The sequence below is a fragment of the Oncorhynchus nerka genome, linkage group LG4 (assembly GCF_034236695.1).
Source record: "Oncorhynchus nerka isolate Pitt River linkage group LG4, Oner_Uvic_2.0, whole genome shotgun sequence".
Classification (NCBI taxonomy): Eukaryota; Metazoa; Chordata; class Actinopteri; order Salmoniformes; family Salmonidae; genus Oncorhynchus; species Oncorhynchus nerka.
Window position 1 is genome coordinate 82,713,396 of NC_088399.1, and position 70,331 is coordinate 82,783,726.

General features: G+C 46.4%; 3 protein-coding genes across 9 annotated transcripts; 2 read left to right on the forward strand and 1 right to left on the reverse strand.

Annotated features, from left to right (window-relative positions):
• The first annotated feature begins 349 nt into the window (after positions 1-349).
• LOC115123914 (ras-related protein Rab-5A) lies at positions 350-3,803 on the forward strand. Of its 5 annotated transcripts, none has more exons than XM_029653279.2 (6): positions 350-368; positions 2,416-2,645; positions 2,742-2,893; positions 3,094-3,216; positions 3,322-3,415; positions 3,613-3,803. In XM_029653279.2, the coding sequence occupies exons 2-6, from the start codon at positions 2,480-2,482 to the stop codon at positions 3,726-3,728; spliced, it is 651 nt and encodes a 216-aa protein (XP_029509139.1). In that variant the 5' UTR covers positions 350-368; positions 2,416-2,479; the 3' UTR covers positions 3,729-3,803. The 5 variants fall into 5 exon arrangements, with proteins under 5 accessions (XP_029509139.1, XP_029509134.1, XP_029509138.1 ...); XM_029653274.2 differs by lacking the exon at positions 350-368 and adding an exon at positions 398-526; XM_029653278.2 differs by lacking the exon at positions 350-368 and adding an exon at positions 407-493.
• Positions 3,804-9,846: 6,043 nt separating this feature from the next.
• Positions 9,847-27,212, forward strand: LOC115123915 (histone acetyltransferase KAT2B). 2 transcript variants are annotated; one of them, XM_029653280.2, is made up of 18 exons: positions 9,847-10,178; positions 11,179-11,305; positions 11,461-11,606; positions 11,683-11,769; positions 11,872-12,053; positions 12,340-12,531; positions 12,646-12,749; positions 18,293-18,418; positions 18,663-18,802; positions 19,688-19,896; positions 21,321-21,447; positions 21,681-21,791; positions 22,791-22,934; positions 23,038-23,152; positions 23,305-23,335; positions 23,784-23,847; positions 23,938-24,022; positions 25,343-27,212. In XM_029653280.2, exons 1-18 carry the CDS (start codon positions 9,978-9,980, stop codon positions 25,534-25,536), a joined length of 2,385 nt encoding a protein of 794 aa, XP_029509140.1. In that variant the 5' UTR covers positions 9,847-9,977; the 3' UTR covers positions 25,537-27,212. The 2 variants fall into 2 exon arrangements, with proteins under 2 accessions (XP_029509140.1, XP_029509141.1); XM_029653281.2 differs by having other exon boundaries at positions 23,308-23,335.
• Positions 27,213-27,869: 657 nt separating this feature from the next.
• sgo1 (shugoshin 1) lies at positions 27,870-38,417 on the reverse strand. Of its 2 annotated transcripts, none has more exons than XM_029653273.2 (11): positions 38,266-38,417; positions 37,941-38,087; positions 37,522-37,727; positions 35,609-35,661; positions 35,390-35,460; positions 34,291-35,196; positions 33,750-34,049; positions 33,451-33,588; positions 31,545-31,730; positions 28,773-28,890; positions 27,870-28,458 (listed from the first exon to the last, which is right to left on the reverse strand). In XM_029653273.2, exons 2-11 carry the CDS (start codon positions 38,083-38,085, stop codon positions 28,323-28,325), a joined length of 2,259 nt encoding a protein of 752 aa, XP_029509133.2. In that variant the 5' UTR covers positions 38,086-38,087; positions 38,266-38,417; the 3' UTR covers positions 27,870-28,322. The 2 variants fall into 2 exon arrangements, with proteins under 2 accessions (XP_029509133.2, XP_029509132.2); XM_029653272.2 differs by having other exon boundaries at positions 28,773-28,956; positions 38,266-38,416.
• Between the last annotated feature and the right edge of the window lie 31,914 nt (positions 38,418-70,331).

Sequence of the window (70,331 nt, forward strand, 5' to 3'; positions counted from 1 at the left end):
AGGAACCCCCACCAATTAAGGAGGTTCCTCAATGAACCCTAACTCCTATGGGGACCTTGGAATAACCTTTTGGTGGCCATTTTCAGTGCTAAGGTTCTTCGAAGAACTTTGAGGATCTTAGAAGAATCCTTGTTGAACCCCTCATTTTTAGAGTGTATGTTGTTCAGAAGGAATGCAAGTTCGAATAGAGTTTCTACACACGCGCACTTCACTGAGGAGGCGTTCCCGAGCGGAAATATGCACATGTATGCTACAACGTGCCAATAGGATCTCGCTAGCTCTTGGTTGGCTTTGCCCGAGGTGGAGCTTGTTCTGCCCACTATGCTTCATTTGCTCCCACTGTAAACGACACAGATAAAGTATCTTGGGTTAGTTATAACTATCTTTGGTCACATTCTCTGCAAGAGCAGACTTGCTGTGTGACGTGTAGAAGGGGCGGAAGGGATGTTTGTGTTTTGGTTCTAAATGGGAAGTTGCAAGAAGAAAGAAAAAGGTGGAGACGTGATCTGGGTTGTTGAAATTAATTGTAGGTTTAACAATGCGTATCCGCACTGCGCCCTTTAATTAGTGTATAGACTATTTTGGGGGTAGTCTGTGTTCATAAACAACCACTAGGTTTCAGGTATAGTACGCGAAATGGTGTTACACGTTGTGGATTTCAGCTCGTTAGTTGTCAGCTGGCTAGCTAACGTGCTATGCTAACATTACATGTCTGATGAGAAACGCAAAAATAGGCCTCGTCCCCGAATTGGGAAGGACTCTAACGTTAGGTAACAACGGGTTTGTCAGTTCAAAGTTCCGACTTAAACAGTGTTCATAATAATATATATTGGTTGTTGATCGTGGCGGATATGGGTTCGTCATACCCTTCTGCTTACTAGCTAACTATCTTCTTGAAAAAGCCAGCCAACTCCATCATCGCATACTGACATGTTTTGCTAGTTTGTCAGCCAGTTAACGTTAGCCAGTTAGCTGTTTAGCAAGACGGTCAACAATCAGGTAGCTAGTATGTAACGTTATAGCATACGTTATTAATTTGGATGCTGATGTAGCTATATAAACAACCAAGCTAATAATCTATCTAGCTAAATTAGCAAGATATCTAACGTTAGTTGGGTAAGCGTTAGCTTCTATTTGGGAATGTCGTCCTCTCAATGTTCTAGCTATCGCTAGCTACGAAAATAAAGCGAAGAATAGCTCACGTTAGCTATACTAGTAACGAGCTAGTTTGGAAATTTGAACTATCCATACTAGCATGGATTCATAACAGTGCTAGTTGAGTTCCCACTTTGAAGGCAACAGCCAGTACAGCCCGTTGCTGTCAGCCTATTGTGCATGTTTACCTTTTAGCTTGTCGCTATTAGTTAGTTAGGCATTGGCAAACTTATTTACATTGGAAGGCATTCTTAAAACATCACTGCAACGCCTTGCCCTTCAGCCTGTATGCGATTGTAAATATGTCACCTTGCTGAGTAGTGTTTTCCTCATAATGTGTGTGTTTTGTCACTTGAGGGGCTAAATTTCAGCACCTAGACTGAGAATGTTACTTTGTGTACCCACAGGGTGTGAATGGTTTTGACTGGAAACACATATGGGGAGTTCAGAGCCATATCATTCTATCTTTTTACTACTGCCAACTTGAAAGATTTACATGTAAGGCACACAACCTCTTGTCAGTTACATTTGAACAGGGAAAAAAGCTCTGTCAGATCAGATCCATCTCCGATATACCACTCAGACTGGTCAGCTAGCTAGGTTTGACTGGCTGTGTGGCAAGGAAAGGTGGGGATACCTAGTCAGTTGCACAACTGAATGTAATCAACTGACATGTGTTTTACCCATTTAACCCAACCCCTCTGAATCAGAGAGGTGCTGCTTTAATCAATGTCCACGTCATCGGCTCACAGGGAGCAGTTGTTGTTGGGGGTTAACAGCTTTGCTCAAGGGGAGAACAGCAGATCTTTCCACCTTGCTGACCTTACCGTTACTGGCCCAATGCTCTTAACCACTAGGCTACTTGCTGCCCCAACCATGTTTATTTTTCTACATGTTTTTCTCTCTTGTCTTCAGTGGAGACAGGAGAATCTATCCATTGTTTACTTCCTTGAGGAAGGAGGGGAAGAATTTCCAGTCAATTATGTAGTTCATTACTAAGTTAATCTCTTTGTGAGGCACGTCTGGACTCCGATATCAAGGTTTCTTCCTTTTCTCTTTCGAGAAGCATGTCCACCCCTGACTCAATCATAGAGGATGTAGATCTAGGCCAGGGTTAAACTACGCGTCAAAACAACTTTATGAAAACATCTTTATCTCTACTTCAAAACACCCTTATCTCTAACACATCTGACATAGCCCTAGTTAAAAATGTCATCAGAGACACGTGTCTCATTGTTTTTCATCTATCGACTCCTCCAGCTGAAGCCCTAAAAGTGCAGTCAGACGTGTGGGACAGACACTGACTGGGGGATCTGACCAGGCCATGGCCAACAGGGGAGGTGCTACGAGACCCAACGGGTCTAATGCTGGGAACAAGATCTGCCAGTTCAAGTTAGTGCTGCTGGGGGAGTCGGCGGTGGGCAAGTCCAGCCTGGTGCTCCGCTTTGTCAAGGGCCAGTTCCACGAGTTCCAGGAGAGCACCATAGGAGGTGACTTACGACTGCACTCAATGATGCACTTAAGCCTGTTTTTTTACAGTTCAGGTCAACTATGTATTTGACATATCTCTCTGCTCTCCTCCCCAGCGGCCTTCCTGACCCAGACAGTGTGTCTAGACGACACGACGGTGAAGTTTGAGATCTGGGATACGGCGGGACAGGAGCGCTACCACAGCCTGGCGCCCATGTACTACAGAGGGGCGCAGGCCGCCATCGTGGTCTACGACATCACAAATGAGGCAAGTGGTGTCATGATGTCATCAATACACTTCCCACTCATGATCAGGACCTCGATAGATTACGTAACCAATGCCACCTTCCTTCGTCAAAATGATAATTGATCTCACATGTTTGCATAGGTGGTCACACTTGTGATCCCTTCACGCTGGATTATTCAAATACCTTTGGAAGTTGTGAGTACCATGTTTCTTGTCTCCAGGAGTCATTTGCCCGGGCCAAGAACTGGGTGAAGGAGCTGCAGAGACAAGCCAGCCCCAACATTGTCATCGCTTTGTCAGGCAACAAGGCTGACCTCGCCAGCAAGAGAGCCGTCGACTTCCAGGTGAGCCCTCCAAACACCCTTACCTGTCTCGTGCCACTTTAGAACACACCTGTGTGTGTCTGAGTTTGACAGACAGTGACTGTCTCTGACATGGTGCTTTCCCAGGATGCCCGGTCTTATGCAGACGACAACAGCTTGCTCTTCATGGAGACGTCGGCCAAGACATCTATGAATGTGAACGAGATATTCATGGCTATTGGTAGGTACCTCTCACTCCTTGATCCGCATCACTTTACTGATCTATAATTGAATAGGGCCCTGCACAAGCAAATGCTCTAATACATACTTAGACAAGTAACAAGAAAATGTGAACTAGCAGGATGTTTTGATCTAGCGATCTTCATCAGTAGCTGGCATTTTGTGAAGTTTTTGTTTTGTTTTTCCTCCGTGCTCTAGCGAAAAGATTGCCCAAGAGCGAGCCTGCAGCCGCTGGAGCTAACAGTGGGCGGAACAGGGGTGTCGACCTAACTGAAGCCGCCCAGCCAACCAAGGCCCCCTGCTGCAGTAACTAATGCGATGCCCACCTACTGCAGCGACTAATACGACCGATGCCCGACTTTCGCTGCAGTAAACTAATGTGACGCTCCCCCAAAAAAACTCTGATCTGCAGCAACGAAAAAAGTTGATATCTGAACCCTCCTTCCCTTCTCCTCTCTGCAGTAACTAATGCAAAGCAACACCCTCGTCTATATTTCTCAACTACGCCCCACCCCTCCCCCACTGGTTCTGCTGTTACTAATTGAAACTCCTCCCACCTTCCTCTTTTTTTCCCCCTTAAATTAGTGCTGCCTTCCCTACCCCATTCCTCCAGACTATTGGCTAGTAGCAGGACTAAAGGGCGGGGCTCCTTTAGTGATTTTTTGTGATTTGGTCTCCTCTCCTGGGATAGATAGACTGTTTCTAATACGCAATCTCTCATGTCCGTTTTTTGTTTTTGTTCGATTTTTGTTTTGTTTTTCACAGTTATTCATCGGAATTATGGATGCATGTATCACTACAAGGCCTAACATGATGATGAAAAAATATATATATTTGAACTTTATTCAGCGGCACACAAAACATCTTAGAGTGAAAAGAGGAGTGTCTCCAAAAACGCTGACAGAAAAAACAGAGGGAGAGATGAGAGGGGAAGAGAGGCTCCAAAGGTTTGTTAGTGCTAAATCATAAGGAAGCTAAAGAAAAAACTGTTTAGCAGGGACTTGGATCCCTGCTAGTTTCTTTCTCGGTTGGTCCCTCTGTTTGTCTGGCCTCCTCTTTCTCTTGTGTAACATATTCATATGCTTTCTCAACTAAACCTTTTAGTACCACTAGTGTAGTGTTGTTCCCTTCTCTCTTGGCCCCATCCCAGGGCCTTGCCTGCTTCTAGAGTTCAGTCCCAAATCAAACCTTAACTAACTCTTGAACCAGGGGTGTCTAACTCCTTTTGCCCCAGTGGCCGCATTTGGTCTTCAACAAGGTCCAAATGGCCGCACTGAAAATTGGTTTTATTTCCTTGCCGCCATCGTATTTGGAATTTTGATGCTTTTTCATTGTCTAGTGATTATTATCCAGCTGGACAGTCAAGAAACGGTATGCATGTAGGTCCATTATCATTTCTATATAGTTTCAAAAATATATATATTTTCTTTTTATTTTCACTCAAACCACCCGCGGGCTGGATTGGACCCCCTCCTGGCCACGGGCCATATGTTTAACACCCCTGCCCTAAACCCTTGTGTACTTCGTGTAGGTCTGAGAGGATTTGAGGTTGTAAACAATGTGGGGAATATTCCACCTAGCCTATCAGAGGGTGTATTAGGAGCATTATCACCGTAATGCTCCTAATACACCTATTCAGTCCTTTCAGATCTACACAATTATTGAAGGGGCTAGGGGTGGGTTTGGGATTGGGCGTAGCTGTTCTAGTGGCATCGTGCAATGGGTCACAGTAATTGCTCTGTGACTTCTATAGTTACCACCACAGTATGGCATCGGGGCCTCTGAGGCTTGTTCACTAGTAACCCCCCACCCAATTCCAAGCCTCCAGACCCCTCCCCATCCTGTCCTGATGGTTTCTGTCTGAGGGAGGGGATGATCCTGATCTATATGGGCTATGATGTCAGCTGTCCTTTATGTCTCAACATGTAATGGATGAGATTAGGTCATGGTTGAGACCTAATGCCTGTCCAGATATAAACAAGGTGCTGGTTGGAAGGCAGCTGTTTTCCACCTGGAGAGAAAGGGGAGCATGGTGAGGTGACCTCTGTAGGTGTCATTAGGAATCCGCTGACACTAGGCCCGGCCCTGTCCAAATGGCACCCTATTCCCTATGTAGTGCACTATTGACCGGGACTCTGGTGCCATTTGGGACGTCACTCTCTTTGTCACGGACACTGAGATCGGTCACTTCATCCCCTGTTCTATAGGAAGTGCTTTAGACACTGTCTGTCAGTGTGTGTACACAGGGGGACTGGGCTGTCTGGTGATACAAATATCCTCAAAGACAACAGACACACATGACACACACCGTGTATACACACAGGTTTATTTCTTTCTCAACCCTGCTAGATCTAATTACCGTAATATAACACACACACACACCTAACCACAAGCTACAACATACACTTTTTTGTGTTATTTTTAAATTCTGGACCTGTTACACACACAGTTAAAAACACCCCCTCACCCCTTTCTCCAGGTCTGTCTTCCTCATGCCTTGCACTAATGACACTCATGAATATATCTTGTCATAATTACAGCCAGTGTGATATAAATATATTTATAAATAATATGCTGTAAATAGGGTAATTGACAGGACTAATGCTTGCTAGGGAGTTGTCTAGATAATCATTAAATAACAAAATACTGTACAGTTAGCAAAAAATACACTTTGTATGGGTTTGGAGTTATGTTTTTTTTCACACACAAAAAAATCTATTCTAATTGATGGTGGTCTTTATAAATGTGTGTAGTGTTAACAAAAAAATGTACTTGCATTTCTTTAGTGGTCTGTCTTATGTTTTTTTTTCAAGAAAAACTGGATTTTTTTGGTTTTCTGTTTTTTAATATTCTCTCTCGCATTTCATTAATAATTTTGTTAGCCATCTAAAGCTAAGAATCCCTGTCCAATACTCATTGTCCCATTGGAACTGAACTCACACACCATACACTGTCTGGGTGTAGAATCCCTGTCGCGGGAACAGATCGGATTGACAAAACTAACCGTCCGCCTGTCTTATAACGTCTCAGTAAGAATGTAACAACGTTGTAGGAACAATGTAACAACAGTAGTAGTAGTAGAATAAAAAAGAAAGACTGTTTCGTTCTACTGTTGGTACTAGCTGGTGGATCATGATGATGAATAAATGGATTAACTCTTAGAGATGTACATTGTTTGTTGTTGCTGTGGACAGTTAATTGCAGATGGAATGAAAATAACAAAGGCAAGCATTTTACAGTACTGTTAAATAATGACCAAATAAATACAGAAATAAAATGTAGAATTTACATGGGATGAGGTTGTATTGTGCGTGTAGTAAAATATGTTGTTTTACGGTTTTCAGGTGTTCCAGTTACTCTGTGTAGGGTAAAGAACCCCTACCACTCTGTGTAGGGTAAAGAACCCCTACCACTCTGTGTAGGGTAAAGAACCCCTACCACTCTGTGTAGGGTAAAGAACCCCTACCACTCTGTGTAGGGTAAAGAACCACTACCACTCTGTGTAGGTTAAAGAACCCCTACCACTCTGTGTAGGTTAAAGAACCCCTACCACTCTGTGTAGGGTAAAGAACCCCTACCACTGTAAGTCGCTCTGGATAAGAGCGTCTGCTAAATGACTTAAATGTAAATGTGTAGGGTAAAGAACCCCTACCACTCTGTGTAGGGTAAAGAACCACTACCACTCTGTGTAGGGTAAAGAACCCCTACCACTCTGTGTAGGGTAAAGAACCACTACCACTCTGTGTAGGGTAAAGAACCCCTACCACTCTGTGTAGGGTAAAGAACCCCTACCACTCTGTGTAGGGTAAAGAACCCCTACCACTCTGTGTAGGGTAAAGAACCACTACCACTCTTTGTAGGGTAAAGAACCCCTACCACTCTGTGTAGGGTAAAGAACCACTACCACTCTGTGTAGGGTAAAGAACCACTACCACTCTTTGTAGGGTAAATAACCCCTACCACTCTGTGTAGGGTAAAGAACCACTACCACTCTGTGTAGGGTAAAGAACCCCTACCACTCTGTGTAGGGTAAAGAACCCCTACCACTCTGTGTAGGGTAAAGAACCCCTACCAGTCTGTGTAGGGTAAAGAACCCCTACCAGTCTGTGTAGGGTAAAGAACCACTACCACTCTGTGTAGGGTAAAGAACCCCTACCACTCTGTGTAGGGTAAAGAACCACTACCACTCTGTGTAGGGTAAAGAACCACTACCACTCTGTGTAGGGTAAAGAACCCCTACCACTCAGTGTAGGGTAAATAACCCCTACCACTCTCTGTAGGGTAGAGAACCCCTACCACTCTGTGTAGGGTAAAGAACCACTACCACTCTGTGTAGGGTAAAGAACCCCTACCACTCTGTGTAGGGTAAAGAACCACTACCACTCTGTGTAGGGTAAAGAACCCCTACCACTCTGTGTAGGGTAAAGAACCCCTACCACTCTGTGTAGGGTAAAGAACCACTACCACTCTGTGTAGGGTAAAGAACCCCTACCACTCTGCCAGAGGTCTCCAGTGAAGTCATGTAATGTTTCTCTGACCATTTGCTGCATTTAAAACAACTGGGAACTGGGAAATCTCAGACTTCAGTGTGCTCAAGACAACTGGGAACTGGGAAATCTCAGACTTCAGTGTGCTCAAGACAACTGGGAACTGGGAATTCTCTGACTTCAGTGTGCTCAAGACAACTGGGAACTCTGAGGGAAAAAGATGAGCTGACTGAGAAATATCTTCTGAACGGTCATCCAACTAGGAATTCCATGTAAAGACAATCGGGCATCTTTATAGAGCTTCAACATCATGATTTGACCCCCCCCCCCCCCCCCCCCTGAGTGGTGCAGCGGTCTAAGGCACTGCATCTCAGTGCTAGGGTAGCAAGTTTTAAGTTCCTCGGCATACACATCACAGACAAACTGAATTGGTCCACTCACACAGACAGCATCGTGAAGAAGGCGCAGCAGCGCCTCTTCAACCTCAGGAGGCTGAAGAAATTTGGCTTGTCACCAAAAGCACTCACAAACTTCTACAGATGCACAATCGAGAGCATCCTGGTGGGCTGTATCACCGCCTGGTACGGCAACTGCTCCGCCCTCAACCATAAGGCTCTCCAGAGGGTAGTGAGGTCTGCACAACGCATCACCGGGGGCAAACTACCTGCCCTCCAGGACACCTACACCACCCGATGTTATAGGAAGGCCAAAAAGATCATCAAGGACATCAACCACCCGAGCCACTGCCTGTTCACCCCGCTATCATCCAGAAGGCGAGGTCAGTACAGGTGCATCAAAGCTGGGACCGAGAGACTGAAAAACAGCTTCTATCTCAAGGCCATCAGACTGTTAAACAGCCACCACTAACATTGAGTGGCTGCTGCTAACACACTGACACTGACTCAACTCCAGCCACTTTAATAATGGGAATTGATGGGAAATGATGTAAATATATCACTAGCCACTTTAAACAATGCTACCTTATATAATGTTACTTACCCTACATTATTCATCTCATATGCATACGTATATACTGTACTCTATATCATCGACTGCATCCTTATGTAATACATGTATCACTAGCCACTTTAACTATGCCACTTTGTTTACATACTCATCTCATATGTATATACTGTACTCGATACCATCTACTGTATCTTGCCTATGCTGCTCTGTACCATCACTCATTCATATATCCTTATGTACATATTCTTTATCCCCTTACACTGTGTATAAAACAGTAGTTTTGGAATTGTTAGTTAGATTACTTGTTGGTTATTACTGCATTGTCGGAACTAGAAGCACAAGCATTTCGCTACACTCGCATTAACATCTGCTAACCATGTGTATGTGACAAATAACATTTGATTTGATTTAGGTGTTACCAGGCTGTATTGCAACCGGCCGTGATTGGAAGTCCCATAGGGCGGCACACAATTGGCCCAGCGTCGTTAGTGTTTGGCCAGCGTAGGCCATCATTGTAAATAATATTTTTTTCTTAACTGACTTGCCTAGTTAAATAAATATGAAACTTGTCCTCACCCTGGCTCTCAGAAAGCAGCCCCGACAGCTTACAGACAAGAACTTATGATGACTGAATATTATCAGGTCAGAATAACAAAACTATGTTGTAAAATGTAATAATGGGCCTATAATAGGAAACATAACATTTAGCTACTCGTGTAACTACAAGGCCTGTTACATTATTGCGGTATTTGTAAGGCAGACATCAGGAGCAGCTTTTGTCTGCCCTTCCCATTTCGGTAGACTAATGCAGGCCTGGGCCTACTGTTATGCCTATGACGGTTTCTGACACCATTTGTCACTGCTCGGTTACATTTGACCTTGAAATTCTTGCTACAAATTGTTACATTTTTTGTGACCTCTCCCCTGATTCATAGCCTGCTGGAATACCAATTTTTGTCACCCCTAGTGGAGAAAAAACGGACCTACAATGACAAATAAAAAAAGTAGGGATGAGCGCCATGTCTGATTCAAGCGTAGTGTAATAGAGAACGGGACATTTTAACGTTTTAGCTCCAGGGTCGGGGATCGCGTTCGGTCTCGGTATCGAGGATGTCCGAGGGCGCAGGTGTTCAGCAGGGCTCCCCGGCCATCGGTGCGGCGGGATCGGCTCCTGCGGCTCCGGGAGCCGGGGGAACGGAGGGTTCGGGCGCCACGGTAGGATCGGCACGAATCGCGGCGAAGAAGGCGCAGCTCCGCTCCTCCCCGCGCCCTAAGAAACTGGAGAAGCTCGGAGTGTATTCCTCTTGCAAGGTAGTATGTCGTCCATTATTAAATTATTTAGAAATTATTATCAATGTTTCAATGTTTTGCAAATAGATTGTGCTTCAAATGCTTGTTGGTTTGCAGTGCTGCTATAATGCAAGCGCAGTAAAGGAAGCCATTGCCGCACAATATATATATTTTTTCATATCCCTCATTCTCTATTTATGCAAAATGGTCCTTTTGGAAAATAATATCAGGACCAAAAACGGCAACATGTTCAGCCTGGCGCTCCCATATTTACTATTGCAATGTTTCTTTCTAGGCGGGAGAGTAGATTTAAACATTCTCTTGCGCTTTGACAAATTCAGGTTTTGCGTGGTGGTGCATAGCCCGAATGACTCCAAGCTAGGGGAGTGTGCGGAGTGTAATTCACCCCTCTGGAAAAGTGACAGTGTTTTTGCTGTCTGTCAGCGTGGCGCGGCGTTGTAAACTATTAAGTATTTATTGCGTTTATATAACATCTGCAAGGAGAGACGTCTTTGTTTTGACAGGGTGACAGCTGTTGGGGGGCGGAGTTTGTTGTTGTTCATCGGCGCATGTTCCTGTGCGCAGCTCCAGCTGAAAATAATAACAGATATGTAGCACTTGTAGTTAGAGGGCTGTCCCACCAGGCGCGGATTTAGCTATGCGTTCTACATATACGTTTTAGTAATTTATCTTTAGCAGAGGCTCTTATCCAGACCGACTTACAGGTAGTGCATTCATCTTAAAGGGAAAATCCACTCAAAAACTACAAAATTATAGTTTTGAGTAGATTTTCCCTTTAAGATAGCTAGGTGAGACAACCACATATCTCAGTCATAGTAAGTACATTTTCCTCAATCAAGTAGATATCAGCAGCAAAGTTAGCGCTAGTATGCCACTTGTTTACCAAGCTGTCCATCACTTGTCAACTTATGACATAGAGAAGTTAAACAGGTTTATAAACATGTAATAGCATGTCTGTGTGCTTATGTGGCTTTATAATCCTTGTGACCCTTTGCTGTAGGCTGAGGGGGCCTGTAAGTGTAACGGCTGGAAGAGCCAGAACCCCCCTCCCACGCCTCCCCGTACGGACCAGCAGCCCAACACTGTCAACCTGCTGGAGCCCTGCCGCAGTTGTTCCCACACACTGGGTAAGACTAGGGGTAGATGGTACAGGCAGATGTAATGTTCTAGAAAAGCCAGGTAATAAAGCAGGTTTTCAGAGGTACATTAGTCAGAGAAACAAAATAAAGTCTGTCCTCTCTCTCTCTCTCCCCCCCTCTCTGACTCTTTATCTCCCTCTCAGGTGACCATGTAACCCACCTAGAGAACGTCTCAGAGGAGGAGATGAACAGGCTTCTGGGTATAGTCCTAGATGTGGAGTACCTGTACACATGTGTTCACAAAGAAGAGGATGCTGACACCAAACAAGTCTACTTCTCCCTATTCAAGGTAGTTCACAGCTCAACATGTCTACAACACATTACTTTCAGTGCATCGGTTTCACAATTTCTTCTTTCTCCTTCAGCTGTTGAGGAAATGCATCCTACAGATGGGCAAACCTGTGGTGGAGGCGCAGGAAAGTCCTCCCTTTGAGAAACCCAGCATCGAACAGGCAAGTGCACACACACTCTGAGGAAAAGTGACACATTTAGATCAGACTTCCACAAGATGTAGACATTATATGTTGTTTACATGATCTCTGTGTCTTCAACAGGGGGTGAATAACTTTGTCCAGTACAAGTTCAGCCATCTTCCCTCCAAGGAGCGTCAGACCATTGTGGAGCTGGCCAAGATGTTCCTCAACCAGATCAACTACTGGCAGCTGGAGACGCCCTCACAGAGACGACAGCGGGCACCTGCTGATGATGCTGCCGGGTACAAAGTCAACTACACCAGGTAGCAGGCGCCTTTTGATGATTCAATTGCAACTGCTGGCAGGCACACTTTGATGATGTGCCCACCTTCATTTCGCAAACACTTAAACATCGATTACTGTAGCTCTGGTGTGTTTAGTGCCCAGTACACCCGTAACTTGAACCTTGGTACCAACAGATACATTGTCCTCCTAGAGCCGATGAAAACCTCTTCATACCAATAGATGATGCACACATTTCATTCAAATTGTATCAACATTATAACCCATAATCAAGCCCATATTTTTGTGGTGTGTTTTTCCCCCCAGATGGCTGTGCTACTGCAATGTCCCCCAGTTCTGTGACAGTCTACCGCGGTACGAAATGACCCAGATCTTCGGTCGGACCCTGCTGGGCTCAGTCTTCACTGTGATGAGGAAACAGCTGCTAGAGCAGGCCAGGCAGGAGAAGGATACGTTACCCCCGGAGAAACGCACTCTCATCCTTACACACTTCCCCAAGTAAGAGACACACTGAGGGCATACATGCGCATCGTGCACACACACACACGAGGTAGAGGAGGATTCCTAGTCTCTGTCAACAGTAGGTGTGATGAAGACATCTGTGTGCTGTAGATTCCTGTCCATGTTGGAGGAGGAAGTGTACAGTCACAGCTCTCCCATCTGGAGCGAAGACTTCCTGGTTGGATCCACAGGAGGACAGATCCCCATCCATACAGGTAAACACACCTGACCCTTGAACTGTAGCAATGATATGATATGGGGGGGTAGTTTAGTGTTAACACACAATTAGGCAACACACTAGAACAGGGGTATTTACAACCGGGGGGCTCTGCAGGGGGTCCATGAAAATATACAGTACCAGTTTAAAGTTTGGACACACTTAGTCATTCAAGGGTTTTTCTTTATTTTGACTATTTTCTACATTGTAGAATACTAGTGAATGAATTAAAACTATGACATAACACACATGGAATCATAAAGTAACCAAAAAAGTGTTAAACAAATCAAAATATATTTTATATTCTTCAAAGTAGCCACCCTTTGCCTTGACGACAGCTTTGCACACTCTTGGCATTCTCTCAACCAGCTTCACCTGGAATGCTTTTCCAACAGTCTTGAAGGAGTTCCCACAAATGCTGAGCACTTGTTGGCTACTTTTTCTTCATTCTAAATCATCACAAACCATCTCAATTGGGTCAAGATCGGGTGATTGTGGAGGCCAGGTCATCTGATGCAGCACTCCATCACTCTCCTTGCTCAAATAGCCCTTACACAGCCTGGAGGTGTGTTGGGTCATTGTCCTGTGGTAAAACAAATTATAGTCCCACTAAGTGCAAAAAAAGATGGAATGGCGTATCACTGCAGCACCCACACCACACACCTCCATGCTTCACGGTGGGAACCACACATGCGGAGATCATCCGTTCACCTAGTCTGCGTCTCACAATGACACTGCGGTTGGAACCAAAAATCTCACATTTTGACTCATCAGACCAAAGGACAGATTTTCACCAGTCTAATGTCCATTGCTCATTTTTCTTGGCCCAAGCAAGTCTCGTCTTATTGGTGTCTTTTAGTAGTGGTTTCTTTGCAGCAATTCGACCATGAAGGCCTGATTCATGCAGTCTCATCTGAACAGGCTCGAGCCCCTTAACAAAAAGGGAGACAACGTGGAGATAAGGAATAACAAAATATATTTATTAACTAAAGTAAGCTAAAATACAATTAACAATGGTGTGTGTGTGTAGTCAGTAATCAGTAGTGTAAATGAATGGTTGTGTGCATAAATGTGATAATGAAGGGTGTTGAAAGGTGCCTACGCAAACAAACAAAAAAATCCACAACCAAAATCTATCAGTGTCTGCATGGAGAGAGTCTCCCCAATGAATGGGGAAAAGGTGCATTTATTCTGGGACACACTCGAGCCCAGGTGTGTCCCATTTCTCTGACGACCCTCCCGGCTCCGCCCCCCGACTTCCTATTAAGGAAAACAAGAGCAAAGAGAAAGAATTCGGCAGACAGAGTGGGAGGGTCGTCACAGATGTGTCTGTTACTTGAACTCTGTGAAGCATTTATTTGGGTTGCAATCTGAGATGTAGCTAACTCTAATGAACTTATCCTCTGCAGCAGAGGTAACTCTGAGTCTTCCATTCCTGTGGTGGTCCTCATGAGAGCCAGTTTCATCATAGCGCTTGATGGTTTTTGTGACTGCACTTAAAGAAACTTTCAGTTCTTGAAATGTTCTGCATTGACTGGACTTCATGTCTTAAAGTAATGATGGACAGTTGTTTTTCTTTGCTTATTTTAGCTGTTCTTGCCATAATATGGACTTAGCCGCCCTATTTGGAAAAATACTATCTTCTGTATACCACCCCTACCTTGTCACAACACAACTGATTGGCTCAAATGCATTAAGAAGGAAAGAAATTCCACAAATTAACTTTTAACAAGGCACACCTGTTAATTGAAATGCATTCAATGTGACTACCTCATGGAGCTGGTTGAGAGAATGCCAAGAGTGTGCAAAGCTGTCATCAAGACAAAGGGTGGCTTCTTTGAAGAATCCAAAATAAATGTTGATTTGTTTAACACTTTTTTGGTTACTACATGATTCCATATGTGTTATTTCAAAGTTTAGATGACTTCTCTATTATTCTACAATTGAGAAAATTGTAAAAATAAAGAAAAACCCTTGAATGAGTAGGTGTGTACAAACTTTTGACTGGTACTGTATACCAGTCAATAGGTAGCCTACCAGTCAATAGGCTACCGGTCATTAGGCTACCGGTCATTTGGCTACCGGTCAGGAGGCTACCGGTCAATAGGCTACCGGTCAATAGGCTACCGGTCATTAGGCTACCGGTCATTAGGCTACCGGTCAGGAGACTACCGGTCAATAGGCTACCAGTCAATAGGCTACCAGTCAATAGGCTACCGGTCATTAGGCTACCGGTCATTAGGCTACCGGTCAATAGGCTACCAGTCAATAGGCTACCAGTCAGTAGACTACCGGTCAATAGGCTACCGGTCAGGAGACTACCGGTCATTAGACTACCGGTCATTAGGCTACCGGTCATTAGGCTACCGGTCATTAGGCTACCGGTCAATAGGCTACCAGTCAATAGGCTACCGGTCAATAGGCTACCGGTCATTAGGCTACCGGTCAGTAGACTACCGGTCAGTAGACTACCGGTCAATAGGCTACCGGTCATTAGGCTACCGGTCAATAGGCTACCAGTCAATAGGCTACCAGTCAATAGGCTACCAGTCAGTAGACTACCGGTCAGTAGACTACCGGTCAATAGGCTACCGGTCATTAGGCTACCGGTCAATAGGCTACCAGTCAATAGGCTACCAGTCAATAGGCTACCGGTCAGTAGACTACCGGTCAATAGGCTACCGGTCATTAGGCTACCAGTCAGTAGACTACCGGTCAGTAGACTACCGGTCAATAGGCTACCGGTCAGTAGGCTACCGGTCAGTAGACTACCGGTCATTAGGCCACCGGTCAGTAGACTACCGGTCATTAGGCTACCGGTCAGGAGACTACCGGTCAGGAGACTACCGGTCATTAGGCTACCGGTCAGGAGACTACCGGTCAATAGGCTACCGGTCAGGAGACTACCGGTCATTAGACTACCGGTCATTAGGCTACCGGTCAGGAGACTACCGGTCAATAGGCTACCGGTCAGTAGACTGCCGGTCATTAGGCTACCGGTCAGTAGACTGCCGGTCAGTAGACTACCGGTCAGTAGACTGCCGGTCAATAGGCTACCGGTCAGTAGACTACCGGTCAGTAGACTACCGGTCAGTAGACTACCGGTCAGTAGGCTTCCATTGCGACAAGTGCCGCTGTCTGCTGGTAAGTTTTCTTGACTTGAACATACATGTTTGCCAACACATGGCTAACCTTTGTTCAGCCATCTAAACTGCTTCTCTTTAGCGAAAATGTGTTTGGATGTCTAGCTAATATGTTATGCTAGATTTTACACTTCCTCTTCCAATTATAATGTGGGGAGGTCAAAAAAATAGAAAACTATACCAAATCTATTCATTTTAAAATGTTTATTACTTATCCTTGCCATTATCATTCACCTGATGATAAGACAAGACATGTGAATAAATTGTTTTTGCTAACATATGATGAGTGTCCCTGGGTCGCCGGTTTGCATGGGAGGGGGTCCCTATGCAACAAAAGGTTGAAGAACCCTGCACTACCAGGATACACTTCCACACCCCATCACCAGGTGGCAGCACCAACCGAATCAAGGCCAGGGCTCTGCTAGGAAGCCTTCATAAGCACATCAGGTGCAGGCATTTAGGGTGATTATTATTCTTATTAGTCTGTCCCAGCTGGCAGAGCTGTGAGGCTGCTGGTTTGTTTGGTGGCAATGAGGCCTTTTGTTTGGTTTTGAGTCTTTAGTTTGGCATGCCTGTTTTTAGTTTTCCCAAAATGTGTCTGTTTTTTGGGGGGTCACCAACTGAACAAATACTAATCTCCTTGGACCAAGATGTCAAGAAGGAGATGGCCCTGGACCCCGGGAAGTTTGCTGTTTCCTGGGCACATGTACATACAACGCGGCCCTCATACTCTGATTTCTCACATCAAATCAGGTTACAGACCATGTAACTTGGCATAATACCCATTAACAGCGTCCCCAGGCTCCTGGCGTGGGAACATTTTGCCTCAAAGTGGGACTTGAAAGGGGTGTGGTTGAAATTGAGGCGGGAGAGGGTGCAAGCCTGCTACAGCTGTATTGGATTGGACTTTTAAAAATGGCGAAAATCCATACATTTCTATCACAGCAACAGTGTTGCCAAATTTGTGGTTTTACCAACAAATCAGGCTACTTTAAAAATGAAGTTGTGGGTGAAAATGTATTGTTTGCGTGTTTTAGGGCTATTTCTAAGTAGCACCGTGGCCGCCATGGCATTTCTCTTAAAAAACATATCTTTCACTGACCTGCTGCTGACAGTAAGGCAGGCTGTTTCTGGTGGGGAGGGCCAAAGGGGTGATCAATTCAGTGAATGAAATTACGATCTCATCCTCAGTAGCCTATTCCAGCAGGCTATTGGGAAACACAAGCATTTCTTACCTCGAAATCACCAAGCTATTCATGTTGAATAAATGAGTGTTAATTTGAACTAAGCATGCTGCTAAATTGTTCAGTTTACATTTTGCCTACATTTTGTCTAGGCTACAGTAGATTATCCTGAAATGAGATGTTGGCCTATCAAGGGCTATAGGCTACCTGCATCTATCTAAGCAAACCATGGTGAAATTTAAGTACAATTCTAAACCCAGATTTTAGTCACTAGCCTATGCCTATTGAAATGACAAGTCAATCTTGAAAATGGGCCATTTGACTGTTTGTAGTTTTAACATTTAGCACATAATAACAGCACAATTGCCAGAAAATAGCATGACATTAGTTTTTTATGTTCGTCAAAGTTTCTTGCTCAGAGATTTCGAGATGTCCAACTTTTATCACTCAAACTCTCTTGCATAGTTATGCACATGTGCAAAGGGGATATATATACAATTATAAACCTGGTTCAAGCCCTGAATGCTGATTGGAATGCCAGTTTATGATGGCAAAAAGGCACCCCGGGGTTTGTTGTATATGGCCAATATACCACGGTTAATGACCGTATCCAGGCACTCCGTGTTACGTCATGCTTAAGAACAGCCCTTAGCCGTGGTACTGTATATTGGCCATATACCCCCCCCCCCCCCCCTTGTATCTTATTGCTTAATCATAGCAGTCAAACAAGTTAAATCAACATCATTGAAGAAAAAGGATAAGGCGAATTTAATAAGAGCGAATTACATTTTCTCTTCCAAAATATTCAAATTCCTTCAGTACGTCATGTCATAGTTCGCAATAATTATTATTTTGAGGATAATCTCATTTTGCTTCTAACGTTGTTACAAATTACTACGATATTCCTTCTTAATTGCCTTGATAACGTTATGGAGAAAGGGTTTATTGTATAAATATGGCAACTCTTTTGCTGTATTTTCTTTTTAAATGGGCTAGTTTTCAGGCCTTTTGGGTGGGTTTTGAGTGGTCATTGGGCTGGAAATTCTAGCTAGACCTGGCAACCCTGCACAGCGATCATATTATTTTTGTAACTCACTTCCTTGTTTAGCCCATAACTTGTGATGCTCTCTCTTTGAAAGATGTGATGTGATTGATATGAGTGCTTCTCTCCACTGTTAAATTAATCTGATGGTCTCACCTGTGTATAATGACAGTGATCAGTGCGCCCCCGGTGGCCAGGCCTCTGTACTACAGCACCAGCCCAGTATCAGTGGACCCATCTAGCTGTGGCAGTGTCAGTCCTGCCAGGAAGACAGCCTCTGCTCTGGAACCCAGCCCAGGTAAACACAACAGGCTCTAGACACAGATCTAGGATCAATTTACCCACCAGAAATTATCATCTTAACCATTAGGCTCATCCATTCCTCCTCCTCTCCCCTGAGACGATTCCCCAGGTTGTTGCTGTAAATGAGAATGTGCTCTCAGTCAATTTACCTGGTAAAATAAGGGTAAAAAAATTCAAATAAATAATCTGGCCTTAGATCAGTTTCTATGGGCAACTTGACATATGATCTACCTGTGTAGGTGGGCAGAAGCGGAAGCCATCGGAGCCCATCCCCCATGATGAGACTAAGAAGCTCAGGATCGTCGGCGACATCCCCATGGAACTCATCAACGAAGTCATGGCAACCATTACTGACCCGACCTCCATGCTGGGACCAGAGGTAACATCAAACGCTCAGTCAGTCCAACATATAGTCATCAATAATTCCAGAGCTTAACACGGAACCCAAAGCGGTTGTGCGTGTGCGCCATCGTGCATACATTTATTTTTATTTTTTGTCCATTTATTTTACACCAAATGCGATCATGACACGCAGGTTAAAATATCAAAACAAACTGAACCAATTATATTAATTTGGGGACAGGTTGAAAAGCATTAAACATGTATGGCAATTTAGCTAGTTAGCTTGCACTTGCTAGCTAATTTGTCCTGGAATATAAACATTGAGTTGTTATTTTACCTGAAATGCACAAGGTCCTCTACTCCGTCAATTAATCCACACATAAAACGGTCAACCAAATCATTTCTAGTCATCTCTCTTCCTTCCAGGCTTTTTCTTCTCTTGACTTTATATTGTGATTGGCAACTTTCATAAATTAGGTGCATTACCGCCACTGACCTCGTTCGTCTTTCAGTCACCCACGTGGGTATAACCAATGAGGAGATGGGAGAGGCAGGACTTGCAGCGCGATCTGCGTCAGAAATAGAAAGGACTTCTATTTTAGCCCTTGGCAATGCAGACGGTCGCGAGCGGTGTGTGTGCAATAAATGAATAACATAGATTTCAAAATTGATTTTGCAGCGCTCGTGTCGCGTGCGGTGTTGTCAGCCTGTTACACTCTATTCCATCTCAGTAAAAAATCAGTTAGTGCATGGATATCTGATTATGATTGCCCACCCCTGTTGTTTTATAGACAGTATTATAGAGGTTGATGATGATGTTGAAGCTACTGCTGCTGCTGATGGAACACTGCTAAATCAAAATTAGTACTCTAATAGGACTTGATGATGATGAGTAAGGCTGACGTCATCCCCTACCCCCCAGACCAGCCTGCTGTCGGCCCACTCAGCCCGTGATGAGGCGGCACGCCTGGAGGAGAGGAGGGGGGTGATAGAGTTCCACGTCATCGGGAACTCCCTCAACCAGAAGCCCAACAAAAGGATCCTGATGTGGTTGGTGGGCCTCCAGAACGTCTTCTCCCACCAGCTGCCTCGCATGCCCAAAGAGTACATCACACGCCTCGTCTTCGACCCGTGAGTGTTACGGTAGAGATGGACCCTGCTTGCCCCCAAAGAGAGAAATTGTCCCAACTTTGTAGCACAGAAAGGAAATATTTATATCAGGGGTCATCAACCTTTTCTGAGAGGAGATCACTTTCTGACTCAAAATGCAAGCTGAGCTCTACTGCTCAGATTTTTTTTAACATGACTGATGCCAATGCAACATTAACCAATCAAAAACAGTTCTGTAGCAATGAAGTTTGTGCAGAAGGATACAGGCCCAATACATTATCACTGCATATTGACTATGCTTGAATTTCCCTGCCAATGTGGTTGTTCTCAGACCATTTTGAAATGATATTTAAAACATGTAGGTGTATGATCACACTGGTAATAGATAATGTGTTGTATTACTTGAGGCACAGCTGAGTGAGCATAATCATTTGCTTCATTTTCTTTACTGGCCTGATGGCCTGCATCTTATGGTCAGTCTGAGGGGAGAGAGGGAGCAGAGGTGAGGCTGGCTCTCACCTGAATCTCTCTCCCTCCCTCAGTCTTCAAGCTGATGGCGAAAGTCACACTGCGTTATTTCTGCCTCATGCACCAATTCATGTTGATACTCCTATGACCAGAGAAAGGGGAATATTCCTTGATATTAAAAAAGACACAAGCAGCTAATAATAACCACACAAGCTTATGGGAACACTTTGCTATAGTCATTCATACAGCGGCAGTGCTGGTTGTAAGGCGAGTGGAAGTAGGAAGAACGCACATTTGATGTCTTATCAAAGTATTGAACAAAGTGTTGACAGTGGTGAATAACAACTTAAACATGAACTTACTCTTTGCTGTGTTCGTTGAGTCTCTCTCAAGTCAGGTTTTAAAAGTTTTGAAATCTGTTTCAACTTTGCTGTGCGGTCGAGGCTTCTTTTTACAGTCTATGGCTCAGTCTACGCGGTGATCTAAACTATCTGATTGTCTAGCGGTAGGCCTATAAGTGCACTTGATATGCTCTCTGTGCCTGCCGGGCAGGCAGAGTCCTACCTTCAGAGACATGAAATGGTTAAAAATGGGAACACTTTCCCTTCTGTGCGCTAGGGCTGATGAATCAAGTGCACCTTCCGACAACAGCGCAAAACGAATATAGAAAAAATAGGAATGCAAGGCTTTATAGTTGTTGTTTATTAAGAAATGTGTAGTGATCAACTAGGAATGGCTTAGAGATCAACCGGTTAGTGACCACTGCTTTATATGAAGTTGCTCTACAGTTGTAAACAAAATGTAATTATTTGGTTTATAATAATTGCTACAGAAATAGATATGTTACATTACAAGTATGTTTGACCCCTCAATGTTATGGCAACCATTGAACCTGGCCGTAGTATGAGTTGTTGCGATGACATTATCATTGAAGTGAATAAGAAAAAGGGAACTATATTTATGTCCTCTCCAAACAGGAAGCACAAGACGCTGTCGCTGATCAAAGATGGCCGTGTGATTGGAGGAATCTGTTTTCGGATGTTTCCCTCACAGGGTTTCACAGAGATCGTGTTCTGTGCCGTCACCTCCAACGAGCAGGTCAAGGTACGAGACTGCAGCTCTTTTAGCCCGGTCCCAGATCTGTTTGTACCGTCTTTCCAACTCCTATGGTAATGTTCCACATGACAGTGACCATAGGACTTCGCTATACACAAACAAACAGTTCTGGGACCAGGCTACGGTCCCCTTCTAGTCAAATTTCTGTTGGTCTTTACGGATGTACCTCATTCTTCTTGATTGATAAGTTTTTACCTTTGACCCCTACCTATCGTTTCCAGGGGTATGGCACTCACCTGATGAACCACCTGAAAGAATATCACATCAAGCACGACATCCTTAACTTCCTCACCTACGCAGACGAGTACGCCATTGGCTACTTCAAAAAGCAGGTCAATACATGATTGGCTGCTTAAGAAGATCAACAAATGACATTATTGGTTATCTTGTTATGTTAGATGTTAGGTTCTAATTCTCAGAGTATAAAACTCAATGGACACTATGAAAGCTTAACCAAGTTTATTCTCCCAGAGGGTCAATACAGCTGCATTAGACAACAATATTTAACACAAGCACTGATATTTAACCTTTCCACCTACACACCTGAACAGCCAATGCATCTCTGTTGCTAGACAGAACCTTAGTGATATCTGTTCTTCCTCACTTCATCTGACCTGACCTCTACCCCAAAGTGCTCACTCCTCTTATCAATGTGTCGCTTTCCCTACACTCAGCACATTCCAAGCTTAATTGCACCCACCATATAACTTCCTCCTACAGGTAACCATTAACTTCTGGTGTAGACCCTCTAAACCTAAGCACTCAATATTTCAATAGGATACCTGATAATTAGCCCTATCCCATGTTTAGGAGTTAGTACCCAGAATCCAGCATAGGGAAACATCAATAAACTGGGTGTCTTTGTGAAATGGACCTCTCTTACACCTCTGTCTCGCTCTGTGTGTCTCTCTCTGTCTGTCTGTCTGTCTCTCTCTGTCTGTATGTGTCTCTCTCTGTCTCTCTCTGTGTCTCTGTCTGTCTCTTTCTGTGTCTCTGTCTCTCTCTCTGTCTGTCTCTGTCTGTTTCTCTATCTCTCTCTGTCTGTGTGTCTCTCTGTCTGTCTCTGTGTCTGTATCTGTGTCTGTCTCTGTGTCTCTGTGTCTCTGTGTCTGTCTGTCTGTCTGTCTGTCTGTCGCTCTTTCTCTCTCTCTCTCTTTCTCTCTGTCTGTGTCTCTCTCCCCTCTGTCTGTCTGTCTGTCTGTCTCTCTGTCTGTCTGTCTGTCTGTCTGTCTCTCTCTCTCTCTCTCTCTGTCTGTCTGTCTGTCTGTCTGTCTGTCTGTCTGTCTGTCTGTCTGTCTGTCTGTCTGTCTGTCTGTCTGTCTGTGTATCAGGGCTTCTCTAAAGACATCAAGGTTCCCAAGGCCAAGTATCTGGGCTACATCAAAGATTATGAGGGAGCGACGCTGATGGGCTGTGAGCTCAACCCCAGCATCCCTTACACCGAGTTCTCCGTCATCATCAAGAAACAGAAGGAGGTGTGTGTGTGTGCGTGTGTGCCTACAAACGTGTCTATCTGTATAATAAATTGAGTTACCTCTATTTTCTCTCTCTCTCTTTCTGTCTTTCTCTCTCTCTCAGATCATAAAGAAACTGATAGAGAGGAAGCAGGCTCAGATCAGAAAGGTCTACCCAGGACTTTCCTGTTTTAAGGAAGGAGTTCGGCAGATTCCCATTGAGAGCATTCCTGGAATACGTTGAGTTTCTCCCCCTGTCATTATATGCCTAATTAGTCTACCTTCAGCAAAGGTTCAAAGGCAAATCTAAAGAGAGGTAGCAGTGAAGTGGGGTAGGAAGGGAGTGTGTGGACAGTGTCTCTAATTTAACTCAGCTCCTCTTTGTCACCAGGAGAAACTGGATGGAAACCGGTGGGAAAAGGGTGGGTCTTTCAGTTCCTTATAGCTTATTCTCATCTATTGTGCATACCATTTTAGTAAACAGCTTATTCTCATCTATTGTGCATACCATTTTAGTAAACAGCTTATTCTCATCTATTGTGCATACCATTTTAGTAAACAGCTTATTCTCATCTATTGTGCATACCATTTTAGTAAACAGCTTATTCTCATCTATTGTGCATACCATTTTAGTAAACAGCTTATTCTCATCTATTGTGCATACCATTTTAGTAAACAGCTTATTCTCATCTATTGTGCATACCATTTTAGTAAACAGCTTATTCTCATCTATTGTGCATACCATTTTAGTAAACAGAAAAAAATAGGATTTGAGGGTTTCGTCCGAAGGCTTTACTAGTGAGCTACCACTGCTATCATTATGGTAACTCTGACAGGAAATTAGGTGATAACTTCCTGTTGTGATCCCAGGAAGGAGCTGAAGGATCCAGATCAGCTGTACAGCACACTGAAGACCATCTTACAACATGTTAAGGTGAGGGGCACGCACACATGCACATAACTCGCATGCACCAACGTGCGCACGTACACACACAGGTTTCTCACTATGTGTTGTGTGTTATAGAGTCACCAGAATGCCTGGCCGTTCATGGAACCAGTGAAGAAGATTGAGGCTCCTGGTTACTACCAAGTCATCCGCTTCCCCATGGGTATGTATGGCACTACATATGGAACACATCTGTGCCTGGGTCAACTCTTCAGGGGAAGGAATATAGCAGTACATCATTTGTAAGAAATGGGTACCATAATTGCTGGACTATTAAGCCGCACCTGAATATAAACCGCACCCACTGAATTATAATAAAATATGTATTTTGTACATAAATAAGCCGCACGTGTCTATAAGCCGCAGGTGCCTACCGGTACATTGACACAAATTAACTTTACACAGCCTTTAAACTAAACACGGCTTGTAACAAAAATAAATAGGCTTTAACGAAACACGGCTTGTAACAAAAATTAAAACAGTAGCCTAACAAGAAAGTCATTGGTCACTATCTTCCTCCTCCTGTGCACTGAAACCACTGAAGTCATCTCCTTCGGTGTCGGAGTTGAATAATAGCCTCAGAATTGCTTCATCCGATGTTGGATCGTTTTCATTGTCGCTCTCGTCACTTTCATCCGGAGGCAAATACCCCGCTGAGCTCATGCTGCCCCTTCAACACGCAGCAGTCCAACCTTTCGAAACCCGTTGATGATAGTTGATTTTTTGACAATGCTCCACGCTGTCAGGACCCACTGGCAGACTTGACCATAAGATGCTCTTCGCCTGCGGCCCGTTTTAGTGAAGGATTTCTCCCCACTTGTCATCCAAGCCTCCCACTGAACAAGGAGCGCCACCTTAAATGCACGATTTACACTGATGTCGAGTGGCTGCAAATACTTTGGGTCATCTGCTTTTCTTCCCTCTGAAAGCTTTTGTTGTCTTTCTGCACTGAGTCAGTTCCTCGCGCTGCTGTTTCCAACGTCTTATCATCGACTCATTAAGGCCAAGCTCCCGTGCAGCAGCTCTATTTCCTTTTAAAACAGCCAGATTTATCGCCTTCAACTTGAAAGCTGCATCATATGCATTTCTCCATGTCTTTGCCATGATGAGGGTGACAAAATTACTACCGTAATCAGAATGATGGGAAGTTTGAGCGCGCTCGATTTACGTCACATTATGTGACGGTGCTCAGTTTTTTGGCGGCATGAATCTTGTGAAAGCGGGAAAAATCCATAAATTAGCCACGTCATTGTATAAACGGCGAGGTTCAAAGTGTGGGAATAAAGTAGCGGCTTATAGTCCGGAAATTACGGTAATTGAATTGAGCATAGTTACCTTAGTCAGAGACCAACACGTAATGGTTAGTGTGGTCATAGTGTGTTTTTGGTTAATCACATCAGAGTTTGGTTTGGTTTCATTTGATCATTTAGACTAGAGGTTAGTCAAGATTCATGTTAATGTTGTATTGTGTGATTATCTCCAGACCTGAAGACGATGTCTGAGCGTCTGAAGAGCAGGTACTACACCACGCGGAAGCTCTTCATGGCCGACATGCAGCGCATCTTCACCAACTGTCGAGAGTACAACCCTCCAGAGAGCCAGTACTACAAGTGTGCCAACCTGCTAGAGAAGGTCTTCTACACTAAGATCAAGGAGGCGGGCCTCATTGAGAAGTGAAGGGATGGGAGGGGCTTAAAGGGAGAGTGTGGTTTAGTTCTAATGATTTTCAAAAGGTTTTTATTGTCTTAGTCTTTATTTTTCTACTCTTGTCAACTAGAAAAATAGTAGGATATGGTGTAGGGAGGAGGGTTTTAGGTTCATTGGAATACTCAATGTCTGCTGTTCTATCACTCTCTTCTCTCCATCCTTGTCATACTGCCTCCTCTGTCTTTTACTGTGTTTGATCAGTCTCTGCTTCTCCTTGCTCCACCTTGTCTTTGTTGACTCAGGAAAACAGATGTCATGTAGAAACTCCACCTGTACAGCTAACCTAACCCTACATCTATTCAGAGTCCTACTACATGCAGAAACTCCACCTGTACAGCTAACCTAACCCTACATCTATTCAGAGTCCTACTACATGCAGAAACTCCACCTGTACAGCTAACCTAACCCTACATCTGTTCAGAGTCCTACTACATGCAGAAACTCCACCTGTACAGCTAACCTAACCCTACATCTGTTCAGAGTCCTACTACATGCAGAAACTCCACCTGTATAGCTAACCTAACCCTACATCTGTTCAGAGTCCTACTACATGCAGAAACTCCACCTGTATAGCTAACCTAACCCTACATCTGTTCAGAGTCCTACTACATGCAGAAACTCCACCTGTATAACTAACCTAACCCTACATCTGTTCAGAGTCCTACTACATGTAGACGTCACATCTGTAAACAACTGGACTCTCTGGGAGAAACAGGAAGGGATAATCAGCCAGTCAGTTACTCAGCCATTCAGTCTGTCGGTCTCCAGATTGGTGTTACTGGGTCGTAATGGTGCAGGGTGAAGTTGCCCCTAGAGTCAGTTTTGCATTTTCCCTACTCTAATGGTAACCGTTATGATTGTGGGATAGGAAGCTGATCCTTGATCTGTACCTAGAGGAAACCTCTCCTCAGGAGCCATAGTAATCAGTCATTAGTTCTAATGTATGTGTGTGTTACCTAAAGCGTGAGTGTACGCATGACGTCATGCGAGGTCTGTGTCTCAGAATGTATGAGGTCAAAGTTTCTATGTATGTTATTAGAGTTCATCCTGCCAAAAAAAGGAAAATATTTCAAATCCACATGTATACATTAAGTAATTCAAGAGGTTAAACCTCTTGAATTATTTAATGTATATTTTCAATGTACTGTATATAAGTTACCCGTCTTGCTTGTCCATGTAAAAAGTCCCATAAGGCAAAAGGTGACCATGGAAATGCCCTTATTTATTTTTCAAGCAACTATTCAGCACCACATGGTGAATAACAACATTTTTGTTTTCCATGGAGCTGTTTTGTGTGTTTAGGGAAATGCACGCTATGGTTTATTTAGCTATGTATAGTTCCTTATTTATGTACTATAATTTAAAGGAATAATGCTTAACAAAAGGTCTTAATTTATTTTGCCTAATTATTTCTGTCTAGCAAATGGAGATTGCTACCTTTGTACTTTGAAGATAAAAGAAAAGAGATTGTGCAGTACTATCTTGTTTTTCTGTTTTGTATAAAGATGTTTGTACTTTTTAAACTATAGGATACATCTGGATTTTGTGATATGTCTGGAAGAGTTATTACATGGCCTTTGTACTATTGCTTTTAATGCCGTAGTTATAACCGATTTTATAGACTATTAAAATAGAAGTGAAAATAATGAATTGGAGTTATTTTTGCTGCTGCAAATTACACTGACTGAGAAGTTCAGATCTTTGCAAATCTATGTAGAGCAAAAGCCCTGTTTCTACATGGCACTAATGTAACCGATGTGAAATGGCTAGCTAGTTAGCGTTTCAATCGGTTACGTCACTCGCTCTGAGACCTTGAAGTAGTGGTTCCCCTTGCTCTGCAAGGGCTGCGGCTTTTGTGGCGCGATGGCTAACGATGCTTCGTGAGTAACTGTGGTTGATGTGTGCAGAGGGTCCCAGGTTGGGGCGAGGAGAGGGGCGGAAGCTATACTGTTACATTGATGCTGTTGACCCGGATCACTGGTTGCTGCGGAAAAGCAGGTCAAAAGGGGAGTGAGTGTAACTGATGTGGTGCGGCTAGCTAGTTAGCGGTTACAGCTATTACAACGAGCCCATCCTATAGCTCCTTCCACCATTCTCCTACGAGACGACAGGAGCTCTGGAAAGTAGAAATCCACATCCTTACAACGGACCTGTTCACATTCCACTTGGAGAACACACTTGTCACTATGGTTGTGACTTGTGACAGAATTTTCATGCAGACAAACGCTCTGTCTTATCACGACCATTGAGTCAAATGTGTTGTATAACCCGAGTGTGTACATGACAATAACGACTCAGCTGAATAGGAATTATGGACTGAAAGTTTATTATAAAATCAAAACATGTTACACATGAAAACAGGGTTATGTAGAGAACACATATTGAAAGATCTTGAAAAGGCAAGCTAAATATACATACTGCATTTACAACAGGGAACTGAATACAACCAGATGAAGGTACATGTTGTGGGTGACGTCTTCCCAGAATATTGATCCAATGTTGCCCTCTTATAACAATCCATACAGTCATCGAGATAGAGAACACATTTTGGGGTGATTTGATTGAATGTCACCAATGCCCATGATGATTTGGCCAAATTCAGCATATGAACAACAAAGAATCGACACAAAAAAGCTGTCCTCCATTTCATTGGACAAAAACAATTAACATGTGGGACACAGACGTAAGTATTCACAACAAAAAATCCTCTCAAACTAACTTGAATGGGTAAAACGTGTGTTCAATGTGAAGACATGTCAGCGACATCCCACAAATGACTCGTTGTATTTCTCCAACGACAGCCGAGTCTTCACGGATTTCCTGGGTTTCTGTTTGAAGACGGGAGAGAGGAGGAACTTGGTGTCTGTGAACCTGTCTCCACGTCTCAGTTTCCTGGCGGACAGCAAATAAGAGCGAGATAAGAGATGGTGGTAAAGAGAGAGATTCTCTTCAAAAATGACTGGCATGAGCAACACTGGGGCATTACAGAAACAATAGGTTATTTATTGGTTTCCACATTGTGTACTGTTGCTTTTGCCAGCGCAAGTTAGTTGCTGCTGCTTTCACTCGTTCATTTAAATTAATGGGAGAGTGTTACGCTCTGTAAGAGTTACGTGTTGTCATTTTCAAAAACCATTTGAGCAGTAAACCAAGAAAGAATCCCACACATTTTAAAAATTCCCTTGGATTTTCACTTTAATACTCACGCGTGCAGCGATGGCTCTTTATAGTCCACTGTCATCGTGGACCGCCTCTTGCGGCCGGGGACAGGGGTGGAACATCGGTCTGAAGGGCGGGAGCTCTTTAAAGAGAACTTCCGATAGGCTGCAGGGGTAAGATTGGTCACATCACTAAGACTGAAGCCCCGCCCAGTCCTGACACTAAGCCCACCTGTGGTGAGAGGACAAAGTGAGTTGTCAGTGCAGAAACGTTGGGAAGAAAGTATCAAGTTTAGGTAGATATTGACAGTAGCGGAACAGTGGTTCAGACAGAGGTGGAGGAATGAGATAAGAGATTAAGATACCGCCAAATATTGTTCAGAGAAGAACACTGCTCATGTTTAACATATACAGTACCAGTCAAAAGTTGACACACGTACTCATTCCATGTTTTTAAAAATAAAAACAACAACTATTTTCTACATTGTAGAATAATAGTAAAGACATCAAAACGATGAAAAAACACATGGAATCATGTAGTAACCAAAAACAAAGTGTTAAACAAATCAAAATATATTTTATATTTGAGATTCTTCAAAGTAGCCACACTTTGGCTTTGATGACTGCGTTGCACACTTTTGGTATTCTCTCAACCAGCTTCACGAGGTAGTCACCTGGAATGCATTTCACTTAACAGGTGTGACTTGTTAAAAGTTCATTTGTGGACAACAGTTGTGCTGTGACAAGGTAGGGGTGGTATACAGAAGATAGCCCTATTTGGTAAAAGACAGCTCATATTATGGCAAGAACAACTCAAATAAGCAAAGAGAAATGACAGTCCATCATTACTTTAAGACATGAAGGTCTTATGTTTCTTCAAGTGCAGTCGCAAAAACCATCAAGCGCTATGAAGAAACTGGCTGTCATGAGGACCGCCACAGGAAAGGAAGACCCAGAGTTACCTCTGCTGCAGAGGATAAGTTCATTAGAGTTACCAGCCTCAGAAATTGCAGCCCAAATAAATGCTTCACAGAGTAAGTAACAGACACATCCCAACATCAACTGTTCAGAGGAGACTGTGTGAATCAGGCCTTCATGGTCAAATTGCTGCAAAGAAACCTCTACTAAAGGATGGTAAGTTGGTGGTTGAAGATATCCCTCTAGTGGTGTGGGGGCTGTGCTTTGGCAAAGTGGGTGGGGTTATATCCTTCCTGTTTGGTCCTGTCCGGGGGTGTCCTCGGATGGGGCCACAGTGTCTCCTGACCCCTCCTGTCTCAGCCTCCAGTATTTATGCTGCAGTAGTTTATGTGTCGGGGGGAGGCTGGGGTCAGTTTGTTATATCTGGAGTACTTCTCCTGTCCTATTCGGTGTCCTGTGTGAATCTAAGTGTGCGTTCTCTAATTCTCTCCTTCTCTCTTTCTTTCTCTCTCTCGGAGGACCTGAGCCCTAGAACCATGCCCCAGGACTACCTGACATGATGACTCCTTGCTGTCCCCAGTCCACCTGGCCATGCTGCTGCTCCAGTTTCAACTTCCACCTGACTGTGCTGCTGCTCCAGTTTCAACTGTTCTGCCTTATTATTATTCGACCATGCTGGTCATTTATGAACATTTGAACATCTTGGCCATGTTCTGTTATAATCTCCACCCGGCACAGCCAGAAGAGGACTGGCCACCCCACATAGCCTGGTTCCTCTCTAGGTTTCTTCCTAGGTTTTGGCCTTTCTAGGGAGTTTTTCCTAGCCACCGTGCTTCTACACCTGCATTGCTTGCTGTTTGGGGTTTTAGGCTGGGTTTCTGTACAGCACTTTGAGATATCAGCTGATGTACGAAGGGCTATATAAATAAATTTGATTTGACTAAAGGACACCAATAAGAAGAGACTTGCTTGGGACAAGAAAAACGAGCAATGGACATTAGACTGGTGGAAATCTGTCCTTTGGTCAGATGAGTCCAAATGTGAGATTTTTGGTTCCAACCACCGTGTCTTTGTGAGATGCAGACTAGGTGAACGGATGATCTCTACCTGTGTAGTTCCCACCATGATGCATGGAGGTGTGTGGTGTGATGGTGCTTTGCTGGTGACACTGTCAGTGATTTATTTAGAATTCAAGGCACACTTAACCAGCATGGCTACCACAGCATTCTGCAGCGATACACCATTCCATCTGGTTTGCGCTTAGTGGGACTATCATTTGTTTTTCAACAGGACATTGACCCAATACACACCTCCATTCTGTGACAGGGCTATTTTACCAAGGGGAGTTGATGGAGTGCTGCATCAGATGACCTGGCCTCCACAATCACCCGACCTCAACCCAATTGAGATGGTTTGGAGCACAGAGTGAAGGAAAAGTAGCCAACAAGTGCTCAGCATATGTGGGAACTCATTTAAGACTGTTGGAAATGCATTCCTCATTAAGCTGGTTGAGAGTGTGCAAAGCTGTTATCAAGGCAAAGGGTGGCTCCTTTGAAGAATATAAAATAAATCTGGATTTGTTTAACACTTTTTTGGGATACTACACGATTCCATGTTTTACGTCTTAGTTTTGATATCGTCACTATTATTCTACAATGTGTGGCAAGTAGCCTAGCGGTTAGAGCCTAGTTTAATAAAGATACAAATAAAAAAAATAACAATAAACTAAAAAGAAAATAGATCAAAATAAACAAAAAATAAAATAAATGCTGAAAACAGTATAAATAAAGAAAAACCCTTGAATGAGTAGACGTGTCCAAACTTTTAACTGGTACTGTAAGTGTAGTGTGAAAGAATAAGAGGACACTGATTTAGCATAATTCATTAACATTCCCTAAGTACCTGTCCTCTTGCATGTTTTGGGGATGTGTGAGATGTGGTTCTGGGGGGTGCTGCTGGTCGGTATCCCAGGAGACTCACGGGGGGAGTCCCTGAAACCAGACAGGACATTGCCGATCCTCATCATCTCCTCCTCCACTCCTGGAGTGACAGGAAGCAGAGCCTCCTCTTTATCTTGTCCGTGTTGCTCTGGAACACAACCACCATCATCATTTACAACTTTTCACTTGTGTCCCAAATGGCACCCTAATCCCTATATACAGTTCAAGTCAGAAGTTTGCATACACCTTAATACATGTAAACTCAGTTTTCACAATTCCTGACATTTAATCCTAGTACAAATTCCCTGTTTTAGGTCAATTAGGATCACCACTTTATTTTAAGAATGTGAAAATGTCAGAATAATAGTAGGGAGAATTATTTATTTCAGCTTTTATTTTTCATCACATTCCCAGTGGGTCAGAAGTTTACATACACTCAATTAGTATTTGGTAGCATTGCCTATAAATTGTTTAACTTGGGTCAAACGTTTCGGGTAGCCTTCCACAAGCTTCCCACAATAAGTTGGGGCAATTTTCAGTTCTGTTCTGCCCACAAATATTCTATAGGATTGAGGTCAGGGCTTTGTGATGGCCACTCCAAATACATTGACTTTGTTGTCCTTAAGCCATTTTGCCACAACTTTGGAAGTATGCTTGGGGTCATTGTCCATTTGGAAGACCCATTTGCGACCAAGCTTTAACTTCCCGACTGATGTCTTGAGATGTTGCTTCAATATATCCACGTAATTTTCCTCCCTCATGATGCCATCTATTTTGTGAAGTGCAGCAGTCCCTCCTGCAGCAAAGCACCCCCACAACATGATGTTGCCACCCCCGTGCTTCACGGTTGGGATGGTGTACTTCGGCTTGCAAGCCTCCCCCTTTTTCCTCCAAACATAATGTTCATTATGGCCAAACAGTCACATTTTTTTTTTCATTAGACCAGAAGACATTTCTCCAAAAAGGACAATCTTTGTCCCCATGTGCAGTTGCAAACCATAGTCTGGCTTTTTTTGGGCGGTTTTGGCTTCTTCTTTGCTGAGCGGCCTTTCAGGTTATGTCGATATAGAACTTGTTTTACTGTGGATATAGATAGATACTTTTGTACCCGTTTCCTCCAGCATCTTCACAAGGTCCTTTACTGTTGTTCTGTGATTGATTTGCACTTTTCGCACCAAAGTACGCTCATCTCTAGGAGACAGAACACATCCCCTTCCTGAGCGGTATGACGGCTGCGTGGTTCCATGGTGTTTATACTTGCGTACTGTTGTTTGTACAGATGAACGTGGTACCTTCAGGCATTTGGAAATTGCTCCCAAGGATGATCCACACCTGGAGGTATATAATTTTTTTTCTGAGGTCTTGGCTGATTTCTTTTGATTTTCCCATGATGTCAAGCAAAGAATCACTGAGTTTGAAAGTAGGCCTTGAAATACATCCACAGGTACACCTCCAATTGACTCAAATTATGTCAATTAGCCTATCAGAAGCTTCTAAAGCCATGACATAATTTTCTGGAACTTTCCAAGCTGTTTAAAGGAAACAGTCAACTTAGTGTATTTAAACTTCTGACCCACTGGAATTGTGATACAGTGAATTATAAGTGAAATAATCTGTCTGTAAACAATTGTTGGAAAAACGTCGTGTCAAGCACAAAGTAGATGTCCTAATCGATTTGCCAAAACTAGTTTGTTAACAAGACATTTGTGGAGTGGTTGAAAAATGAGTTTTAATGACTACAACCTAAGTGTATGTAAACTTCCGACTTCAACTGCATATAGTGCACTACATAGGGAATAAGGTGCCATTTGTGATGACGCCTCAGTCATGGCAATAGACTATCTACCATTCCTAGCATGTCCACTTACCTGGGTGGCCCTCAAGACCCTGCTCTGCCATTGGACGAGGACGGTCAACAAAGACACTCCCAGGTGTTTCTGGGAATTGGACTTCTGTCTCAGGGACCTCAGCGGGCCCAGCTGTGGGACTGGCCTCTACTCTGGTGACTGGATAAACACAGGTGATAAGCAGCAGATACAACACATGACCTATCCTTTCCTAGAACTCTGGTGACTGGATAAACACAGGTGATAAGCAGCAGATACAACACATGACCTATCCTTTCCTAGAACTGCACGTATAAATCTGTATGTTGTTCATTGCTCACCACGTGACAACTGTCGTTTAGGAGGGGGGACGTTCTCCTTGTCTCTGGCTGCTTTATAGGGCCGTCCCCTGCGAGTGGGGGTGGGCTTGGCCTGCTCTGGGTGGCCCTGTGTCTTTCGTACGCCACGGCTTTTAGGAACGTAGGGACTACCCTCTGACTCAGACGAGCTGTCCTCTAAGGCAACATCCATGGCAACCAGAGACAACGGCTGTATCCAAATCGAGCTCTGGCTCCTTTCTGGTTCCTCCTTGAGTTGTTTGTCAAGGACCACAGGGGTGGAACATACCTCCATTCTGGTTGCTAGACACAGGAGATGAACAACTATTTAAACAGATACAATAGCTTATCATCTTCTATATTAGAATATGTGGAAACCTATAGAAAAAGCCCTCATATCTACATCTGTGCCTACTATAATTTTATGCTACCTGGACACAATTTGAAGATTTACAGCAATGTTTCAGAGCAACCATCAAGGTACCCGATTAGTAATTGCAAAGAGAGTCATCCTAATTGTCTACGTTAACAGTTAAATGCTCACCATGTAACAACTCTGGTTTGGATGGGGGGCCGTTCTCCTTGTCTGTAGCTGCTTTGCGGGGTCGACCTCTGGCTCTAAGAGCGAGGGCAGGCCTGGCCCGGTCCCGGGGGTTCTGTCTCTTCCGTTTCTGAGGAACGTAGGGGCTGTCTTCTGACTCAGAAGACGAAGATGAACTAGACTCAGATGACGACAGAGTCCTCTTCGGGTTCTGTTTCTGTCCCCTCTCCACCTCCTGTATGGGTGTGTCTCGGGGGTTATCCTTGGGTCCGCTAGCCTTGAAGGGGGTGAGGTGTACCCCGTCCTCGCAGTCGAAGTCAAAAGTGTCATTGAATCCCTGAGATGTGTTGAGGGAGGTGTTGAGAGGTGCAGCAGAGGCCACCCCGGTTCTGGACCGCGTGGCTGAGCGGTCCCGGCTCTTGGACCGGGCTCTGGGTTTAGAGGTCTCCCAGGGTTTCTTCAGAGGGGGGCGGTCCGGTTTGAGGCCCCTCTCTTGCTTGCGTGCAGCCAGTTCGGGCTTAGGCCACGGTGGATGGGCCTGTTTTGGTTTGTTCCGGGGTTGCTGTTGTTGATATGCTGGTTTAGCCGGGGGCTCTGGGGTGAAGTACTGCTGGAACTCCTCTGAGCCAATCGGATTGCCTCTCTCCATCTTCACTTCCTGCATGTGGTTCTGGCCTCTCCTGGCGTTTAGAACCAGGCTCTCCACTACGACCTCAGTCTTTTTCTGTATGAGAGATTCTGGAGGGGCGCTGTGGTTCTGCTCATAGAACGAGGAACGGCGCCCTTTCCGCACATGCTCAGATCGCCTCCCTCTGCCTTCCACCCGGCGACGTCTCACAGCCACGGTCTTTGGCAACGCCACTTGCCCGTCACTTTCGCTTTGTCCCACGCCTTTAGGAAACTGAGGCTCTGAGAGAGGGGAATGAATGTCTTTGTCAACAACATGGATGGTTCATTAAAAGTGACACATCCTAACAGACATGCAAATTGTTGTTGTGATTTTCTGTCTAATTATCCAAAGTAATGTCACAATTCTGGAGTGAAAGCCCTAACAGTTCAAATCTGTAAGAATGCTTTGTCTGGTAAATGTCATTTCATATACCTGAGCTGATGGGTGAGAGTGGAGCTTCGTCCTTCACAGGATCTTCCAGAGCAGCTTGGCTTTGAATTCTCCTGCACAAAAGGAACAAATTTCAGGGAGGAATTGATGACATTCACAAGGTGACAGGAGATGGGATGAAGCACACTGGACATTAAACAGTGGCTCTTTGACTGTGAGAAATATGATGCATTCAGTTGATATGATATTTGAATAGCTCACCTGGAGGTGTCCACTGGATTTGGTGGTTCAGCAAGGAGCTGTGCAGGTCCAGTCTACGCCGCGCATGCACGTACACACACACACACACGAGGGCAGAGGAAAGGAAGTGAACAACTTTGTGATGAAAAGCACCCATAGCAGTTACTCAGTTTGACCCAATCAGTTATTCAGGCTAAAGGTCGACCAATTATGATTTTTCAACGCCGATACCGATTATTGGAGGACCAAAAAAGCCGATACCGATTAAATCGGACGATTTTTACATTTATTTGTAATAATGACAATTACAACAATAGTGAATGAACACTTATTTTAACTTAATATAATACATCAAAAAATCAATTTATCCTCAAATAAATAATGAAACATGTTCAATTTGGTTTAAATAATGCAAAAACAAAGTGTTAGAGAAGAAAGTAAAAGTGCAATATGTGCCATGTAAGAAAGCTAACGTTTAAGTTCCTTGCTCAGAACATATGAAAGCTGGTGGTTCCTTTTAACATGAGTCTTCAATATTCCCACTTAAGAAGTTTTAGGTTGTAGTTATTATAGGAATGTTTCTCTCTATACCATTTGTATTTCATATACCTTTGACAATTGGATGTTCTTATAGGCACTTTAGTATTGCCAGTGTAACAGTATAGCTTCCGTCCCTCTCCTCGCCCCTACCTGGGCTCGAACCAGGAACACATCGACAATAGCCACCCTCGAAGCAGCGTTACCCATGCAGAGCAAGGGGAACAACCACTCCAAGTCTCAGAGTGAGTGATGTTTGAAATGCTATTAGTGCGCACCCCGCTAACTAGCTAGCCATTTCACATCAGTTACACCAGCCTAATCTCGGGAGTTGATAGGCTTTAAGTCATAAACAGCATTGCGAAGAGCTGCTGGCAAAACGATGGTAGTGTCTACCATCGCTCAGTCAGACTGCTCTATCAAATCATAGACTTAATTATAACATAATAACACACAGAAATACGAGCCTTAGGTCATTAATATGATAGAATCCGGAAACTATAATCTCGAAAACAAGACGTTTATTCTTTCAGTGAAATACGGAACCGTTCCGTATTTTATCTAACAGGTGGCATCCATAAGTCTAAATATTCCTGTTACATTGCACAACCTTCAATGTTATGTCATAATTACGTAAAATTCTGGCAAATTAGGCAGCCCAAACTGTTGCATATACCCTGACTCTGCATGCAATGAACGCAAGAGAAGTGACAATTTCACCTGGTTAATATTGTCTGCTAACTCGGATTTCTTTTAGCTAAATATGCAGGTTTAAAAATATATACTTCTGTGTATTGATTTTAAGAAAGGCATTGGTGTTTATGGTTAGGTACAGTCGTCCAACGATTGTGCTTTTTCGCAAATGCGCTTTTGTTAAATCATCCCCTAGTGTTGCATCGATTATATGCAACGCAGGACACTCTAGATAAACTAGTAATATCATCAACCATGTGTAGTTATAACTAGTGATTATGATTGTTTTTTATAAGATAAGTTTAATGCTAGCTAGCAACTTACCTTGGCTTCTACTGCATTCGCGTAACAGGCAGTCTCCTCGTGGAGTGCAATGAGAGGCAGGTGGTTAGAGCGTTGGACTAGTTAACTGTAAGGTTGCAAGTTTGCATCCCCCGAGCTGACAAGGTGAAAATCTGTCGTTCTGCCCCTGAACGAGGCACTTAACCCACCGTTACTAGGCCGTCATTGAAAATAAGTGTGTTCTTAACTGACTTGCCTAGTTAAATAAAGGTATATAAAAAAAATATATATATATTTTTTTAAATCAACAAAATCGGCGCCCAAAAATACCGATTTCCGATTGTTATGAAAACTTGAAATCGGCCCTAATTAATCGGCCATTCCGATTAATCGGTCAACCTCTAATTCAGGCTGCTTCATACCTGTACATTACTGGCCTGCGCCTCCTGATCTTTGAGCCTCTTCTTGAGCATGAGGAGGTGGAGGAAGAGGGCCTGCTGCTCCCTCTTCATCTGTAGGATGATACCGTTGGCCTGCCTCACCTTCTCCTTCTCTGCCTGCAGGGCCAGAGCCAGGGCTTTGTTATTGATCTGCACGTTCTTCAGGATAATTGGCTTCACGTTGCCCGCTGTAGAGAGAAGAGGGAGCTAGCTGAGATATACTCCTCTTCAAAGGTTAACCACCATATGAGTTGTGAAATTACTATAGTAGCTAGCTAGATAACTAGTAGGTATAGCTACGTCCAATTGACCAGATTTTAGGTTGTTAACTACCATGATGCTTAAGTTTACATTACCATCTTCAACATGATACTGGTTGGCATATTATGTGAATATTTTACCACTGGTTCTGTTGATCCTTTTGGACCGTCCCCTGTTGCCTGCAGAGGCGCTTGCCAGGCGTTTGTTCCTCTTCTCAATCATCTTTTCCTTGATGTCACCCAGGCTTTGCTGGAAAGACTTCTTCTGGCCCCGTTCCCTCACCATGGCTGTACGTAACAGGCAGAACACAAGAGAGTATGACATGTCTACGTTACACCCGTCCTCAGGGTTGAATGTTGTCGTTGATCTGCTACGCTAGCTACTCCGCTAGCAGCGTCTCCATTGCTAATACGTGGAATAAACTGCGTAAAATCACATATACCGACGTTTTAAATGTTGACTTACCTCCTCAGTTATAAACAGTACGGTGAAATGTAATTAGAATCAGTATATTTCACAAGGAATTCTCATAATATAGTCAAATAACTAGCCACAAATCCGTTCTCTACTGGTTGACTTTCGAATTCTGCGCTGCGAGTGCTGATTGGTGGGAACTGGGACGCGTCATTTCCTATCATCTGAAATGCAAAACTTTACTTTTCCACTAGGTGACACCAAAGCCATGTTTCTCTCTCTATACTCTTTCAATGTCTGTATATTTTTGGTGTGTGTCTGAATGCATGCGTTTGTATACAGGAAGAAGGGAAAATAAAAATAACTGATGGAACATATTTACCAAGGACAGAAAAATATACAATGGTCCAATTACAGTATAATACTACTTTGACAGATAATTTCAGAGCACCACAATGATTATTTAAAAGTCGACATTGGTAATTGCCTGTTGGAATAATAATGATATGTGAATATTGAAAGGTAATGAGTTTACAGGGGCGGGATGAAGTTGATTGTTATGTTTCTCAGTATAAATCTATCAATAGATAATATGTAATTCAGTTATTTACTTATTTGATATTCATCAAGTTTTTGGTGAATATTTGTTACTTATTCCAGCCCACCTGAATGAGTGGATAAAGAACCACAAGCAGGCCATGTGGGCGGACCATAAACTTACATTTGACCATGTAAATCTTTGACATAGGCAAATTCTCTCTGTGGATCTGTGTAATCTGAGGGAAATGTGTGTCTCTAATAGGGTCAAACATTTGCCAGGAGGTTAGGAAGTTTCCACCTCATTTTGTGGGCAGTGTGCACATAGCCTGTCTTCTTTTGAGAGCCAGGTCTGCCTACAGCAGCCTCTCTCAATAGCAAGGCTATGCTCACTGAGTCTGTACATAGTCAAATCTTTCCTTAAGTTTGGGTCAGTCACAGTGGTCAGGTATTATGCCACTGTGTACTCTCTGTTTAGGGCCAAATAGCATTGTAGTTTGCTCTGTTTTTTTGTTAATTTGTCAAGTAATTATCTTTTTGTTTTCTCAGGATTTGGTTAGGTCTAATCTCTCCCTCTCTTTGTCCCCATGTTCCGCCCATTTCTCTCCCCTTTCCCTCTCTCATCGCTCTGTTTCTTTCTCTCCATTCCTCTCTCCCTCCCACTCTCCATCTCTCTCTGCTCCCCTGTTCCGTTGCTCCGTTCTCTCTCTGCTCCCAGTGCCGTAAATAGTCATTCCTTGCTGCTCGTGTTCTGCTCAATAAACCTTCCAGAAATAATACTTTCAATGAAATACCAAGTCGTGATCTCATTTACTTTCCCCCGAATGAGTCAAATGGAGCAATTGTATCTTGACACACAGAGAAGCACTCCTTGTTCTGCATGGCAGCAGGGAACCTAAACAGACCCACCTATGGTGAGGCAGGAGGAGCTTGGCATCAATCAAGTCCGAGTAAATGTCAAAGACATTGAAAGGACTGACAAGAGAGTGGTTCAATGCTAGGGTGGGTTAGGAATAAAGGTGTTGTAAGGGACACACTTCCCTGCCAGTTTCACCATGACCTCAGTCGGCGCTCACAAAGCTGTGTAGCATCCAGAGATGCATGTTCTGGGCTACAAGTCGGATGTCTGCCTCACAGATTTTCAATGATAATGCTGCACTTAGGGTACATTGTGGTGCAAGGGAGAGAATGCAATGCTGTGTGGACGGATATGGATATGAATGTTCACCACATTGGGCAACAGGGACTCCACGTACTGTAACTACTTTCACAACATTGTGTCTCTTCACAGATCATACATTATCTTCATGACATTGCTTAACCACCATTTACACAAGAAACTCACAACACAACCAACGGTACACATTCCATTAGACATCATCTCATTGCAGAGGAGACATTGCTGTAATTTTCCGGAAAGGCCATGTAAATGTTATGGTTGCCACATTCACTGTCACAGCGGGAGACCACATTCACTGAGACCACAGCGGGAGACCACATTCACTGTCACAGCAGGAGACCACATTCACTGTCACAGCGGGAGACCACATTCACTGTCACAGCGGGAGACCACATTCACTGTCACAGCGGGAGACCACATTCACTGTCACAGTGGGAGACCACATTCACTGTCACAGTGGGAGACCACATTCACTGTCACAGCAGGAGACCACATTCACTGTCACAGCGGGAGACCACATTCACTGTCACAGTGGGAGACCACATTCACTGTCACAGTGGGAGACCACATTCACTGTCACAGCGGGAGACCACATTCACTGTCACAGCGGGAGACCACATTCACTGTCACAGCAGGAGACCACATTCACTGTCACAGCGGGAGACCACATTCACTAACACAGCGGGAGGGGAAACCACATTCACTGTCACATTGGGAGACCACATTCACTGTCACAGCAGGAGACCACATTCACTGTCACAGTGGGAAACCACATTCACTGTCACAGCGGGAGACCACATTCACTGTCACAGCGGGAGACCACATTCACTGTCACAGCAGGAGACCACATTCACTGTCACAGTGGGAGACCACATTCACTGTCACAGCGGGAGACCACATTCACTGTCACAGGGGGAGACCACATTCACTGTCACAGTGGGAGACCACATTCACTGTCACATTGGGAGACCACATTCACTGTCACAGTGGGAGACCACATTCACTGTCACAGCGGGAGACCACATTCACTGTCACAGCGGGAGACCACATTCACTGTCACAGCGGGAGACCACATTCACTGTCACAGCGGGAGACCACATTCACTGTCACATTGGGAGACCACATTCACTGTCACAGCAGGAGACCACATTCACTGTCACATTGGGAGACCACATTCACTGTCACATTGGGAGACCACATTCACTGTCACAGCGGGAGACCACATTCACTGTCACATTGGGAGACCACATTCACTGTCACAGCAGGAGACCACATTCACTGTCACAGTGGGAGACCACATTCACTGTCACAGCGGGAGACCACATTCACTGTCACAGCAGGAGACCACATTCACTGTCACAGCGGGAGACCACATTCACTGTCACAGCGGGAGACCACATTCACTGTCACAGCGGGAGACCACATGCACTGTCACAGTGGGAGACCACATTCACTGTCACAGTGGGAGACCACATTCACTGTCACAGTGGGAGACCACATTCACTGTCACAGCAGGAGACCACATTCACTGTCACAGCGGGAGACCACATTCACTGTCACAGTGGGAGACCACATTCACTGTCACAGTGGGAGACCACATTCACTGTCACAGTGGGAGACCACATTCACTGTCACAGCGGGAGACCACATTCACTGTCACAGCAGGAGACCACATTCACTGTCACAGCGGGAGACCACATTCACTGTCACAGCGGGAGGGGAGACCACATTCACTGTCACATTGGGAGACCACATTCACTGTCACAGCAGGAGACCACATTCACTGTCACAGTGGGAAACCACATTCACTGTCACAGCGGGAGACCACATTCACTGTCACAGCGGGAGACCACATTCACTGTCACAGCAGGAGACCACATTCACTGTCACAGTGGGAGACCACATTCACTGTCACAGCGGGAGACCACATTCACTGTCACAGCGGGAGACCACATTCACTGTCACAGTGGGAGACCACATTCACTGTCACATTGGGAGACCACATTCACTGTCACAGCGGGAGACCACATTCACTGTCACAGCGGGAGACCACATTCACTGTCACAGCGGGAGACCACATTCACTGTCACAGCGGGAGACCACATTCACTGTCACAGCGGGAGACCACATTCACTGTCACATTGGGAGACCACATTCACTGTCACAGCAGGAGACCACATTCACTGTCACATTGGGAGACCACATTCACTGTCACATTGGGAGACCACATTCACTGTCACAGCGGGAGACCACATTCACTGTCACATTGGGAGACCACATTCACTGTCACATTGGGAGACCACATTCACTGTCACATTGGGAGACCACATTCACTGTCACAGCGGGAGACCACATTCACTGTCACATTGGGAGACCACATTCACTGTCACAGTGGGAGACCACATTCACTGTCACAGCGGGAGACCACATTCAATGTCACATTGGGAGACCACATTCACTGTCACAGCGGGAGACCACATTCACTGTCACAGTGGGAGACCACATTCACTGTCACAGTGGGAGACCACATTCACTGTCACAGTGGGAGACCACATTCACTGTCACAGCGGGAGACCACATTCACTGTCACATTGGGAGACCACATTCACTGTCACATTGGGAGACCACATTCACTGTCACAGCGGGAGACCACATTCACTGTCACATTGGGAGACCACATTCACTGTCACAGTGGGAGACCACATTCACTGTCACAGCGGGAGACCACATTCACTGTCACATTGGGAGACCACATTCACTGTCACATTGGGAGACCACATTCACTGTCACATTGGGAGACCACATTCACTGTCACATTGGGAGACCACATTCACTGTCACATTGGGAGACCACATTCACTGTCACATTGGGAGACCACATTCACTGGGAGACCACATTCACTGTCACATTGGGAGACCACATTCACTGTCACAGTGGGAGACCACATTCACTGTCACGGGAGACCACATTCAATGTCACATTGGGAGACCACATTCACTGTCACAGCGGGAGACCACATTCACTGTCACAGTGGGAGACCACATTCACTGTCACAGTGGGAGACCACATTCACTGTCACAGTGGGAGACATTCACTGTCACATTGGGAGACCACATTCACTGTCACAGCGGGAGACCACATTCACTGTCACAGACCATATTCACTGGCAGGAGACCACATTCACTGTCACAGCGGGAGACCACATTCACTGTCACAGTGGGAGACCACATTCACTGTCACAGTGGGAAACCACATTCACTGTCACAGTGGGAGACCACATTCACTGTCACAGCGGGAGACCACATTCACTGTCACAGCAGGAGACCACATTCACTGTCACAGTGGGAGACCACATTCACTGTCACAGCGGGAGACCACATTCACTGTCACAGGGGGAGACCACATTCACTGTCACAGTGGGAGACCACATTCACTGTCACATTGGGAGACCACATTCACTGTCACAGTGGGAGACCACATTCACTGTCACAGCGGGAGACCACATTCACTGTCACAGCGGGAGACCACATTCACTGTCACAGCGGGAGACCACATTCACTGTCATTCACTGTCACATTGGGAGACCACATTCACTGTCACAGCAGGAGACCACATTCACTGTCACATTGGGAGACCACATTCACTGTCACATTGGGAGACCACATTCACTGTCACAGCGGGAGACCACATTCACTGTCACATTGGGAGACCACATTCACTGTCACAGCAGGAGACCACATTCACTGTCACAGTGGGAGACCACATTCACTGTCACAGCGGGAGACCACATTCACTGTCACAGCAGGAGACCACATTCACTGTCACAGCGGGAGACCACATTCACTGTCACAGCGGGAGACCACATTCACTGTCACAGCGGGAGACCACATGCACTGTCACAGTGGGAGACCACATTCACTGTCACAGTGGGAGACCACATTCACTGTCACAGTGGGAGACCACATTCACTGTCACAGCAGGAGACCACATTCACTGTCACAGCGGGAGACCACATTCACTGTCACAGTGGGAGACCACATTCACTGTCACAGTGGGAGACCACATTCACTGTCACAGTGGGAGACCACATTCACTGTCACAGCGGAGACCACATTCACTGTCACAGCAGGAGACCACATTCACTGTCACAGCGGGAGACCACATTCACTGTCACAGCGGGGGGAGACCACATTCACTGTCACATTGGGAGACCACATTCACTGTCACAGCAGGAGACCACATTCACTGTCACAGTGGGAAACCACATTCACTGTCACAGCGGGAGACCACATTCACTGTCACAGCGGGAGACCACATTCACTGTCACAGCAGGAGACCACATTCACTGTCACAGTGGGAGACCACATTCACTGTCACAGCGGGAGACCACATTCACTGTCACAGCGGGAGACCACATTCACTGTCACAGTGGGAGACCACATTCACTGTCACATTGGGAGACCACATTCACTGTCACAGCGGGAGACCACATTCACTGTCACAGCGGGAGACCACATTCACTGTCACAGCGGGAGACCACATTCACTGTCACAGCGGGAGACCACATTCACTGTCACAGCGGGAGACCACATTCACTGTCACATTGGGAGACCACATTCACTGTCACAGCAGGAGACCACATTCACTGTCACATTGGGAGACCACATTCACTGTCACATTGGGAGACCACATTCACTGTCACAGCGGGAGACCACATTCACTGTCACATTGGGAGACCACATTCACTGTCACATTGGGAGACCACATTCACTGTCACATTGGGAGACCACATTCACTGTCACAGCGGGAGACCACATTCACTGTCACATTGGGAGACCACATTCACTGTCACAGTGGGAGACCACATTCACTGTCACAGCGGGAGACCACATTCAATGTCACATTGGGAGACCACATTCACTGTCACAGCGGGAGACCACATTCACTGTCACAGTGGGAGACCACATTCACTGTCACAGTGGGAGACCACATTCACTGTCACAGTGGGAGACCACATTCACTGTCACATCGGGAGACCACATTCACTGTCACATTGGGAGACCACATTCACTGTCACATTGGGAGACCACATTCACTGTGGGAGACCACATTCACTGTCACATTGGGAGACCACATTCACTGTCACAGTGGGAGACCACATTCACTGTCACAGCGGGAGACCACATTCACTGTCACATTGGGAGACCACATTCACTGTCACATTGGGAGACCACATTCACTGTCACATTGGGAGACCACATTCACTGTCACATTGGGAGACCACATTCACTGTCACATTGGGAGACCACATTCACTGTCACATTGGGAGACCACATTCACTGTCACATTGGGAGACCACATTCACTGTCACAGTCACATTGGGAGACCACATTCACTGTCACAGTGGGAGACCACATTCATTCACTGTCACATGTCACATTGGGAGACCACATTCACTGTCACAGTGGGAGACCACATTCACTGTCACAGTGGGAGACCACATTCACTGTCACAGTGGGAGACCGCATTCACTGTCACATTGGGAGACCACATTCACTGTCACAGCGGGAGACCACATTCACTGTCACAGTGGGAGACCATATTCACTGTCACAGCAGGAGACCACATTCACTGTCACAGCGGGAGACCACATTCACTGTCACAGTGGGAGACCACATTCACTGTCACAGTGGGAGACCACATTCACTGTCACAGTGGGAGACCACATTCACTGTCACAGTGGGAGACCACATTCACTGTCACATGAGTCCGGGTTTGGGTACGCAGCTGTGTTTACTGCTATCAGTCTTCTCCTCAATGCCACTCCTGATTATTATAATGACAGTTGACTGGAGATGTTGATTATCATAAAAACAGAGGAGAGGAGTAAACAAACTGATTGATTGGCCCTGCCTAAATGACTAACTGACTGTTGACTGGTTGACTGGCTGACTGGCTGACTGACTGAATGACTGACTGGTTGACTGACTGACGTGAGCGAGTTCTGACATGGTGTTTCAGACATCAGAGAGTGGAAACAATCAATCAGTCGATCCATCCCTCCATCCATCCATCACTGTTTAGTGGAAGACAACACCAATGAAGACAAGTCATAACACCAGACAGGTCCATCTCAGAAAATCAGAGCACAGCGTTGCTCTACAGTCTAGCCAGTGATCAGGCCAGTTTGGAGCTCTCCCTCCCACCAGATGAAATTCATTAGCTGTAATCTCTGTTCTCCCTCCCAAGGGCAAAAAACGTAACACAACATTTAATGTGGAAAATGTGGAGAGCCAAGCACAAAATTTCGGATAGTTAAATCATAACACAGGGAGGGCATTCAGCCCCAAAGCAAACACTTAAAGAGAAACAACCCAGAAAATCTGGGATTACGGTTTGTTTAAGGGAGTCCATTTGAGACAGACGCCTTTCTCTGTTGAGGTGAGCTGTCTGTTGCTCCTTTATACGGAAGAACAATGTTCAATCTGACATCACTGCATCACAAAAGCATTGCTTTACTGACATCATATTAGAGCAACACTAACAATCTAAGATGATAAAAAGAGGCTCTGTAACCTAATCTCAGAGCTACAGTATCAACATTTTGAAATAATTGTGACATCATACATGGCTAGACCCTTTTTCTAGCAGCATTGTGACAAAACAACATCATCATTGTTACATTATATATGCATGCCATGGCTACACCAACCTTACAACACCATTGTGACATCATATCAGTGCTACACCAACCTTACAACACCATTGTGACATCATATCAGTGCTACACCAACTTTACAGCACCATTGTGACATCATATCAGTGCTACACCAACTTTACAACACCATTGTGACATCATATCAGTGCTACACCAACTTTACAACACCATTGTGACATCATATCAGTGCTACACCAACTTTACAGCACCATTGTGACATCATATCAGTGCTACACCAACCTTACAACACCATTGTGACATCATATCAGTGCTACACCAACTTTACAACACCATTGTGACATCATATCAGTGCTACACCAACTTTACAACACCATTGTGACATCATAGCAGTGCTACACCAAACTTATAACATCATTCATATCAAATCAAATTTAATTTGTCACATGCGCTGAATACAACAGGTGTAGACAGGTGGGGCAATGCAAATAGTCTGGTTAAACATTTGATTAGCTGTTCAGGAGTCTTATGGCTTGGATGTCACGATCATTATAAGGAGTGGACCAAGATGCAGCGTGGTATGTTTCCATCCTTTATTTTGGAATAGAAAACTTTAAAGAACAAAAACAACAAAACAAACAAACGAAACATGCCGCTAATATAATGCTCACAGGCAACTATACATAGACAAGATCCCACAAAGTGGCAAAATGGCTACCTAAATATGATCCCCAATCAGAGACAACGATAAACAGCTGCCTCTGATTGGGAACCATTCTAGGCCAACATAGATAGAAATATAATTCACCTAGATAACCCACCCTTAAATCACACCCTGACCTAACCAACATAGAGAATAAAAGCTCTCTAAGGTCAAGGCATGACATTGGGGGAAGAAGCTGTTTAGAAGCCTCTTGGACCTAGACTTGGAGCTCCGGTATTGCTTGTCCTGCGGTAGCAGAGAGAACAGTCTGTGACTAGGGTGGCTGGAGTCTTTACGGCTTTCCTCTGACACCGCCTGGTATAGAGGTCCTGGATGGCTGGAAGCTTGGCCCCAGTGATGTACTGGGCGGTAAGCACAACCCTCTGTAGTGCCTTGTGGTCAGAGGCCGAGCAGTTGCCATACCAGGCAGTGATGCAACCAGTCAGGATTCTCTCGATGGTGCAGCTGTAGAACCTTTTGAGGATCTGAGGAACCATGCCAAATCTTTTCAGTCTCCTGAGGGGGAATAGGTTTTGTTGTGCCCTCTTCACGACTGTCTTGGTGTGCTTGGACCATGTTAGTTTGTTGGTGATGTGGACACCAAGGAACTTGAAGCTCTCAACCTGCTCCACTACAGCCCCGTCAATGGGAATGGGGGCATGATCTAGAGGTCGGCATGGACAGTTAATTAGGGCCGATTTCAAGTTTTCATAACAATCGATAATCAGCCTTTTTGGACGTCGATTACATTGCAATCCACGAGGAGACTGCGTAGCAGGCTGACCACTTGTTACACGAGTGCAGCATCAAAAGGACCTTGTGGCTGCAAGGAGCCAAGGTAAGTTGCTAGCTAGCATTAAACTTATCGTATAAAAAACTATCAATCTTCACATAATCTCTAGTTAACTACACATGGTTGATGATATTACATAGGTTAACTAGCTTGCATATAATCAATGCGCTGCCTGTTAATTTATCATCGAATCACAGCCTACTTCAACTTTGCCAAACGGGTGATCATTTAACAAAAGCGCATTCACGGAAAAAGCACAATTGTTGCACAATCAATACACAAGTATATTTTTTAAAACCTGCATATGTAGTTAAAATAAATTCATGTTAGCAGGCAATATTAACTAGGGAAATTGTGTCACTTCTCTTGAATTCAGTGCAAGCAGAGTCAGGGTATATGCAGCAGTTTGGGCCACCTGGCTCGTTGCGAACTGTGTGAAGACTATTTCTTCCTAACAAAGACCGTAATTAATTTGCCAGAATTTTACATAATTATGACATAACGTTGAAGGTTGTGCAATGTAACAGCAACATTTAGACTTAGGGTTGCCACCCGTTCGATAAAACGGTTCCGTAATTCACTGAAAGAATAAACATTTTGTTTTCGAAATGATAGTTTCCGGATTTGACCATATTAATGACCAAAGGCTCGTATTTCTGTGTGTTTATTATATTAGAATTAAGTATATGATTTGATATTTGATAGAGCAGTCTGACTGTAGCGGTGGTAGGCAGCAGCAGGCTTCTAAGCATTCATTCAAACAGCACTTTACTGTGTTTGCCAGCAGCTCTTAGCAATGCTTTCATGCACAGCTCTGTTTATAACTTCAAGCCTATCAACTCCCAAGATTAGGCTGGCAATACTAAAGTGCCTATTAGAACATCCAATAATCAAAGGTATATGAAATACAAATGGTATAGAGAGAAATAGTCCTATATTTCCGAAAATAACTACAACCTAAAACTTCTTAACTGGGAATATTGAAGACTCATGTTAAAAGGAACCACCAGCTTTCATATGTTCTCATGTTCTGAGCAAGGAACTTAAACGTTAGCTTTTTTTACATGGCACATATTGCACTTTTACTTTCTTCTCCAACACTGTGTTTTTGCATTATTTAAACCAAATTGAACATGTTTCATTATTTATTTGAGACTAACTAGATTTTATTGATGTATTATATTAAGTTAAAATTAAATAGTTCATTGTTCATTCAGTATTGTTGTAATTGTCATTATTACAAATATATATATAAAAATAATCCGATTAATCGGTATTGGCTTTTTTTGGTCCTCCAATAATCAGTGTTGGTATCGGCGTTGAAAAATCATAATCGGTCGACCTCTAGTGTGCTCGGTCCTCCTTTTCCTGTAGTCCACAATCATCTCCTTTGTCTTGATCACGTTGAGGGAGAGGTTGTTGTCCTGGCACCACAAGATCAGGTCTCTGACTTCCTCCCTATAGGCTGTCTCAGGCTTACCACTGTTGTGTAATGATGGTGTTGGAGTCGTGCCTTGCCGTGCAGTCATGAGTGAACAGGTGCGGTATGCAAATTAGGGTGGGTCTAGGGTTTCTGGGATAATGGTGTTGATGTGAGCCATGACCAGCCTTTCAAAGCATTTCATGGCTACAGACTTGAGTGCTACGGGTCGGTAGTCATTTAGATAGGTTACCTTAGTGTTCTTGGGCACAGCGACTATGGTAGTCTGCTTGAAACATTTTGGTATTACAGACTCAGACAGGGAGGTTGAAAATGTCAGTGAAAACATTGTGACATCATCTCAGTGCTACAACAACCTTGTAACATCATCATAAAGTCCTTGCAGTGCTTGTGAAGGGAAGCTTTCATGGGGTGCCTGCCATCTCTATCTAGAATGGGGGGCTGAGTATGAGAGAGTGGATGTATGATTGTTTATGCTTATCCTTTATTCTACTGATCAGTATCATAATCCATATTTCATATTTCTTAAAAACCCCTCCTTCTCTCCCCTGTAACTATTCACCACTTCGCTGCTGTAAATGAAAATGTGTAATCAGTCAACTTACCTGGTCAAATAAGGGTTAAATAAATACAAAATAAAAAGTAGTTGAATGAATGAGAGTTAGGTGATGTCATTATTTTGTGTTATTATTTAGTTCACTCTTTGTTCCCTCTCTCTATCTCCTCTCTCTCTCTCCTTCCTCTATCTCCTCCCTTTCTCTCCTTTCTATATCTCCTCTCTCTATCCTCTCTCTCTCTCTCTCCTCCCTCTCTCCTCCCTCTCTCTCCTCCTTCTCTCTCTTCCCTCTGTCTCCTCTCTCCTCCCTCTCTCTCCTTCCTCTATCTCCTCCCTTTCTCTCCTTTCTATATCTCCTCTCTCTATCCTCCCTCTCTCTCCTCCCTCTCTCCTCCCTCTCTCTCCCCCCTCTCTCTTCCCTCTGTCTCCTCCCTCTCTCCTCCCTCTACCTCTTCCTTCTGTCTCATCCCTCTCTCTCCTCAAATGTTTTGGGTAGCCTTCCACAAGCTTCCTACAATAAGTTGGGGCAATTTTGGCCCATTCCTCCTGACAGAGCTGGTGTAACTGAGTCAGGTTTGTAGGCCTCCTTGCTCTCACACGCTTATTCAGTTCTGCCCACAACTTTTATATAGGATTGAGGTCAGGGCTTTGTGATGGCCACTCCAACACCTTGAATTTGCTGTCCTTAATCCATTTTGCCACAACTTTGGAAGCATGCTTGGGGTCATTGTCCATTTGGAAGACCCATTTGCAACCAAGCTTTAACTCCCTGACTGATGTCTTGAGATGTTGCTTCAATATATCTACGTAATTTTCCTACCTCATGATGCCATCTATTTTGTGAAGTGCACCAGTTCCTCCTACAGCAAAGCACCCCAAAACATGATGCTGCCACCCCCGTGCTTCATGGTTGGGATGGTGTTCTTCGGCTTACAAGCCTCCCCCCTTTCCCTCCAAACATAACGATGGCCATTATGGCCAAACAGTTCTATTTTCGTTTCATCAGACCAGAGGACATTTCTCCAAAAAGTATGATCTTTGTCCCCATGTGCAGTTGCAAACCATAGTCTGACTTTTTTTGCCGGTTTTGGCTTCTTCCTTGCTGAGCGGCCTTTCAGGTTATGTCGATATAGGACTCGTTTTACTGTGGATATAAACACTTTTGTACCTGTTTCCTCCAGCACATTCACAAGGTCCTTTACTGTTGTTCTGTGATTGATTTGCACTTTTCGCACCACAGTTCGCTCATCTCTAGGAGACAGAATGCGTCTCCTTCCTGAGCGGTATGACGGCTGCGTGGTCCCATGGTGTTTATACATGCGTACTATAGTTTGTACAGATGAACATGGTACCTTCAGGCGTTTGAAAATTGCTCCCAAGGATGAACCAGATTTTTGGAGGTCTACAACTTTTTTTCTGAGGTCTTGGCTGATTTCTTTTGATTTTCCCATAATGTCAAGCAAAGAGGCACTGAGTTTGAAGGTAGACCTTGAAATACATCCACAGGTACACCTCCAATTTACTCAAATTAGGTCAATTAGTCTATCAGAAGCTTCTAAAGCCATGACATCATTTTCTGGAATTTTCCAAGCTGTTTAAAAGCATAGTCAACTTAGTGTGTGTAAACGTCTGACCCACTGGAATTTTGATACTGTGAATTATAAGTGAAATAATCTGTCTGTAAACAATTTTTGGAAAAATTACTTGTGTCATGCACAAAGTAGATGTCCTAACCGATTTGCCAAAACTATAGTTTTTAAAAATACATTTGTGGAGTGGTTGAAAAACGAGTTTTAATGATGCCAACCTAATTGTATGTAAACTTCCAACTTCAACTGTACATATTTCTGACAGATGATTATCAAAAGTTAGCTGCTCAAACTGACCGTTGTTTTCAGGCATGTGTCTGGAGGAGTGATTGGGACTAGGTGAGGTTAGGTGGGAGAAACAGCAGGTGTCTGGAGGAGTGATTGGGACTAGGTGAGGTTAGGTGGGAGAAACAGCAGGTGTCTAGAGGAGTGATTGGGACTAGGTGAGGTTAGATGGGAGAAACAGCAGGTGTCTGGAGGAGTGATTGGGACTAGGTGAGGTTAGGTGGGAGAAACAGCAGGTGTCTGGAGGAGTGATTGGGACTAGGTGAGGTTAGGTGGGAGAAACAGCAGGTGTCTGGAGGAGTGATTGGGACTAGGTGAGGTTAGCTGGGGAGAAACAGCAGGTGTCTGGAGGAGTGATTGGGACTAGGTGAGGTTAGGTGGGAGAAACAGCAGGTGTCTAGAGGAGTGATTGGGACTAGGTGAGGTTAGGTGGGAGAAACAGCAGGTGTCTGGAGGAGTGATTGGGACTAGGTGAGGTTAGGTGGGAGAAACAGCAGGTGTCTAGAGGAGTGATTGGGACTAGGTGAGGTTAGGTGGGAGAAACAGCAGGTGTCTGGAGGAGTGATTGGGACTAGGTGAGGTTAGGTGGGAGAAACAGCAGGTGTCTAGAGGAGTGATTGGGACTAGGTGAGGTTAGGTGGGAGAAACAGCAGGTGTCTGGAGGAGTGATTGGGACTAGGTGAGGTTAGGTGGGAGAAACAGCAGGTGTCTGGAGGAGTGATTGGGACTAGGTGAGGTTAGGTGGGAGAAACAGCAGGTGTCTGGAGGAGTTATTGGGACTAGGTGAGGTTAGGTGGGAGAAACAGCAGGTGTCTGGAGGAGTGATTGGGACTAGGTGAGGTTAGGTGGGAGAAACAGCAGGTGTCTAGAGGAGTGATTGGGACTAGGTGAGGTTAGGTGGGAGAAACAGCAGGTGTCTGGAGGAGTGATTGGGACTAGGTGAGGTTAGGTGGGAGAAACAGCAGGTGTCTGGAGGAGTTATTGGGACTAGGTGAGGTTAGGTGGGAGAAACAGCAGGTGTCTAGAGGAGTGATTGGGACTAGGTGAGGTTAAGTGGGAGAAACAGCAGGTGTCTAGAGGAGTGATTGGGACTAGGTGAGGTTAGGTGGGAGAAACAGCAGGTGTCTAGAGGAGTGATTGGGACTAGGTGAGGTTAGGTGGGAGAACCAGCAGGTGTCTGGAGGAGTGATTGGGACTAGGTGAGGTTAGGTGGGAGAAACAGCAGGTGTCTGGAGGAGTGATTGGGACTAGGTGAGGTTAGGTGGGAGAAACAGCAGGTGTCTAGAGGAGTGATTGGGACTAGGTGAGGTTAGGTGGGAGAAACAGCAGGTGTCTGGAGGAGTGATTGGGACTAGGTGAGGTTAGGTGGGAGAAACAGCAGGTGTCTGGAGGAGTGATTGGGACTACGTGAGGTTAGGTGGGAGAAACAGCAGGTGTCTAGAGGAGTGATTGGGACTAGGTGAGGTTAGGTGGGAGAAACAGCAGGTGTCTGGAGGAGTGATTGGGACCAGGTGAGGTTAGGTGGGAGAAACAGCAGGTGTCTGGAGGAGTGATTGGGACTAGGTGAGGTTAGGTGGGAGAAACAGCAGGTGTCTGGAGGAGTGATTGGGACTAGGTGAGGTTAGGTGGGAGAAACAGCAGGTGTCTGGAGGAGTGATTGGGACTAGGTGAGGTTAGCTGGGGAGAAACAGCAGGTGTCTGGAGGAGTGATTGGGACTAGGTGAGGTTAGGTGGGAGAAACAGCAGGTGTCTAGAGGAGTGATTGGGACTAGGTGAGGTTAGGTGGGAGAAACAGCAGGTGTCTAGAGGAGTGATTGGGACTAGGTGAGGTTAGGTGGGAGAAACAGCAGGTGTCTGGAGGAGTGATTGGGACTAGGTGAGGTTAGATGGGAGAAACAGCAGGTGTCTGGAGGAGTGATTGGGACTAGGTGAGGTTAGGTGGGAGAAACAGCAGGTGTCTGGAGGAGTGATTGGGACTAGGTGAGGTTAGGTGGGAGAAACAGCAGGTGTCTGGAGGAGTGATTGGGACTAGGTGAGGTTAGCTGGGGAGAAACAGCAGGTGTCTGGAGGAGTGATTGGGACTAGGTGAGGTTAGGTGGGAGAAACAGCAGGTGTCTAGAGGAGTGATTGGGACTAGGTGAGGTTAGGTGGGAGAAACAGCAGGTGTCTGGAGGAGTGATTGGGACTAGGTGAGGTTAGGTGGGAGAAACAGCAGGTGTCTAGAGGAGTGATTGGGACTAGGTGAGGTTAGGTGGGAGAAACAGCAGGTGTCTGGAGGAGTGATTGGGACTAGGTGAGGTTAGGTGGGAGAAACAGCAGGTGTCTAGAGGAGTGATTGGGACTAGGTGAGGTTAGGTGGGAGAAACAGCAGGTGTCTGGAGGAGTGATTGGGACTAGGTGAGGTTAGGTGGGAGAAACAGCAGGTGTCTGGAGGAGTGATTGGGACTAGGTGAGGTTAGGTGGGAGAAACAGCAGGTGTCTGGAGGAGTTATTGGGACTAGGTGAGGTTAGGTGGGAGAAACAGCAGGTGTCTGGAGGAGTTATTGGGACTAGGTGAGGTTAGGTGGGAGAAACAGCAGGTGTCTAGAGGAGTGATTGGGACTAGGTGAGGTTAGGTGGGAGAAACAGCAGGTGTCTGGAGGAGTGATTGGGACTAGGTGAGGTTAGGTGGGAGAAACAGCAGGTGTCTGGAGGAGTTATTGGGACTAGGTGAGGTTAGGTGGGAGAAACAGCAGGTGTCTAGAGGAGTGATTGGGACTAGGTGAGGTTAAGTGGGAGAAACAGCAGGTGTCTAGAGGAGTGATTGGGACTAGGTGAGGTTAGGTGGGAGAAACAGCAGGTGTCTAGAGGAGTGATTGGGACTAGGTGAGGTTAGATGGGAGAACCAGCAGGTGTCTAGAGGAGTGATTGGGACTAGGTGAGGTTAGGTGGGAGAAACAGCAGGTGTCTGGAGGAGTGATTGGGACTAGGTGAGGTTAGGTGGGAGAAACAGCAGGTGTCTAGAGGAGTGATTGGGACTAGGTGAGGTTAGGTGGGAGAAACAGCAGGTGTCTGGAGGAGTGATTGGGACTAGGTGAGGTTAGGTGGGAGAAACAGCAGGTGTCTGGAGGAGTGATTGGGACTACGTGAGGTTAGGTGGGAGAAACAGCAGGTGTCTAGAGGAGTGATTGGGACTAGGTGAGGTTAGGTGGGAGAAACAGCAGGTGTCTGGAGGAGTGATTGGGACCAGGTGAGGTTAGGTGGGAGAAACAGCAGGTGTCTGGAGGAGTGATTGGGACTAGGTGAGGTTAGCTGGGGAGAAACAGCAGGTGTCTGGAGGAGTGATTGGGACTAGGTGAGGTTAGGTGGGAGAAACAGCAGGTGTCTAGAGGAGTGATTGGGACTAGGTGAGGTTAGGTGGGAGAAACAGCAGGTGTCTGGAGGAGTGATTGGGACTAGGTGAGGTTAGCTGGGGAGAAACAGCAGGTGTCTGGAGGAGTGATTGGGACTAGGTGAGGTTAGGTGGGAGAAACAGCAGGTGTCTAGAGGAGTGATTGGGACTAGGTGAGGTTAGGTGGGAGAAACAGCAGGTGTCTGGAGGAGTTATTGGGACTAGGTGAGGTTAGGTGGGAGAAACAGCAGGTGTCTAGAGGAGTGATTGGGACTAGGTGAGGTTAAGTGGGAGAAACAGCAGGTGTCTAGAGGAGTGATTGGGACTAGGTGAGGTTAGGTGGGAGAAACAGCAGGTGTCTAGAGGAGTGATTGGGACTAGGTGAGGTTAGATGGGAGAACCAGCAGGTGTCTAGAGGAGTGATTGGGACTAGGTGAGGTTAGGTGGGAGAAACAGCAGGTGTCTGGAGGAGTGATTGGGACTAGGTGAGGTTAGGTGGGAGAAACAGCAGGTGTCTAGAGGAGTGATTGGGACTAGGTGAGGTTAGGTGGGGAGAAACAGCAGGTGTCTGGAGGAGTGATTGGGACTAGGTGAGGTTAGGTGGGAGAAACAGCAGGTGTCTGGAGGAGTGATTGGGACTACGTGAGGTTAGGTGGGAGAAACAGCAGGTGTCTAGAGGAGTGATTGGGACTAGGTGAGGTTAGGTGGGAGAAACAGCAGGTGTCTGGAGGAGTGATTGGGACCAGGTGAGGTTAGGTGGGAGAAACAGCAGGTGTCTGGAGGAGTGATTGGGACTAGGTGAGGTTAGGTGGGAGAAACAGCAGGTGTCTGGAGGAGTGATTGGGACTAGGTGAGGTTAGGTGGGAGAAACAGCAGGTGTCTGGAGGAGTGATTGGGACTAGGTGAGGTTAGGTGGGAGAAACAGCAGGTGTCTGGAGGAGTGATTGGGACTAGGTGAGGTTAGCTGGGGAGAAACAGCAGGTGTCTGGAGGAGTGATTGGGACTAGGTGAGGTTAGGTGGGAGAAACAGCAGGTGTCTAGAGGAGTGATTGGGACTAGGTGAGGTTAGGTGGGAGAAACAGCAGGTGTCTGGAGGAGTGATTGGGACTAGGTGAGGTTAGGTGGGAGAAACAGCAGGTGTCTAGAGGAGTGATTGGGACTAGGTGAGGTTAGGTGGGAGAAACAGCAGGTGTCTGGAGGAGTGATTGGGACTAGGTGAGGTTAGGTGGGAGAAACAGCAGGTGTCTAGAGGAGTGATTGGGACTAGGTGAGGTTAGGTGGGAGAAACAGCAGGTGTCTGGAGGAGTGATTGGGACTAGGTGAGGTTAGGTGGGAGAAACAGCAGGTGTCTGGAGGAGTGATTGGGACTAGGTGAGGTTAGGTGGGAGAAACAGCAGGTGTCTGGAGGAGTTATTGGGACTAGGTGAGGTTAGGTGGGAGAAACAGCAGGTGTCTGGAGGAGTTATTGGGACTAGGTGAGGTTAGGTGGGAGAAACAGCAGGTGTCTAGAGGAGTGATTGGGACTAGGTGAGGTTAGGTGGGAGAAACAGCAGGTGTCTGGAGGAGTGATTGGGACTAGGTGAGGTTAGGTGGGAGAAACAGCAGGTGTCTGGAGGAGTTATTGGGACTAGGTGAGGTTAGGTGGGAGAAACAGCAGGTGTCTAGAGGAGTGATTGGGACTAGGTGAGGTTAAGTGGGAGAAACAGCAGGTGTCTAGAGGAGTGATTGGGACTAGGTGAGGTTAGGTGGGAGAAACAGCAGGTGTCTAGAGGAGTGATTGGGACTAGGTGAGGTTAGATGGGAGAACCAGCAGGTGTCTAGAGGAGTGATTGGGACTAGGTGAGGTTAGGTGGGAGAAACAGCAGGTGTCTGGAGGAGTGATTGGGACTAGGTGAGGTTAGGTGGGAGAAACAGCAGGTGTCTAGAGGAGTGATTGGGACTAGGTGAGGTTAGGTGGGGAGAAACAGCAGGTGTCTGGAGGAGTGATTGGGACTAGGTGAGGTTAGGTGGGAGAAACAGCAGGTGTCTGGAGGAGTGATTGGGACTAGGTGAGGTTAGGTGGGAGAAACAGCAGGTGTCTAGAGGAGTGATTGGGACTAGGTGAGGTTAGGTGGGAGAAACAGCAGGTGTCTGGAGGAGTGATTGGGACCAGGTGAGGTTAGGTGGGAGAAACAGCAGGTGTCTGGAGGAGTGATTGGGACTAGGTGAGGTTAGGTGGGAGAAACAGCAGGTGTCTGGAGGAGTGATTGGGACTAGGTGAGGTTAGGTGGGAGAAACAGCAGGTGTCTAGAGGAGTGATTGGGACTAGGTGAGGTTAGGTGGGAGAAACAGCAGGTGTCTGGAGGAGTGATTGGGACTAGGTGAGGTTAGGTGGGAGAAACAGCAGGTGTCTAGAGGAGTGATTGGGACTAGGTGAGGTTAGGTGGGAGAAACAGCAGGTGTCTAGAGGAGTGATTGGGACTAGGTGAGGTTAGGTGGGAGAAACAGCAGGTGTCTGGAGGAGTGATTGGGACTAGGTGAGGTTAGGTGGGAGAAACAGCAGGTGTCTGGAGGTGTGATTGGGACTAGGTGAGGTTAGGTGGGAGAAACAGCAGGTGTCTAGAGGAGTGATTGGGACTAGGTGAGGTTAGGTGGGAGAAACAGCAGGTGTGTAGAGGAGTGATTGGGACTAGGTGAGGTTAGGTGGGAGAAACAGCAGGTGTCTAGAGGAGTGATTGGGACTAGGTGATGTTAGGTGGGAGAAACAGCAGGTGTCTAGAGGAGTGATTGGGACTAGGTGAGGTTAGGTGGGAGAAACAGCAGGTGTCTAGAGGAGTGATTTGGACTAGGTGAGGTTAAGTGGGAGAAACAGCAGGTGTCTAGAGGAGTGATTGGGACTAGGTGAGGTTAGGTGGGAGAAACAGCAGGTGTCTAGAGGAGTGATTGGGACTAGGTGAGGTTAGATGGGAGAAACAGCAGGTGTCTGGAGGAGTGATTGGGACTAGGTGAGGTTAGGTGGGAGAAACAGCAGGTGTCTAGAGGAGTGATTGGGACTAGGTGAGGTTAGGTGGGAGAAACAGCAGGTGTCTGGAGGAGTGATTGGGACTAGGTGAGGTTAGCTGGGAGAAACAGCAGGTGTCTAGAGGAGTGATTGGGACTAGGTGAGGTTAGGTGGGAGAAACAGCAGGTGTCTAGAGGAGTGATTGGGACTAGGTGAGGTTAGGTGGGAGAAACAGCAGGTGTCTAGAGGAGTGATTGGGACTAGGTGAGGTTAGGTGGGAGAAACAGCAGGTGTCTAGAGGAGTGATTGGGACTAGGTGAGGTTAGGTGGGAGAAACAGCAGGTGTCTAGAGGAGTGATTGGGACTAGGTGAGGTTAGGTGGGAGAAACAGCAGGTGTCTAGAGGAGTGATTGGGACTAGGTGATGTTAGGTGGGAGAAACAGCAGGTGTCTAGAGGAGTGATTGGGACTAGGTGAGGTTAGGTGGGAGAAACAGCAGGTGTCTAGAGGAGTGATTTGGACTAGGTGAGGTTAAGTGGGAGAAACAGCAGGTGTCTAGAGGAGTGATTGGGACTAGGTGAGGTTAGGTGGGAGAAACAGCAGGTGTCTAGAGGAGTGATTGGGACTAGGTGAGGTTAGATGGGAGAAATAGCAGGTGTCTGGAGGAGTGATTGGGACTAGGTGAGGTTAGGTGGGAGAAACAGCAGGTGTCTAGAGGAGTGATTGGGACTAGGTGAGGTTAGGTGGGAGAAACAGCAGGTGTCTGGAGGAGTGATTGGGACTAGGTGAGGTTAGCTGGGGAGAAACAGCAGGTGTCTAGAGGAGTGATTGGGACTAGGTGAGGTTAGGTGGGAGAAACAGCAGGTGTCTAGAGGAGTGATTGGGACTAGGTGAGGTTAGGTGGGAGAAACAGCAGGTGTCTAGAGGAGTGATTGGGACTAGGTGAGGTTAGGTGGGAGAAACAGCAGGTGTCTAGAGGAGTGATTGGGACTAGGTGAGGTTAGGTGGGAGAAACAGCAGGTGTCTAGAGGAGTGATTGGGACTAGGTGAGGTTAGGTGGGAGAAACAGCAGGTGTGTAGAGGAGTGATTGGGACTAGGTGAGGTTAGGTGGGAGAAACAGCAGGTGTCTAGAGGAGTGATTGGGACTAGGTGATGTTAGGTGGGAGAAACAGCAGGTGTCTAGAGGAGTGATTGGGACTAGGTGAGGTTAGGTGGGAGAAACAGCAGGTGTCTAGAGGAGTGATTTGGACTAGGTGAGGTTAAGTGGGAGAAACAGCAGGTGTCTAGAGGAGTGATTGGGACTAGGTGAGGTTAGGTGGGAGAAACAGCAGGTGTCTAGAGGAGTGATTGGGACTAGGTGAGGTTAGATGGGAGAAATAGCAGGTGTCTGGAGGAGTGATTGGGACTAGGTGAGGTTAGGTGGGAGAAACAGCAGGTGTCTAGAGGAGTGATTGGGACTAGGTGAGGTTAGGTGGGAGAAACAGCAGGTGTCTGGAGGAGTGATTGGGACTAGGTGAGGTTAGCTGGGGAGAAACAGCAGGTGTCTAGAGGAGTGATTGGGACTAGGTGAGGTTAGGTGGGAGAAACAGCAGGTGTCTAGAGGAGTGATTGGGACTAGGTGAGGTTAGGTGGGAGAAACAGCAGGTGTCTGGGGAGTGATTGGGACTAGGTGAGGTTAGGTGGGAGAAACAGCAGGTGTCTAGAGGAGTGATTGGGACTAGGTGAGGTTAGGTGGGAGAAACAGCAGGTGTCTAGAGGAGTGATTGGGACTAGGTGAGGTTAGTTGGGAGAAACAGCAGGTGTCTAGAGGAGTGATTGGGACTAGGTGAGGTTAGGTGGGAGAAACAGCAGGTGTCTAGAGGAGTTATTGGGACTAGGTGAGGTTAGGTGGTAGAAACAGCAGGTGTCTAGAGGAGTGATTGGGACTAGGTGAGGTTAGATGGGATAAACAACAGGTGTCTAGAGGAGTGATTGGGACTAGGTGAGGTTAGGTGGGAGAACCAGCAGGTGTCTAGAGGAGTGATTGGGACTAGGTGAGGTTAGGTGGGAGAAACAGCAGGTGTCTAGAGGAGTGATTGGGACTAGGTGAGGTTAGGTGGGAGAAACAGCAGGTGTCTAGGGGAGTGATTGGGACTAGGTGAGGTTAGGTGGGAGAAACAGCAGGTGTCTAGAGGAGTGATTGGGACTAGGTGAGGTTAGGTGGGAGAAACAGCAGGTGTCTAGAGGAGTGATTGGGACTAGGTGAGGTTAGGTGGGAGAAACAGCAGGTGTCTAGAGGAGTTATTGGGACTAGGTGAGGTTAGGTGGGAGAAACAGCAGGTGTCTGGAGGAGTGATTGGGACTAGGTGAGGTTAAGTGGGAGAAACAGCAGGTGTCTAGAGGAGTGATTGGGACTAGGTGAGGTTAGATGGGAGAAACAGCAGGTGTCTGGAGGAGTGATTGGGACTAGGTGAGGTTAGATGGGAGAAACAGCAGGTGTCTAGAGGAGTGATTGGGACTAGGTGAGGTTAGGTGGGAGAAACAGCAGGTGTCTAGAGGAGTGATTGGGACTAGGTGAGGTTAGGTGGGAGAAACAGCAGGTGTCTAGAGGAGTGATTGGGACTAGGTGAGGTTAGGTGGGAGAAACAGCAGGTGTCTAGAGGAGTGATTGGGACTAGGTGAGGTTAGGTGGGAGAAACAGCAGGTGTCTAGAGGAGTGATTGGGACTAGGTGAGGTTAGGTGGGAGAAACAGCAGGTGTCTAGAGGAGTGATTGGGACTAGGTGAGGTTAGGTGGGAGAAACAGCAGGTGTCTGGAGGAGTGATTGGGACTAGGTGAGGTTAGCTGGGGAGAAACAGCAGGTGTCTAGAGGAGTGATTGGGACTAGGTGAGGTTAGGTGGGAGAAACAGCAGGTGTCTAGAGGAGTGATTGGGACTAGGTGAGGTTAGGTGGGAGAAACAGCAGGTGTCTGGGGAGTGATTGGGACTAGGTGAGGTTAGGTGGGAGAAACAGCAGGTGTCTAGAGGAGTGATTGGGACTAGGTGAGGTTAGGTGGGAGAAACAGCAGGTGTCTAGAGGAGTGATTGGGACTAGGTGAGGTTAGTTGGGAGAAACAGCAGGTGTCTAGAGGAGTGATTGGGACTAGGTGAGGTTAGGTGGGAGAAACAGCAGGTGTCTGGAGGAGTGATTGGGACCAGGTGAGGTTAGGTGGGAGAAACAGCAGGTGTCTGGAGGAGTGATTGGGACTAGGTGAGGTTAGGTGGGAGAAACAGCAGGTGTCTGGAGGAGTGATTGGGACTGGGTGAGGTTAGGTGGGAGAAACAGCAGGTGTCTAGAGGAGTGATTGGGACTAGGTGAGGTTAGGTGGGAGAAACAGCAGGTGTCTGGAGGAGTGATTGGGACTAGGTGAGGTTAGGTGGGAGAACCAGCAGGTGTCTAGAGGAGTTATTGGGACTAGGTGAGGTTAGGTGGGAGAAACAGCAGGTGTCTAGAGGAGTGATTGGGACTAGGTGAGGTTAGGTGGGAGAAACAGCAGGTGTCTGGAGGAGTGATTGGGACTTAGGTGAGGTTAGCTGGGGAGAAACAGCAGGTGTCTAGAGGAGTGATTGGGACTAGGTGAGGTTAGGTGGGAGAAACAGCAGGTGTCTAGAGGAGTGATTGGGACTAGGTGAGGTTAGGTGGGAGAAACAGCAGGTGTCTAGGGGAGTGATTGGGACTAGGTGAGGTTAGGTGGGAGAAACAGCAGGTGTCTAGAGGAGTGATTGGGACTAGGTGAGGTTAGGTGGGAGAAACAGCAGGTGTCTAGAGGAGTGATTGGGACTAGGTGAGGTTAGTTGGGAGAAACAGCAGGTGTCTAGAGGAGTGATTGGGACTAGGTGAGGTTAGGTGGGAGAAACAGCAGGTGTCTGGAGGAGTGATTGGGACCAGGTGAGGTTAGGTGGGAGAAACAGCAGGTGTCTGGAGGAGTGATTGGGACTAGGTGAGGTTAGGTGGGAGAAACAGCAGGTGTCTGGAGGAGTGATTGGGACTAGGTGAGGTTAGGTGGGAGAAACAGCAGGTGTCTAGAGGAGTGATTGGGACTAGGTGAGGTTAGGTGGGAGAAACAGCAGGTGTCTGGAGGAGTGATTGGGACTAGGTGAGGTTAGGTGGGAGAACCAGCAGGTGTCTAGAGGAGTTATTGGGACTAGGTGAGGTTAGGTGGGAGAAACAGCAGGTGTCTAGAGGAGTGATTGGGACTAGGTGAGGTTAGGTGGGAGAAACAGCAGGTGTCTGGAGGAGTGATTGGGACTAGGTGAGGTTAGATGGGAGAAACAGCAGGTGTCTGGAGGAGTGATTGGGACTAGGTGAGGTTAGGTGGGAGAAACAGCAGGTGTCTGGAGGAGTGATTGGGACTAGGTGAGGTTAGGTGGGAGAAACAGCAGGTGTCTGGAGGAGTGATTGGGACTAGGTGAGGTTAGGTGGGAGAAACAGCAGGTGTCTAGAGGAGTGATTGGGACTAGGTGAGGTTAGGTGGGAGAAACAGCAGGTGTGTAGAGGAGTGATTGGGACTAGGTGAGGTTAGTTGGGAGAAACAGCAGGTGTCTAGAGGAGTGATTGGGACTAGGTGATGTTAGGTGGGAGAAACAGCAGGTGTCTAGAGGAGTGATTGGGACTAGGTGAGGTTAGGTGGGAGAAACAGCAGGTGTCTAGAGGAGTGATTTGGACTAGGTGAGGTTAAGTGGGAGAAACAGCAGGTGTCTAGAGGAGTGATTGGGACTAGGTGAGGTTAGGTGGGAGAAACAGCAGGTGTCTAGAGGAGTGATTGGGACTAGGTGAGGTTAGATGGGAGAAATAGCAGGTGTCTGGAGGAGTGATTGGGACTAGGTGAGGTTAGGTGGGAGAAACAGCAGGTGTCTAGAGGAGTGATTGGGACTAGGTGAGGTTAGGTGGGAGAAACAGCAGGTGTCTAGAGGAGTGATTGGGACTAGGTGAGGTTAGGTGGGAGAAACAGCAGGTGTCTAGAGGAGTGATTGGGACTAGGTGAGGTTAGGTGGGAGAAACAGCAGGTGTCTAGAGGAGTGATTGGGACTAGGTGAGGTTAGGTGGGAGAAACAGCAGGTGTCTGGAGGAGTGATTGGGACTAGGTGAGGTTAGGTGGGAGAAACAGCAGGTGTCTGGAGGAGTGATTGGGACTAGGTGAGGTTAGGTGGGAGAAACAGCAGGTGTCTAGAGGAGTGATTGGGACTAGGTGAGGTTAGGTGGGAGAAACAGCAGGTGTCTAGAGGAGTGATTGGGACTAGGTGAGGTTAAGTGGGAGAAACAGCAGGTGTCTAGAGGAGTGATTGGGACTAGGTGAGGTTAGGTGGGAGAAACAGCAGGTGTCTAGAGGAGTGATTGGGACTAGGTGAGGTTAGGTGGGAGAAACAGCAGGTGTGTAGAGGAGTGATTGGGACTAGGTGAGGTTAGGTGGGAGAAACAGCAGGTGTCTAGAGGAGTGATTGGGACTAGGTGATGTTAGGTGGGAGAAACAGCAGGTGTCTAGAGGAGTGATTGGGACTAGGTGAGGTTAGGTGGGAGAAACAGCAGGTGTCTAGAGGAGTGATTTGGACTAGGTGAGGTTAAGTGGGAGAAACAGCAGGTGTCTAGAGGAGTGATTGGGACTAGGTGAGGTTAGGTGGGAGAAACAGCAGGTGTCTAGAGGAGTGATTGGGACTAGGTGAGGTTAGATGGGAGAAATAGCAGGTGTCTGGAGGAGTGATTGGGACTAGGTGAGGTTAGGTGGGAGAAACAGCAGGTGTCTAGAGGAGTGATTGGGACTAGGTGAGGTTAGGTGGGAGAAACAGCAGGTGTCTGGAGGAGTGATTGGGACTAGGTGAGGTTAGCTGGGGAGAAACAGCAGGTGTCTAGAGGAGTTATTGGGACTAGGTGAGGTTAGGTGGGAGAAACAGCAGGTGTCTAGAGGAGTGATTGGGACTAGGTGAGGTTAGGTGGGAGAAACAGCAGGTGTCTGGGGAGTGATTGGGACTAGGTGAGGTTAGGTGGGAGAAACAGCAGGTGTCTAGAGGAGTGATTGGGACTAGGTGAGGTTAGGTGGGAGAAACAGCAGGTGTCTAGAGGAGTGATTGGGACTAGGTGAGGTTAGTTGGGAGAAACAGCAGGTGTCTAGAGGAGTGATTGGGACTAGGTGAGGTTAGGTGGGGAGAAACAGCAGGTGTCTAGAGGAGTGATTGGGACTAGGTGAGGTTAGGTGGTAGAAACAGCAGGTGTCTAGAGGAGTGATTGGGACTAGGTGAGGTTAGATGGGAGAAACAGCAGGTGTCTAGAGGAGTGATTGGGACTAGGTGAGGTTAGGTGGGAGAACCAGCAGGTGTCTAGAGGAGTGATTGGGACTAGGTGAGGTTAGGTGGGAGAAACAGCAGGTGTCTAGAGGAGTGATTGGGACTAGGTGAGGTTAGGTGGGAGAAACAGCAGGTGTCTAGAGGAGTGATTGGGACTAGGTGAGGTTAGGTGGGAGAAACAGCAGGTGTCTGGAGGAGTGATTGGGACCAGGTGAGGTTAGGTGGGAGAAACAGCAGGTGTCTAGAGGAGTGATTGGGACTAGGTGAGGTTAGGTGGGAGAAACAGCAGGTGTCTAGAGGAGTTATTGGGACTAGGTGAGGTTAGGTGGGAGAAACAGCAGGTGTCTGGAGGAGTGATTGGGACTAGGTGAGGTTAAGTGGGAGAAACAGCAGGTGTCTAGAGGAGTGATTGGGACTAGGTGAGGTTAGGTGGGAGAAACAGCAGGTGTCTAGAGGAGTGATTGGGACTAGGTGAGGTTAGGTGGGAGAAACAGCAGGTGTCTAGAGGAGTGATTGGGACTAGGTGAGGTTAGGTGGGAGAAACAGCAGGTGTCTAGAGGAGTGATTGGGACTAGGTGAGGTTAGGTGGGAGAAACAGCAGGTGTCTAGAGGAGTGATTGGGACTAGGTGAGGTTAGATGGGAGAAACAGCAGGTGTCTGGAGGAGTGATTGGGACTAGGTGAGGTTAGATGGGAGAAACAGCAGGTGTCTAGAGGAGTGATTGGGACTAGGTGAGGTTAGGTGGGAGAAACAGCAGGTGTCTAGAGGAGTGATTGGGACTAGGTGAGGTTAGGTGGGAGAAACAGCAGGTGTCTAGAGGAGTGATTGGGACTAGGTGAGGTTAGGTGGGAGAAACAGCAGGTGTCTAGAGGAGTGATTGGGACTAGGTGAGGTTAGGTGGGAGAAACAGCAGGTGTCTAGAGGAGTGATTGGGACTAGGTGAGGTTAGGTGGGAGAAACAGCAGGTGTCTAGAGGAGTGATTGGGACTAGGTGAGGTTAGGTGGGAGAAACAGCAGGTGTCTAGAGGAGTGATTGGGACTAGGTGAGGTTAGGTGGGAGAAACAGCAGGTGTCTAGAGGAGTGATTGGGACTAGGTGAGGTTAGGTGGGAGAAACAGCAGGTGTGTAGAGGAGTGATTGGGACTAGGTGAGGTTAGGTGGGGAGAAACAGCAGGTGTCTAGAGGAGTGATTGGGACTAGGTGAGGTTAGGTGGTAGAAACAGCAGGTGTCTAGAGGAGTGATTGGGACTAGGTGAGGTTAGATGGGATAAACAACAGGTGTCTAGAGGAGTGATTGGGACTAGGTGAGGTTAGGTGGGAGAACCAGCAGGTGTCTAGAGGAGTGATTGGGACTAGGTGATGTTAGGTGGGAGAAACAGCAGGTGTCTGGAGGAGTGATTGGGACTAGGTGAGGTTAGGTGGGAGAAACAGCAGGTGTCTGGAGGAGTGATTGGGACTAGGTGAGGTTAGGTGGGAGAAACAGCAGGTGTCTGGAGGAGTGATTGGGACTAGGTGAGGTTAGGTGGGAGAAACAGCAGGTGTGTAGAGGAGTGATTGGGACTAGGTGAGGTTAGGTGGGAGAAACAGCAGGTGTGTAGAGGAGTGATTGGGACTAGGTGAGGTTAGGTGGGAGAAACAGCAGGTGTCTAGAGGAGTGATTTGGACTAGGTGAGGTTAGGTGGGAGAAACAGCAGGTGTCTAGAGGAGTGATTTGGACTAGGTGAGGTTAAGTGGGAGAAACAGCAGGTGTCTAGAGGAGTGATTGGGACTAGGTGAGGTTAGGTGGGAGAAACAGCAGGTGTGTAGAGGAGTGATTGGGACTAGGTGAGGTTAGATGGGAGAAATAGCAGGTGTCTGGAGGAGTGATTGGGACTAGGTGAGGTTAGGTGGGAGAAACAGCAGGTGTCTAGAGGAGTGATTGGGACTAGGTGAGGTTAGGTGGGAGAAACAGCAGGTGTCTGGAGGAGTGATTGGGACTAGGTGAGGTTAGCTGGGAGAAACAGCAGGTGTCTAGAGGAGTGATTGGGACTAGGTGAGGTTAGTGGGAGAAACAGCAGGTGTCTAGAGGAGTGATTGGGACTAGGTGAGGTTAGGTGGGAGAAACAGCAGGTGTCTAGGGAGTGATTGGGACTAGGTGAGGTTAGGTGGGAGAAACAGCAGGTGTCTAGAGGAGTGATTGGGACTAGGTGAGGTTAGGTGGGAGAAACAGCAGGTGTCTAGAGGAGTGATTGGGACTAGGTGAGGTTAGTTGGGAGAAACAGCAGGTGTCTAGAGGAGTGATTGGGACTAGGTGAGGTTAGCTGGGGAGAAACAGCAGGTGTCTAGAGGAGTGATTGGGACTAGGTGAGGTTAGGTGGTAGAAACAGCAGGTGTCTAGAGGAGTGATTGGGACTAGGTGAGGTTAGATGGGATAAACAACAGGTGTCTAGAGGAGTGATTGGGACTAGGTGAGGTTAGGTGGGAGAACCAGCAGGTGTCTAGAGGAGTGATTGGGACTAGGTGAGGTTAGGTGGGAGAAACAGCAGGTGTCTAGAGGAGTGATTGGGACTAGGTGAGGTTAGGTGGGAGAAACAGCAGGTGTCTAGAGGAGTGATTGGGACTAGGTGATGTTAGGTGGGAGAAACAGCAGGTGTCTGGAGGAGTGATTGGGACTAGGTGAGGTTAGGTGGGAGAAACAGCAGGTGTCTGGAGGAGTGATTGGGACTAGGTGAGGTTAGGTGGGAGAAACAGCAGGTGTCTAGAGGAGTGATTGGGACTAGGTGAGGTTAGGTGGGAGAAACAGCAGGTGTGTAGAGGAGTGATTGGGACTAGGTGAGGTTAGGTGGGAGAAACAGCAGGTGTGTAGAGGAGTGATTGGGACTAGGTGAGGTTAGGTGGGAGAAACAGCAGGTGTCTAGAGGAGTGATTTGGACTAGGTGAGGTTAGGTGGGAGAAACAGCAGGTGTCTAGAGGAGTGATTTGGACTAGGTGAGGTTAAGTGGGAGAAACAGCAGGTGTCTAGAGGAGTGATTGGGACTAGGTGAGGTTAGGTGGGAGAAACAGCAGGTGTCTAGAGGAGTGATTGGGACTAGGTGAGGTTAGATGGGAGAAATAGCAGGTGTCTGGAGGAGTGATTGGGACTAGGTGAGGTTAGGTGGGAGAAACAGCAGGTGTCTAGAGGAGTGATTGGGACTAGGTGAGGTTAGGTGGGAGAAACAGCAGGTGTCTGGAGGAGTGATTGGGACTAGGTGAGGTTAGCTGGGGAGAAACAGCAGGTGTCTAGAGGAGTGATTGGGACTAGGTGAGGTTAGGTGGGAGAAACAGCAGGTGTCTAGAGGAGTGATTGGGACTAGGTGAGGTTAGGTGGGAGAAACAGCAGGTGTCTAGAGGAGTGATTGGGACTAGGTGAGGTTAGGTGGGAGAAACAGCAGGTGTCTAGAGGAGTGATTGGGACTAGGTGAGGTTAGGTGGGAGAAACAGCAGGTGTCTAGAGGAGTGATTGGGACTAGGTGAGGTTAGGTGGGAGAAACAGCAGGTGTCTAGAGGAGTGATTGGGACTAGGTGATGTTAGGTGGGAGAAACAGCAGGTGTCTAGAGGAGTGATTGGGACTAGGTGAGGTTAGGTGGGAGAAACAGCAGGTGTCTAGAGGAGTGATTTGGACTAGGTGAGGTTAAGTGGGAGAAACAGCAGGTGTCTAGAGGAGTGATTGGGACTAGGTGAGGTTAGGTGGGAGAAACAGCAGGTGTCTAGAGGAGTGATTGGGACTAGGTGAGGTTAGATGGGAGAAATAGCAGGTGTCTGGAGGAGTGATTGGGACTAGGTGAGGTTAGGTGGGAGAAACAGCAGGTGTCTAGAGGAGTGATTGGGACTAGGTGAGGTTAGGTGGGAGAAACAGCAGGTGTCTGGAGGAGTGATTGGGACTAGGTGAGGTTAGGCTGGGAGAAACAGCAGGTGTCTAGAGGAGTGATTGGGACTAGGTGAGGTTAGGTGGGAGAAACAGCAGGTGTCTAGAGGAGTGATTGGGACTAGGTGAGGTTAGGTGGGAGAAACAGCAGGTGTCTAGAGGAGTGATTGGGACTAGGTGAGGTTAGGTGGGAGAAACAGCAGGTGTCTAGAGGAGTGATTGGGACTAGGTGAGGTTAGGTGGGAGAAACAGCAGGTGTGTAGAGGAGTGATTGGGACTAGGTGAGGTTAGGTGGGAGAAACAGCAGGTGTGTAGAGGAGTGATTGGGACTAGGTGAGGTTAGGTGGGAGAAACAGCAGGTGTCTAGAGGAGTGATTGGGACTAGGTGATGTTAGGTGGGAGAAACAGCAGGTGTCTAGAGGAGTGATTGGGACTAGGTGAGGTTAGGTGGGAGAAACAGCAGGTGTCTAGAGGAGTGATTTGGACTAGGTGAGGTTAAGTGGGAGAAACAGCAGGTGTCTAGAGGAGTGATTGGGACTAGGTGAGGTTAGGTGGGAGAAACAGCAGGTGTCTAGAGGAGTGATTGGGACTAGGTGAGGTTAGATGGGAGAAATAGCAGGTGTCTGGAGGAGTGATTGGGACTAGGTGAGGTTAGGTGGGAGAAACAGCAGGTGTCTAGAGGAGTGATTGGGACTAGGTGAGGTTAGGTGGGAGAAACAGCAGGTGTCTGGAGGAGTGATTGGGACTAGGTGAGGTTAGCTGGGGAGAAACAGCAGGTGTCTAGAGGAGTGATTGGGACTAGGTGAGGTTAGGTGGGAGAAACAGCAGGTGTCTAGAGGAGTGATTGGGACTAGGTGAGGTTAGGTGGGAGAAACAGCAGTGGTCTAGGGGAGTGATTGGGACTAGGTGAGGTTAGGTGGGAGAAACAGCAGGTGTCTAGAGGAGTGATTGGGACTAGGTGAGGTTAGGTGGGAGAAACAGCAGGTGTCTAGAGGAGTGATTGGGACTAGGTGAGGTTAGTTGGGAGAAACAGCAGGTGTCTAGAGGAGTGATTGGGACTAGGTGAGGTTAGGTGGGGAGAAACAGCAGGTGTCTAGAGGAGTGATTGGGACTAGGTGAGGTTAGGTGGTAGAAACAGCAGGTGTCTAGAGGAGTGATTGGGACTAGGTGAGGTTAGATGGGATAAACAACAGGTGTCTAGAGGAGTGATTGGGACTAGGTGAGGTTAGGTGGGAGAACCAGCAGGTGTCTAGAGGAGTGATTGGGACTAGGTGAGGTTAGGTGGGAGAAACAGCAGGTGTCTAGAGGAGTGATTGGGACTAGGTGAGGTTAGGTGGGAGAAACAGCAGGTGTCTAGAGGAGTGATTGGGACTAGGTGAGGTTAGGTGGGAGAAACAGCAGGTGTCTGGAGGAGTGATTGGGACCAGGTGAGGTTAGGTGGGAGAAACAGCAGGTGTCTAGAGGAGTGATTGGGACTAGGTGAGGTTAGGTGGGAGAAACAGCAGGTGTCTAGAGGAGTTATTGGGACTAGGTGAGGTTAGGTGGGAGAAACAGCAGGTGTCTGGAGGAGTGATTGGGACTAGGTGAGGTTAAGTGGGAGAAACAGCAGGTGTCTAGAGGAGTGATTGGGACTAGGTGAGGTTAGATGGGAGAAACAGCAGGTGTCTGGAGGAGTGATTGGGACTAGGTGAGGTTAGATGGGAGAAACAGCAGGTGTCTAGAGGAGTGATTGGGACTAGGTGAGGTTAGGTGGGAGAAACAGCAGGTGTCTAGAGGAGTGATTGGGACTAGGTGAGGTTAGGTGGGAGAAACAGCAGGTGTCTAGA

Coding starts and splice junctions, on each gene's coding strand:
- LOC115123915 (XM_029653280.2), top strand. CDS start 9,978: ATGTCCGAGGGCGCAGGTGTTCAGCAGGGCTCCCCGGCCATCGGTGCG. Junction 21,448..21,680: donor CCTCCAACGAGCAGGTCAAG/GTACGAGACTGC, acceptor TATCGTTTCCAG/GGGTATGGCACTCACCTGAT. Junction 22,935..23,037: donor TCATCAAGAAACAGAAGGAG/GTGTGTGTGTGT, acceptor TCTCTCTCTCAG/ATCATAAAGAAACTGATAGA.
- LOC115123914 (XM_029653279.2), top strand. CDS start 2,480: ATGGCCAACAGGGGAGGTGCTACGAGACCCAACGGGTCTAATGCTGGG. Junction 3,217..3,321: donor AGAGAGCCGTCGACTTCCAG/GTGAGCCCTCCA, acceptor GTGCTTTCCCAG/GATGCCCGGTCTTATGCAGA. Junction 3,416..3,612: donor CGAGATATTCATGGCTATTG/GTAGGTACCTCT, acceptor TCCGTGCTCTAG/CGAAAAGATTGCCCAAGAGC.
- sgo1 (XM_029653272.2), bottom strand. CDS start 38,085: ATGGTGAGGGAACGGGGCCAGAAGAAGTCTTTCCAGCAAAGCCTGGGT. Junction 34,050..34,290: donor CAAACCAGAGTTGTTACATG/GTGAGCATTTAA, acceptor TCCTGTGTCTAG/CAACCAGAATGGAGGTATGT. Junction 31,731..33,450: donor GGGTCTTGAGGGCCACCCAG/GTAAGTGGACAT, acceptor GTTGTGTTCCAG/AGCAACACGGACAAGATAAA.